At 41.3% G+C, this 60,948-nt stretch overlaps 2 protein-coding genes across 4 annotated transcripts in view; one reads left to right on the top strand and one right to left on the bottom strand.

Annotated features, from left to right (window-relative positions):
- Positions 1–7,047, bottom strand: part of DNAI3 (dynein axonemal intermediate chain 3) — a 78,595-nt gene extending 71,548 nt beyond the window's left edge. For both annotated transcript variants that reach the window (XM_037060944.1, XM_037060945.1), the window contains exon 1: positions 6,919–7,047. The gene's annotated coding sequence lies outside the window, so the exon portion shown is untranslated. The remainder of the gene's footprint in view (positions 1–6,918) is intronic.
- Positions 7,048–17,891: 10,844 nt separating this feature from the next.
- MCOLN3 (mucolipin TRP cation channel 3) lies at positions 17,892–55,930 on the top strand. 2 transcript variants are annotated; one of them, XM_037060946.1, is made up of 13 exons: positions 17,892–18,351; positions 21,376–21,605; positions 24,133–24,300; positions 31,281–31,434; positions 32,604–32,688; positions 32,767–32,863; positions 41,493–41,592; positions 48,383–48,495; positions 48,582–48,731; positions 51,727–51,828; positions 51,933–52,055; positions 52,868–53,074; positions 54,770–55,930. In XM_037060946.1, the coding sequence occupies exons 1-13, from the start codon at positions 18,276–18,278 to the stop codon at positions 54,902–54,904; spliced, it is 1,740 nt and encodes a 579-aa protein (XP_036916841.1). In that variant the 5' UTR covers positions 17,892–18,275; the 3' UTR covers positions 54,905–55,930. The 2 variants fall into 2 exon arrangements, with proteins under 2 accessions (XP_036916841.1, XP_036916842.1); XM_037060947.1 differs by having other exon boundaries at positions 17,892–18,142.
- The last annotated feature ends 5,018 nt before the right edge of the window (positions 55,931–60,948 follow it).

The raw sequence follows: 60,948 nt of genomic DNA on the forward strand, positions 1-60,948 counted from the left end.
TTGATTACTGAATCTTGACTGAAGTGTGCGTGTGTGCATAAGTGTTTGGACATGCACATTTTTTCCTTCGGATTTTTCACATGTATTTTTTCAAATTATAATAATGATAGCTCATGTTTGTTGACTGCTATGTGCCAGGCATGATTTGAAGTAATTTGTATGTATTTTAAAAAAATATTTTCTTTCTTTTTTTATTTTTAGAGAGTGAGGAAGGGAAGGAGAAAGAGAGGGAGAGAAACATCAGTGTGTGGTTGCCTCTCACATGGCCCCCACTGGAGACCCGGCCCACAACCCAGGCATGTCCCCTGACTGGGAATTGAACCATGACCCTTTGGTTCATAGCCCGCGCTCAGTCCACTGAGCTACACCAGCCAGGGCTGCATGTATTTTTTTAAATTTATTTTTAGCCACCCTTTTAGGTAGGCATTTTATTAATGCTGTTATCTTCATCTCCATTTTATGATGTGCAATCAGAGGCCTCAAAAGAGACCAGGTAACTTGCCTGGAGGGACACATAAGCTGTGAGCAAGAGGCACAGTGTGAGCCCCCGTGGTCTGGCTCCAAGGTCTGCACTCCCAACTTTGTACAAGACTGTCCCTCAGCTTTGGCCAGCGTGGCTCAGTGGACTGAACACAAGATTGTGAACCAATGGTTGCGGGTTGGGTGATATTTCTCTCCCTCCCTTCCCCTCTCTCTAAAAATGAATGAATGAAATCTTAAAAAAAGAAAAGACTGCTCCTTGGATTTCAGGAGTAATTATTTACTGTGATTCAGTACAAATGAAGTTATTTAAAATAATTGTCTTGATCTAGAAAGTTATGGTGTGATTAGCATTTTATGTTTCTGATCATTAGGAATTTCTGCTTTTTGAATACTCTGCAATGGGGGGCCCTGACCCATCTCTTCCACTTGTCAGGTGCCCATTTCACTTTCCAGCTGCAGCATAATTTCACGTCTGGAACCGAACCCTGTTTTCAAAATATTCTTTGTAAAAGCACCCCTCTCCATATTCTATTCCAGCTGCATTTGACTTAAAATACTCAAGAATACTACCTGCACTCACTGTATACACACACACATGCACTCACACACCATTACCATCACTGTCACCCCCCACGGCCACCACTGTGCATGTCAGAAATACTTATTGAGAAGCTGTTATGTACCAGGTGCTGTCCTTGGTGTTAAAAACACAGCAGCGAGCAAAAGAGGTAACCCCTTGCCCTGTTAGAGCTCACATTCTTGGGGGAAGACAGGCAGCAAAAAAATAAAAGCAAAATAATTAGTGATTTAGATGGTGATAACTATTTGAGAAAAATCAAGAAAGAAGGGGAGAGGGATTGTAGGAGTGCAGACACTGCAATTTTCTATTGAACAATCAAGGAAGGCCTCACTAAAATGCAGAGAAGGGAGGAAGGCAAAAATGCAGACATCTGAGAGAAGAAGGGGGTTCCCAGGGGGAGAGAACAGTAAGTGTAAAGGTCCTGGGGCAGGAGTGTGCCTGGCACATTTAAGAAAACAGCAAGAAGGTCACGCTGGCTGGGGTAGAGTGAGTGAGGCAAAGACAGGAGATGAAGTTGGTCAGAGAGGTGATGGGGGTATATATTAGTCAGCCTGGCTGCAGTAACGATATCCCCCAGGTGTCAGCAATACACAGCAGTCGTTGATTTCTTCTCATGTGCTGTGAGTGAGTTTCTGCTTCAAGTCTTGTTCTGGGACCCGGGCTGAAGGAGCAGTTCCTATTTGATACAATCCACTTTCACAGCAGAAGAAAAAGCAAGAGAGTTCACAGAACCATGTTATGCCTTCTAAATCTTCTCCTTTAACTGGCCCAAGCAAGCCAATCCCAATAAAGGGGGAAGACTATCTGTGTGCTTGACAATGGTGAGAATATATGATCCTTTTACAGAGAAAAGAGGTGACAGTTGGATGTGATTATATGATATACCACAAGAGATCTAGGTCATGTATAAGGACTTGAGTTTTTACTTGGAATGAGGTGGAGAGCTATTAGATGATATTGGGCTGAGGGGTAACTTTATTTGATCTAACTCGCATTTTAAGAGTCACTGTGGCTGCTGTGTTGTGAAGACGGCAAAGAGGAAAGGGCTGAAGCTAGGAGTCCAAGTAGGAGGCATTCAATCACCTGAGAGAGATGATGGCAGCTGGGACCAGGGAGGTGACAGTGGGATGGAAAAAGTGATTAGGTATTTTTAAAAATATTTTATTCATTTATTTTTTAGAGACACGGGAAGGGAGGGAGAAAGAAAGAGAGAGAAGCATCAGATCAGTGACTCCTCACCCTCACCCCAGCTGGGACCCAACCTATAACTCAGGCACATGCCCTGACCAGGAATCAAACCAGCGACCTTTTGCTTTGCAGTGTGATGTTCAACCAGCTGGGCCACACCACTGGGTCAAGGTTCTGGGTATATTTTTCATGGAGAGCTAGTAGGATTTGCTGATGACTCAGATGTAGGGTCTGAGAGAAAGAAAGGGATCAGGGATGTCTTTTCCGAGTTTTGCCTGAGAAATTGAAAGTATGGAGTTGCTGTGTGTCGAGATGGGGATCCCAAGGGAAGAGAAGATTTGAAAGACAAGGTCAGGAGTTTACTTCTGGGTGTGCAAAGTTGGACTGTAAACTAGACTGTAAACTCTGGGAAGGTGTGAGCTCTGTAAGTGGCACAGTTGTACATACTTAAAAACCAGTTGAATTAATCATTCCTTCTTCCTCTTCTTCCTTTCTACCACTCCTACCTTATGAATTTCTAGTCTAAACAAAAGGTTTTTGTCTAATGGCCTATGGAATAACCTATGTGCATACTGAGTTAGTTTTCTATTGCTGTTTTACAAATTAACACAAATTTAGTGTATTAAAACAACACAAATTTATTATCCTACAGTTCTGTAATTCAGAAGTCAGACATGAATCTCACTAGGCTAAAATCAAGGTATCAGTGAGGTTCCGTCGTTTCTAGGGGCGCTAAGGGAGAATCTGTTTCCTTGCCTTTTCCATTTTCTAGGGGCCACCAGTATTTCTTGACTTGTGGGCTCTTTTCTTCTGTATTCAAAACCAGCAATGGTGGCTTAAGTCCTTCTCACATTGCATACTCTGTCTGACCTCTTCTTTCTCCCTCTTCCACTTAATAGGACCCTAAGATTACATTGCGCCCACAGGAAGATCAGCTGATGAGCAACTCAATTCCTCTTTGCACACAGATGCTAATATACTCAGTTCCCGGGGAGTAGGAGGTGTTGTACTAGTATTAAGCTCAAATATGTAGGCAACAGTTTAACACAATCATCCCAAGAAATAAAGTGATCACTGTGCCCAGTTCTTTTCAAATGCTGCTATTAAATGATCTTTAGGTAATTTGGTTCAGCTCTCAGTTTTCAGCTCTGAGGGGAAAACAAAGTCAATTTTCCATCAGTACAGTAGGTGACAGCAATTGAGAAAACATTAAATGTATGCTACCTTACCAGAACAACTCACTTTGTACTTCCACAGATATTAATGCCTATGTCTAAAATGTTGACTAGCGACCAAACAAAAAGGTAGATGAAGTTGTTCTACAGGATTTTAGGGTTCCCAATCCTTCTTAGTTAAAAAGCGCAGTAGCTCAGTTGCTAGGTATCACAGTTGGAGTAATTCACTCACTGTGGTCAGCCTGGTGAATATAGGCAAAACTGAAAAGAAAGAGGCTGCTTTGGAAGTAGCTATCTTACACTGTATTTGCGTTTTATGCAAAAGTGTATAGTTTATATTAGTAATCACAACTTATAAAAACTCTACCAATATTGTGTCTAGAAAATTTACCACTTTAAATTGGAGATATCTAAATCAAATGAATGATTAGTCTGAATGACTTCTAAAAACACACTTACTTAGGTTTATCTTTATACATATTTCCTATTTAAAAATAAATCTCAAATAAAGGACATTGCTTTTAAATTATAGTAGGGCTTAGATTTTAAATACAGATTTCCATTTACTAAGATTACTCCAAAATGCTGACAACATTTTCCCCCAGCTAAATTAAATTTATTATTAAAAGTAGCAGAAGAGATACCTCATCTATTCCTAAAATAAAGTTTATGCTTAGCTCAGTGGCTTACATTACAATTGGTTTGCAAAACTACTATAGCTGGTTGAATTGCAAAACAGAATTTGTGAAAGATAACATAAATATTTAAGAATTCTACTTAAATATTTTTGTGTTAAAACCACGTATTTTCTTTGTACATTAATTGACTTCCGTAATACCTTTCTGCTACCACTGTAGCAAAGGACACACCTTCCACCTTCCACATAAACAGTAAAGACATTAGAGAGCAACAAGAGAATTGCATACAGGGTAGGACTGCCTCTGTGTAACAGTCAAAACCTGTGCACGCCAGTGATTCTGAGGAACATTGTATTCAGAACTGTCCATGACCTTGTTCCAAACTAACTTTCAAGACCTGTCCATGACTGTATCTTTTTATGAACCCTTTATTATTTAGAAGGATAAGTTCTGCGTATGAAGAAATACGTGAGGAATTATAATTGATATAATACAGCAAGTTAAACAGTTATTAGTGCCTTCTCTTCACTTTGTTTGGCTATAATGCACACGCCTGTGCACACATTCCCCTTGTTACCCACATGCATGCCTGGCTTACTCCCAGTCACGAGTAAGGCCTGTAGCACGGGCACGTTCCCTCCATGCAGCGAGTTCCTTAGAAAGTGTTATGTCCCAAGTCTTCTTCAATTACCTGACTTTGTCTAGTGGTCACCACCCTCTTTTCTCTTCCAAAAGCATTTGTGTGCTCATCGTACTTGTCTCCCATCTTTTTTTTTTTAAACAGTGATTTAGACTATGATCTAAGACTAACATCTTGGGCATCAGGTAAATATGTCTCTGGAGATGGTCCAAGAACTGCTGCTTCTTGGTCCATCTCCACCAAGACCCTGATTCAGCTTCAAGGTTCTCCTGGGCTCTTCAGTGGTCTTCTGACAAGTATACAACACCTACCCTCAGAAATAGCTGTTCCTACACTTCCAGTTAGTTTGTTACACTGGCTCCAACCCACCTCCACCTCTTTCCAAGACAGAAGACTCATTTAAGTAAATGCGATTCTTTGAAATGTCTCCTGAATTCTGAGGCCTTCTTTCCATAACCTCCATGTGTTCAGGCCTTTAACATGTCCTCCTGTACCAGAACCCCTAGCTACTTGGGGCCAGGACCCCCTCTGGCAGCCCAGTAAAACTCTACGCATTGGATAAAAACATGGGATCCCAAGGGAGACCAATTTTATTGAACTGGTGCAGTTACCAAAATACTTTTAAAATTATGATATAATAATGTATGTGTGTCTTTATGAATACGTTAAATAAAAAGATCTGGCAGTGATTCTAATTACTACCTTAATTTTGAAGCTGTGAGGAGAATAAGTCAGATATCTATAACATCCATAATGTGATATAAAAAGAGCTGTAATTTCTCTTAGTGACAAGTCACTCACAGGTCTTGTGGTTTGTTATGAAATGCCTACATTTCAATTAGCAGTTAGTAAAAATAAACATGTGATTTTATTTCTCTGCCCTCCCCTCAGCCTCCGCCTGGATCATGGACATTTTTAACTGGCCTCCCCAACCCTGTTTCAACCAGAATAGTCACCCTCAGGACAGACCTTCAGAGCCCTCTTATTAAAATGTAGATCTTAATAAGTCATTTCCTCGTATACTGGGGAATATAATAATGGGAGTCCACAGCAACATTCTCCTCCTTTAGTGGAAAAATGGAGCTCATTTGAAATGCACACTTCCTGGAGCCACTGTGATTCCGCAAGCCTGGGCAAGCCTGCATTTTAAAAACCACTGTGAAGCAGTCTTGCACAGCGGTCTGCAGACCAGACTTTGAAAAACAAGAAAAGCGTGTAAGCATCACCATTAACACCCTTCACAGTCTGCATTACCACATCCACTCTTCCAGTTCTACTCCAGCCTTATAGCATTACTCTCCAATCTCTAAACAGTCCCCTCATCTCCAGATAGTCTTCCTGTCTCCCTTTGCAGGGCACCCCTCTCCCTCCCAGCCACACCTGCCCCACATCATGCACACTTTCTCTGCTTGCTTAAGTCTCACTCATTCTGCAAGCTTCAACTCCAACACGACCTTCTCTCTTAAGCTTCCCCAACTTTCTCACTCAGAGGTGTAAACAATTTTGTTCTTGATGCTTTCTGATCACACTAGGGCACATAATTATGCCAGGCTTTTGCAAAGGCAAAGGGCCTGGAAGTTGCTGTGAATTTATTCAGCATTCAGCATACACTGGGCAGAAGGAGAGAAAAATTGAGCAGCAATTAGGTACTGGAGGTCACTAGATGAGCAAGACAAAGTGCTTCTTGCCAAAGAGTTCATGTTTCCCCCTTCATTTTCTTTTCTCTTAATCTACTCCAGCCCCCTCTTAAGGGCCCTGAAATCACCTCCCTAACTATGGTACTTCAGCCAACATTTTTCTTTTCTTTTTTGATCTCCGATACTGCTACCAATGAGTAACCAGGATCATTGTGCTTTCCTCTTCATCCGTCCATTATCCATCCATCCATCCATCCATCCATCCATCCATCCAGTATTTATTGAGCTCCCACTATGTGCCAGACAACATGGTAGACACTGGGAATAATACAACTTGTGAATAACACTCAGTACCTTTCCTCAAAGTTCTTAAGAGTGTCCTTAACTGCTATCTCGTTGTTATTTTTGTCTTCTGGCTAGGCTAGAAGTTTTTCAAAAGCAGGAAAAATTTTGTACTGTTTTGAAGGCTTGACTGCTTTTAGTACATAGCTGGCACTGCAAGTGTTTCCATGTTCTTGTAAAAGTGAGTAAAATACTTGTTTCCCAGGCCTCCTTTCCTATTCAGAGCTTCCCTTACCTGATACCGCTAAACTGAAGAGAAAAGCAGCCTCTTTGCAGTTCCCTGGGGAGAAACTCCTTCTGGGGCTGAAGGTGTGACCCTCCTCTCAGAAAAACTAGAGCATAAACCGCAGCTCCTCTACAGGCTGTTGCTGTGACGCATTCGTTGCTAAGAGAAAAGAGGCGGTGACTCGGCAGAGATTGACAAAGCTCCAGTACCAATACAGTCTCCGTTCCCTAACAGTCTCTCAGAACAGGCTTGTGATTGGTTGCTATGAAGGAAACGTCACGTACTGTGAAAGAGGGCTAGGCCTGCAGTTTCCACTTGCATGGAAGGAAGGGGTTGTGCAACTGATGTACCTAGAGGACTGTCGCTCCGCCTGACCCCAGGTCTGATTGGCTTGGCACAATGCAAACGTACCTAAAGGGGAATCCTTTTCAAAAGGATTCTAGACTAGGCGTGGGCTCCAGCAGCAGGGAGAGCAGTGTGATGGGAAGATTGCGGCATTAGCATCTTAAGGCAGCTGCCCTGCTCACCCCAGCTGCCAACTGGGCCCTCCCAGAAACCTGCTCTAGATTCCAGCCTTAAAGAGAGATAATTGATTTGATTATCTTCTGAAATGTTACCTTTTATTCTTGCCAAAGTAACTTGTGTAGAGAGTTTAACTCAAATCGTAAATAGGAGTCTAACGGGAAGATTAAACCCCTGAGGAATGTCAAGGTTCATTTTATCCGCTGTCATGAATCCTATGGGATTCACACAGTGAAGATCCTCTCCCTGAACACTGTTTCCGGTCCTTGAAAAAATAATTGTGACTGATTATTTGTAAGCTGGCAGAATTTAACAAAGCAATGCAATTCACTGCTATAATTGGTCTAAATTAATTTTTCACACTCAGTTTAAATGAAAACACTTCATTTCGACGAGACAAGGCTTGCTGTCATCTGAGACTTAATAATCCTAAAAATTAGATAAGACTGCATGTGTGCAGTGATCATATATGTTATTTCAAATTTCCATCATTTCAAACTTCTGAAGAATTTGCATTTGCAAAAATGCAAATTTTACTAAAGTAGTCACGCTTTAAAGTCACTTTTACAAAACAGAACAGGAGGAGGACTTATCATTAAGCTTTCTGCTCCTCTCATTGAACCGTAGTTTTCCCCTGGGCTCAGTCCTGATTCTTCTCTCACTCTTTGCACCTCCTGCTGCCATGGCATCTACTCCCTTTGGTCCAGCCATCTCTCTGAACTCATCAGTGACTTCCATTTCTATACTTACTCCCCATCCACTCAATTCCAGACCTGAATTCCCACTCCCTATTGGGCATTTCCAAATACAGGTTAGTTCACCATGTTTGATGGTTGATAAATAAAGATACTGAATGCATGAGTGCATGAATGAACTACTGTACTATAGGCATCACAACTTAGCAGAGTCAACTCATTGTCGTTCAGCCATCTTTCAAGTATCTTTGGAAACTTTTTTCCTCCTTTACTTTCTACCTTAGGTAATAGTATCCATTGTCCATCAGTTTGAAGAGCCAGAAATCTCAGTCATCCCCTCTTTGACTGCTCACAGTCCACCCGTCACTCTCTTATTGTTTTCATTTTCTAAATAGCTTTCAAATAGTTCATCTCTTCTTGGCCATCCGTACTGCCACTGCCTTATTTCAGGTGTGCCTTGTCTTCCACCTAGAGGATAATAACAGTTTGTTGATTTGTGCTGTCTCCTCCTTCCTAATTTATTTTTCCAAATTGCTGAAGAGTGGTTTACTACAAAGATTCAATCCTGACATCACCTGCTTACATATCCTCCATCTGGCATATGAAACCCTGCACAAATAGGGTTCTGAAAGGTATCTTAAAGACATATGGATAATGAACTGTTTTTTCTAACCTCATTTCCTGCCTCTTTCCCCAGCTTGACCCAACATTGTAGTCTTAGTGCTTCTCAGATAAAGTCTGGAATAGCTGAGGACCATGAAACCATAGGGTAGGGAGTTGGTAATAGGTTGATGGAAAGAGGTGTGATAGCTTGAAACAGATTTCTGCAAATTACATATATTTGTTTCATATAAATAAGTTATTCTGCTTTACAATGTATTTGTATTTGTTTTAACCTTTAAAAATGCCTAAAATTTTAATAAAATGTCACATGTCATTATATCTCAATAAAACTGAAAGCATGTCTAAAATCACTATTAACTAAAATTGACATGAAATTGAATACACTCAGTGAAGCCCCAGGCAGCTGTGACATGCTCACTCTGTGTTTTTCCACAGCACACTGCTACACAGCCCAGGGGCTGGCACGTCCCAGGGTGAGAGGTCCAGCTCTGGTTACATGGAGCTCTTGGCTACCCTCGAGATGTGCTGTATCTTCCACATCCGTGCATCTGTCCATTTTGCTATTTCTACTTCCACCTCCACCTTCTTCTAAAACTCCTTTCTTCATCTTCATTACTTGATAAACTCCTATTTATTTTTCAAGATCCAACTCAAATATCACCTTTCTGTAAAGCCATACAGGCACTGAACAGAATTAGTCACTCTTTTCTCTGTCAACTATAGCAAATATTCATTGTGTTACAATGGCTTGTTTATACGGATGTCTCTTCCACTGGACTTTAGGGCAAGGATAGTGTCTCATTTCTTTATATTTCCACTGTCCAGCCCAGTGTCTGACATGAATATTTAATGAAATATGTGTTGACTACATTTAAAGCAAATTTAGTAGAAGCTCTCTAACAATACCTTCTTTGTATTTTTCCAAATAATTTCTTTTTCTTAAAAAAGTGCATAATGTTTTGCAGTCTAATTTAAGGAAGTAAAGATCATAATCTTGTGATTTGGCTGAGCCATCAAGCCTTCCATTATCTTTTCTTTAGAGACGCTCTAGGCGATGTCTATTTGGAAATTAAAAAAATAACAGCTCAGAAAGAAGGGGTTGAGGATGCTGAATAGGAGTTGTTCTGTTTTGTTTTTGTTTTGTTTTTTTGTTTTTTGTCTGCATCAGTATGCTTGGGAGGAGGAAGGGTGGTAGGGGAGGAAGTTGCCCTGTTTGAATCCTAAACTGCTGGGGTTTTGGCACTCTGCCTGGAGATCCTATCACACCTGATTGCACGAGGGACTGAGGTGCATCCCAGGAGAGTGGTCACCTTCAGAAACAAGAAAGCAGACAGAAAAGCCCCACTTGAGGACAAAGCTTGGATACAGGAGGAGAGGACAAAATGTGGCATTTCTAGAAAAAAAAGGACTAAACTTCAATAATAAATTGGAATACCTGCAACACTAAAGTGAGGAGAAAGGCATTCTTAACCATTTCTGTTCTGAATTTGGGTATAAGGGAGACTAAAGAAGACACAGGTCCCCCTCCACCCCTCACTTCCCAGCCCTGAATTGCTGGTTTCATTCAGGGCCCTGCTGGTGGTCTGCAGGCTGCGGGCAGCAGATGTCTGTAGAGGGGCAAATTCAGGAGCTGAGAAGGAAAACACAGGGCCATGTGGGAGCAGAATGGACTTCCCTGTGAGTACAGGTGAGACTCTACTCTCTGTCCTTAAACAGTTGGTGGTGGAAGAGCCTTTGTATGGTGGTGACAGTACTATTAACACAATATCCACAGGCATCAAGAAACCAGTGCAAACTCAGTTCTACACAAATAATGACTACTACCATGAGGGTGCTTGCAATAATCTTTAAAGTGGAGTCACTCAAATAATATTGTCCTTAAAGTTAGAATATTATGTTGAAGCCTAAATTTGTCCCTCGCCAGATAAGTGACATCAGGCAAGCTATTAAACAGTCTATATTTCAGTTGTACATCTGCAAAATCTGGGCTGATGACCTGGGCCTTGTCAGATAAAAAGGGAGAGCAACCATGTTGTCTTGGTGGGGGCGGGGGTGGATTCTTCAAAAGACATGAAGCCTCCCAGTAATGAACAGGAAATAGGTATACTGTATAGTTCAATTTTCTGTTCTTTGGCTGCGTCTTTGTTTACTAAACCTTTGTTGTATTCAAACTTGGTTGTGGGAGAAGGCAGTGTTTCCACCTACACCTCCATCTTGGCAGAAGTCCTGGCGGCATTTATTAAAACAGAAAATGTACATATTCTATAATCTAGCAACTCTACTTAGGGTATTTACCTTAGAGGAACTCTTACCCATATGCACAAGGAAATAATTCATAGATGTTCACTAGAGAATTTTTTGGTAATGGTGAAAGATGCAAGCAATCTAAATGTCCATCAGTAGGAAAATGGATACAGTGGCGTGGTATAGCAATCAATCACCATAAAGCTGCTAAAATAAATAACCTTTTCCTAGATGTAGCTCAGAATCAAAACCGTGAGGTAATTGTTGATGATCATGTAAAGAGTGATGCCATCTTTTTGTACAAAAAATGCATGAATGATTTCTATATAATAGATACATGTATGTGAAAAAATATTGCAAATGAATTGAGAGTCACACCAATTTGTGGCAGAAGGTTGCATTTGGAAAGGAATGGTTACCTTTATAATGTTTTATTATATCATTCTTAATAAAATATAAAGCCTAGAAACAAAATGAAACATAAAATTTGTTGAACTTAGGGGTTGTGAATATTAAGTGGGATAATGTTTGCTTCCTTGTACTTAACTGTATTTGAAATTTTCTCAAAATTAATAAAAAATATTATCTTCTAGACTCAAGATATTTAAGAGCAGGGCTTATATTTTATTCATATTTCTATCAATAGTACCTAATACCTTTACCAGAATATAGGAGGTCCTCAATAAGTACTTATTGATTATATGTGTTGAATACATAAACCTTTTAAGAAAAAAAGACATGGAGTTAAGATGAAGGAAAATCAGTGGTATAAATGCAAAGAGACAGAAAGGAGAAAGATAGGGGTGACACGCACGAGGCTTAATAGCTGTGCTACCTGAGATTTTCAGCTGAGCTATGTTACCCTAAAGCATACAGCGGGGTTTTGGAGAAGTCTTCATACACACCACGCTATGTTGAGTTGTTGGTTGCTTCCATTTAAACACATTCTAGAGTCATTGTGATATTTACTCACCCTCTCTATGTTTGTTTTTATCTTTATCATTTACTTCTTTTGTGTGTGTATTTCTTAATTTATCTTTGTAATTACGTGCAATCTTCTTACTTTTTTCTTTTAACCTTTGTATTAGCTTTATAGTTAGTTGATCCACTGCTTTTAGTGTTAGCCTTTTTCAGTGAGAATTTTTTAATTATTCATATTTTTAATCTTTTTATTTGTTTTTTTCTGTTCATGCTATTTTATTCATTCTTTCTTTATTTTTCATTTATTTCTTATATTTTTGCATTACCATTTATCCCCCCATATCCTCTTCCACCTCCTCCCATCCCAACCCCCACACAGTTGTCCTTGTCCATGAGTTTTTTTCTTTTTAGCTTGATCCCTCCACCCCTCCCAAGATCCCCCACCTTGAGCTGTCAGCTGCTCTCTATCTGTGAGTCAGTTTCTATTTTGCTGTTAGTGCAGTTTGTTCATTACATTCCACAAATGATGTGAGATCATATGGTATTTGTCTTTCCCTGACTGGCTTATTTCACTTAACATGCCATTCTCCAGATCTACCCATGTTGTTGCAAAGGGTAAAAGTTTCTTCTTTTTTATGGCCAAGTAGTATTCCATTGTGTAAATGTACCATAGCAGTTTTATCTACTCATCTACTGATGGACACTCAGACCACTTCCTCATCTTGGCTATTATAAAAAATGCTACAATGAACATAGCGGTGCATATGTTCTTTCAAATTAGTGTTTTGGGTTTCTTCAGATAAATTCCCAGAAGTAGAATCGCTGGGTCATAAGGCAGTTCCAGTTTTCATTTTTTGGTGTAACTTCATATTGCTTTTACCATTTCTTTTCTACTTCAAGATGTTCCTTTAACATTTGTTATAATACTGGTTTAAAGGGGGCAAAATCTTTCAGCTTTTTGTTGCCTGAGAAACTATTTCTCCTTGAATTCTAAGTGATAGTCTTGCTAGTAGAGTAATCTTGGTTATAGATCTTTGCCTTTCCTCAGTTTGAATAATTCACGTTATTTCCTTCTTGCCTGAAAAATTTCTGTTGAGAAATTAGGTGATAATATTATAGGAGCTCCCTTGTACATAACTAACTGCTTTCCTTTTGCTACTTTTAAGATTTTTTTCCTTTTGTTTTTAACCATTGACATTTAAATTATGATGTGTCTTGGTGTGGTCCTCTTTGGGTTCATCTTGTTTGGGACTCTCTCTGCTTCCTGGACTTATATGTCTAGTTCCTTCTTTGAGACAAGAAAGTTTCCAGTGATTATTTCTTCAAATAGGTGTTTGGTCTCTTGCCCTCTCTCTTCTCTTTTTGGTACACCTAAGATATGGAAGTTGGTTTGTTTGATGTTGACCCAGAGTTTCCTTAAACTATCCTCATTTTTTAAAAATTCTTTTCCTTTGCTGTTCTAATTGGGTGTTTACCACTGCATTGTCTCCAAGATGGCTTACCGATCCTTTTCTTCCTCTAATCTACTGTTGATTTTCTGTACTGTATTTTTAAAAACTTCAGTTATTGTATTTTTCAGTTCTCACTGGCTCTTTTTAGGTTTTCTATCTTTTTGTTGTTATTTTCATTGAGTTTATCTATTCTTCCCTTAAGCTCCTTGAGCATTTTTATAACCAGGGTTTGAACTCTGTATCTTGTAAATTACTTGTCTCTATTATATATAGTTCCTTTTCTGCAGTTTTGTCCTTTTTTTTCCATTTGGGACATGTTTCTTCATCTTCTGATTTTGGCTGACTCACTGTGTCTATGTATTAGGTAGATATGTGACATCTTCTGGCCTTGACAGAGTGGCCTTTTGTAGAAGGTGTCCTGTGGGGCCCTGTGGTGCAGTTTCCCTAAGCCAAGTACTCCAGGGTGTCCCCTGTGTGGGTTGTGTGTGCCCTCCTGTGTAGTTGGGTTTTGATTGCTGTTGGCATGTTAGTGAGTGGGATTGGCCTTCAGGCTTGCTGGCTGTGAGGGCTGTCCATGAGTGCGGCAAATGAACTTGTTGTGTGTGGAGCAAACACTATAGAGTAAGAGTCACTTCAGCAAGGCTCTGGTGCCTGCTGAGACCACCCTGAGGGTGTGTCACTTGTGGAGTTGGTTTGGTGGTGCTCTGGTCTGGTCTGAAGCTGCCCATCAGGCTGCTGAGTCTGGCAGCCTCTTGAGAGAGTCTCTAGTGCAAGCCAAGGTCAACCACCACTTGTGCCGGACTTGTGGCCACTTTGTTGAACTGGGAACCTAAGTTCCAGGTCAAGATTGGCCACTGCTTGTGCCAGGTTTGGGGCTACTCGATGGGAGTTACAATGAAAGTTGAGACCAGTTGTTGTTTTGGGTGGACATGAGACCACTTAGCAAGAGCTACAAGGAACACAGTGGCTTGTTTGGTATTTGTGGATATTTGAGAGATACTTGGAAAGTCTGCAGCATGAGCTGAGGTAGGCCACTTCAGTGGGGGAGCCACTAAAAGAAATTCCAGCCAAGCCTGCAAGTTCGTTGGGTGTCATCAGGGCTGGGCAGAGGTATTTGCCAGGTTAATGGAGAGCATGTGTCACTGATTCTGTCCCTAGAGAAAACTGCCCAGCCCTTGGCCCCCAGCCCTGGCCCTGAAGTTAGTCAGTTTAGTTATTCCCTGCATGTCCTGGCTCTTTTGGAGCTGCTGCCTCTGCACTGAGGATGACAGCAAGTAAGTTTGTAAGTCTGTTTATAGGCCCTTTAAGAAAAGTGCCCTGGTCTCTAGCAGCCCGTTGTCTCTCTAGGACACAATCCCCACTGGTTTTCACAGCCACATGTTATGGCTCCTCTTCTCCCTAGCATTGCTGCCTGCGGAGCCTGGTGTGAGGCTGGGACTTTTTGCTCCTTAGGGGGGACCCCTGCAGAGATATCCCTCCCAATTCTTTTTCTTTTTTAATCCTCACCCCACAGCATTTTTTATTGCTTTTAGAGAGAGAAGGATGGAGAGAGAGAAACATTGATGCAAAAGAGAAGCACCAGTTTGTCAGCTCCTTTACACACCCAGACCTCCACTAAAACCCTGCAACCTAGGGATGTGCCCTGGCTAGGAATTGAACCTGCAACCTTTCAGTTATTGTACAACACTCCAATAACTGAGCCACACTGGCCAGGGATCCCTTCCAACTCTTAATCACCACACCATAGATGTGAGACGTGCCCATTTTATGTCTCTGACCCTCATACCCATCTCCACATGACTTCTAAGTATCCTTAATATAGGAATTCTGTTCAGCTAGTCTGCAGGTGGTTCTCAATATGGTGGTTCTATATAATTTAGTTGTAAATTTGATGTAATTGTGGGAGGAGACGAGGACATAGTTTACCTACTCCACCATCTGACCAGAATTCTCATTTACACTTTTAACAATGGAAATATTTTACCTGTTTGCAAAGAACTGTATTGTTTAGTGAATATCCAAACACTGGAAGATGTAGCAAACATGACTGGGTAGTACTCAGATAACATATATTTTTGGTGTCCTAGCAAGATCAATAGTATTGCATAAAAATATGTTGAAATCACCAATTTAGGGAGTTTTGTTTGCAAAACTTGTTATTTCTTGAAATACCATTCATTGGATTAGTATGTATCTGAACTTTTTAAATCTTTACTGCATTTGCGTGAACTAATTACCAGCAGGGCCAGGTACATACACGTGTAACATGACAATTACAAGCAAACTAACTACTTAGGTTTTAGCTGCTTCTCTGATGTGCTCCTGTCATACTTCCGAGATGTTGACCTTAATCTTTGACTCTGCATGGCAGAGTTTCCTCTCTTCCTTTTGACTTGGTGTCAATATATTCATTTAAGTCAGTACTATGGCTATGTTGATTGCTAAGGTTTAATTTTTCCCATTACATTGTTTTTGGTACCTTTGTCAAAAATCTACTGACTGATATATATGTGAATCTATTCCTGGACTCTCTAGTCTGTTCCATTGTCTACATGTGTTTTATGTGTCTGTGGACACATACAAAACTGTCTTGAAATCAGATAGGGTAAGTCCTCCAATTTTTTCCTTATTTTAAAAAATTGTATGTTTATTCTAGGTTCTTTGTATTTCCATGTGGATTTTAGAATCAGCTTTGCAGTTTCTACAAAACAGCTTGCTGGAATTTTGATTGATTTTAGCTTGAATTTGTAAATAAACTTGCTGAGAATTAACATCTTTTTGTCTTGCAATTCATGAACATGGCTGATTCTTTTACTAATTTATACCCCCCCCCTGAAAAAAAAATCAATGCCAGGCACAGTAATAAATGCTTCGCCTGCATCCTATTATTAAATGGATTACACATAGAAAGAATGGGAGGTGAAGAGGTTAAGTAATTCCCTGAGTCACTCACTAAGTGGGACACGAGGGAATTGGAGCCCCCACCATCTGAGTCCAAAGCCTAGCTTTTTCTATTCATGTGTCTACTTACGTCAAATCTGGGGTTAAGTTAGGGGTATCATTTATACTTGTGAACCTCTGCAAAGTTTAAGTTATTTCAGAAAAATCAAGCTTCCATTGGCAAGATGACTTCACTGTTTTCGTAAGGAAATGGTGTTAAAACATATGGAGGCATATGGGCATTAGAGATTAAATTACATTTTCCAAATTGCACTTGAGAATTGAGTGTGCCAATTGCAGCCTTTTGAGTATCTACTTTGCTAACAGCACTTGGGATTCAGGTTAATGAACAGCAGGCAATTCTTGTACCCCACTGCAAGAAAAGGTATTTCCGTTTATAAGTTATCTATGCACACTAGTTTAGATCTTTTCAAAATCTGAAAAAGATTTTGTAAAGGGTCGGACAACTCTTGATATAATTTGGGGAATTACCTGTTATGAAAATTCAGTGATTTTTACAAACTTACCCACCCCCAAAATCTATTAAAATATATCCAAAGCAGTTGTAATTTAAATTAATCAAAGTTCCTCATCTATTCCTGACAAGGAGTAAACTCGGGTTTGATTTAAAAGATAATAATAAAGAAAAAGGTTATGGTTGGAGGTCTATTCTTGCAGAAAAAATATTCAGTGGAACTTATTAAAGGTGTAATGCACTTTACTGAGGACCATAGAGACAGTTCTAGGGACCACTGCAATGGGGTTTTACGGTGGGGGAGAGAGACGGGGATCAGCTCTAAAGTCGGCATGGTCTGGTGGATGAAAAACGACAGGGGTGAAGGAGGTTCTGGCTAAACGCACCCAACTGAAAAGAGGCCAGACTGATCAGACCTCACCTGAGGGATGGTAGAAGATAAGGAACCCCATCAGATTGTGAGTGTGTGTGTGTTTGAGGGGGAGCAGTTCTGGTAAACTGACTTAGAGTTCTTGCTAAAACAGTTTTACTAAGGAAATGCACAAATGAGCCTGGGAGAAAGTTTAGGAGCCTGACTAAAGTTTGGCCAGACACAGACTCGTTGTCACTCTCTCAAATATTTCTAGTCCCATTTCTTAGAGATTTCCAGGGCTCTTTATGTTGCAGCACCCGGTCTAGAGGAGTCTAGCCAACAGTTCGTTAATTTCATAGCAATTTTGTGAAACTGGAAGGCCTAAGAGAGGGTCCCAGCGGTAGGCTTGAAAAGTCGTACACGTCATGATTACCCCTGTGTACAAAAATCACACGCACAGCTGTTAGAGAGGAAGGACTGCGCACTCCGACCAGCAGCCAGACTCTGTGCGCGCACGTCCTGGCATCCCGCCCCCTCTGCCAACCACGTGAGAGGAATGGGACCAAGGGCTGGCCCCTTCTGGGTGTGGAGCATGAGTACTTTCATCTCACTTCGAGGCAGCTTCTGCTCGACCAGCGAGAGTTCCAGTAGGATTGTGCAAGTAGTTTAGTGGGACCAGAGAGGCCTGCGGGGAAGGGGTACGGGTGTCTGAGTCCGGGGGTGACTCCGACTCCTCCCTCGCCCCGCCCACCCTCCTGAACTGTGGCCGCAGGTGGAGGGAAACCGGAGCTGTGAGCGGCCTGCGGGAGTTCCAGCCGCTGGAGGGGGAAGGATGCCACTGGCAGCGGCTCCTCCTGGTTGAGCTGGGCCTCAGACACTTGCAGAGCAGCGCCCTGATACACCTTGTCCCCCGGGGCAGAGAAGACCTAACTGGGCACCCTGACTCTGCTCGCCGGGTCGCTGGGTTTTCCCCGCCCGCAGCCCCCTCCTCGAGTGTTACTGGACGCAGGTGAGCCCAGCCCTGCACCACACGGAGGCATCAGGTGTCCTGGGCATAGTGCCTGTGGTGCAGGGAGGAACTGTGATGTCGAGAGCCTTCGGTGACAGAAAGCGGGAGGGTCGGGACCCCGGACGTCAGCTGGATGGAAGGGACACCGGTGGCAGTGGGGCACCAGCTGCAGCAGTTGGATGCAGTGCCTGCTTGGCCGCCCCGCCGAGGTCAGTGGGGGCGCACGCCGGGTCGGGAGGAGGCCCTGAGGGGCATGTTGGCGCCCCCCACTGGGTACCGGGGTGGGTGCGGGAGGTGGGGGGGGGGGGCGATCTGAGCTCTGGGGCCGGTGTGCAGGGCTGCAGCCTGCCCTCCTTGGGGAAACGTCTGGGCAGGTTTCAGTTGTCACGGTGCCCCCTGTTCGGAAGGGCGTGAGTGATGCTGGGAAGTTCATGTTTGCAGGAAGTTTAACAGTTAGTGTTTTTGTACAGTGTAATGTCTGGACAACTCAGTGCCACGTGCTGAATTAATTAATTGGGATGGCTCGTTTTCTCTTTGATCCTGTGGGTTACTGTTACGTGGCAGGTGACCAGTTTGTTTAAAGTTTAATTTTCCCTGTATCAAAAGAGGGCTTCATGTGACCTCAAATCTGTAATTCACCAATATGTTTTATGAAGAGCTTCATTGTATTGGTGTTCATATGTAAGTTCTGAGCAACAAAAAAATCATCTTCGTTTTAAGTGCCATAATAAGTAAAGTCCTTTAAAATGCTGATTGAAAGTATCACATCTATTTGAAAAAGGGCATAACGTGTTCTTGAGTGAAAATCTTAAGGTATTAATAAGATTTTTCTTTCCTATATGTCTCTAAGAATTATTATACTTACACTGTGAAAGGAATTTTAACATACAGACCACACTTTAATGAGTTCTATCATAATTATTTCATTTTGAAGGTGTTCATTTGCTATTGTAAATATGTCTTATGTGTCATTGACTCAGTAATATCTTTATTATTATTATTATTTTTAATATAATTTTTATTTAATTCTTGTTCACGTACAGGTTTCTGTCTTATATTCCCAACCCTACCTGCCCCCCAACAGTGCTCCCCGCCTCCCTCCCCTTTCCACCCCCCACCCTTAGTTATTGTCCATGTGTCCTTTATACTTGTTCATGTGAGTCCATTCCCTTTTCCCCTGTGATTCTCTCCCCTCTCCCCTCTGGACCCTGTCAGCCTGTTCCATATTTGAGTGTCATTGGTTGTATTTTGCTTGCTTGTTTGGTTTGTTTAGAATCCTGTTAACGGTGAGATCATATGATACTTGTCTTTCACCGCCTGGCTTATTTCGCTCAGCATAATGCTTTCCAGTTCCATCCATGATGTTGCAAAGGGTAGTAGTTCCTTCTTCCTTTCTGAGGCATAGAATTATTTTAAATCAAGAGTTTACAAACTTTTCCAATGCCTACCTTTTATAGTCAGTATTTATTGTTTGGAAATGTTGTTTGCTGAGAGTGTTTGAATCAGAACTGAAAGTGGGAGTCTAGTCATGAAAAACAGTGTGGTGCCAAACAGTGACTTGTCAGATGCTGTGTTAGTACAGTTTGATCCTCCCTCGATTTCCAAGTACAGTGGGAAAATATCAGAGCCAGCCTTTTAAATGGCAGGACACTACTCTCCCTGGTGGTTTGGGATATTTTTTTTTTTTTTGAGCAGGTTTCTGTAGTATCACTTAGTTGGAGGAAAAATCCAAGATAGGTCCCAGTTTCTGGAGTGGTGTCTTTGTCACTTTGGAAGAGCTTACCATAAACACAATAAAACCAGCCTTATCCTTTTCAAAGGGACAATAGAAATTATAGGTATGAAGTACTCTGAAAAGTAAAACATGCTACAGAAATGTAAAACCTCCAATAAAAGGCAAATACAAGTGACATGGCTGATTGGTGTTTTTTTCCATTTCTGATTTTTTATTATGCTATTACAGATGTCCCATTTTTCCCCCTTTGCCCCCCCTTCCATAGTCAGTCCCCATACTGTTGCCCATGTCCATGGGTCCTTCATATACGTTCTTTTACTAATTCCTTCACCTTCTTTCCGTCAGTCCCCACCTCCCTCCTCCCCTCTTACAGCTGTCAGTCTATTTCCTAATTCCATGCCTCTGTTTCTATTTAGATCATTAGTTTATTTTGTTTATTAGATTCCTCTTGTAAGTGATATCATATATTTGTCTTTAGTATTGACTTATTTTGCTTAGCACAATAGTCTCCAGTTCCATCCATGCTTTCGCAAAAGGCAGGAATTCCTTCCTTTTTTTTCTCTGCTGCATAGTCTTTCATTGTGTAAATATACCATGGTTTTTTGATCCACTCATCTACTGATGGACACTTATAATAACTAAGATTTGGAAACAGCCTAAGTGCTCACTGGGATTTGGAGCTTCTGTGTTCCAAAAGGAGTTGTGAAACAGTTAAGGCCCCTGGGGCACACACTGACCCTTAGAGCCTTGTTGGCTGTTCAGGAAACTGCTCTGTCTGCTGGGGCTGTAGGGAAAGTGAGGCTGCTTGCTTTTATGCAGCCTCACTTTGCAGTGACCCTGTGCAGTGGCTTTATTTGCATTTTCATTTAATGCTCAATACAATCACATGAGGGCAGCTACTGTTATAATCATTTTGCAGAAAAGAAAACTGAGGTCAGAGAGGTTAAGTGACTGGCCTCGTGTCCTAAAAGTATCAAGTAGTAGAACCAGGATTAAAAATCAAACAGAACTCACTGATTTAAAACTTTTTTTGATAATCTGATACATCTTTAAGTTTCTCTCCAAGAAAAGTAGCCATGTCCACATATAAAAACATTTTGCACATAGTTTCAAGGCCCATCTACCCTCAGAACCCATGTCCTGGCCTTTTGGATCACACCCCATGTTCCAACTACAGTTGTTAGTGAATGAGACAGGAAGCCGATTGTACCATGTATATGTGCATGTACATGTGACTTTTTACTAATAGAAGCAGCCCTTACATTTGGTAAATTTCAACTGGGTAAATATTCATTTAATAACTGAAACAAAAAGAGAATTGCTTGCAATATTCTAATTGAGTTTCTAACAATCTAAAGTGCAGTTGAAAACAGTGGTGCTTATTTGCAACCAGATCTTTAGTTTAGATTCCTTCAACTGTCCTGCAATAGCAAAGAATATAAACTTGGGTCTTTACTTACAGAATGAAAACAGTTTTGTCTGTTTGTTTTTCCTCTAGAGATGGCGAATCCCGAGGTAGTTACAAGTAGCTGCAGCTCTCACCAGGAGGAAAATTGCTGCACTTTTAACCAGAATACCTCTCCCTCTGAGGAGCTGCTATTAGAAGACCAGATGAGGCGAAAACTCAAATTTTTTTTCATGAATCCTTGTGAGAAATTCTGGGCTCGAGGTAGAAAACCATGGAAACTTGCCATACAAATTATAAAACTTGCAATGGTGACAATCCAGGTGAGCATCAGTGGCTGAAACAGGACTTCAGGGGCTGGGACACTCTCTCTAATGTATCACCATGAAAATGGATGCCCAACTCTCAGTATATATTTGACAAGTTGGAAAAGCCTGTATTTTTCGATTCTTTATTCATACTGATTGTGATTTACTCTTGTGCACATATGTTTTTCTGTTGGTGAGAGTAATTATCTCTCATTCAAAGCAAAAGTTGGACATGAATATTTTCTATTTAAATGAGAATTGTGTTTCAGGCTAAACATCATCTTGTTTGATTTTTAAAACGAATCACAGATACTGGTATTTCCATTTCACAGATGAGAACGCTGAGGCTTAGTGAGGTAAAATAGCCTGTCATAGTCAGGAAACCAGAAGAACAGAACTGAAATTCAAACAGATTTATTTCCTCTGAGACTTAGAATCTTAATTACTCCTTAATCTTTTAGGGATCTCATCTTCTTATGGGTCCTAGAGTGGTCGAGAGGAAAATTGGCCAATAGTTTGAAATATTAAGCCTGTTAGCAACAGACATGTGAAAGGTGTTTAGGTAAGTTCGGTATATTTTTGAAATGAACTGAGGGTTTCTTAATTGAGATCTTTTCTCAATTTATATCTGAGCAATCAAGCAAATATTACATAAAGACAACTTTGTAACTAATCAAGAAGTGTGACTTGGTGACAGATTCAATCAAGCAAATATTACATAAAGACAACTTTGTAACTAATCAAGAAGTGTGACTTGGTGACAGATTCCCTCTTTTCAGGGAAGAAGAAGGTGGATTTTCTGTTAAGTTGGAGACTTTGTGTTTTGGTAGCAAAAGAAAGATGGGTAAGATGATGGGCATCCTAGTTCTTCCCGTTTCCTGGCTCAGCTGACCAATCGTAGCAGTTCTGTCCCAGCCAGGGGCCCACCTGTCTGCCTGTAGGCTCACCAGGGCAGGGACTGGTGATTTCTTATTGTATCCTCAGTATCTAACTCAGGACCAGCACATGGGTATTTGAATGAATCGGTAAAAATGTGTTTGCGAATTCTCTGGAGGCTTTTTGGTTGTCAGTTTCAGTAGATGTAAAATTCCTGGACTATCCAACTACCATGTTATTAGGATTTAAATAGGGCTTTCAGCTTAAAGAGGCTCTTTGGAAATGGGAGTTGAGTTAGGTGTGGAGAGGGGACATGTGTAGAGTATAGGGCATATGTGTACAGGGCGAGAAGAAAGGGGAGAAGATTTGTCTGCTCTCTATTTTTTCTGGTCAGAATCTGGAGTACTTTATATAGCTTGGGTTTAGTCTGTTGGATGGATTCGAGTGTTTAACTATATACTTTTTGGTAATATGACTTAGAAAAATTATTTAACTTCTCTGAGCCTTTCTGTACTTGTTTCGTAAAGTGGGACATGAAGAACTATCCTGTGGGATTAGAATGAGGAAAGTTCTGGAAGAGAGTGTGGCCCATAGGTGCTCAGTGTTCTTCTCTTTTCCTGTACAAAGTACCCCCTGCTCACTGTGGGACTGAAGTCAGAGCATTTGTTCTAAAGTAGGTGCACGTGAGTGCATTTTTGCACGTGTCTGTGTGGCATAGGGAATAGAGAGAGATTGAGGTGGTTTGGGAGGAAAGAGAAGTGAAAGAGACACGGAGTAAAGTAAGGTTTTAGATATGACTGACGGAGTTTATGTTATTGTGATAGCAGTGCAGTTAAACCAACTTTTTGTGTGTCAACAGCAGGTTTGATGTGCAAGACCAGGTGATGGTCCCTGAGGGGAACTTACTGGTAGGACAGTGGGGTCAGTCCTGCATGAATATTAAGGATGTGTTATATTAATATAATTTACAGATGAGTTCAAAGGATGTTTTTTATTTTGGGTCTTATTGTCATAGTTTTGGTAATTAGAGGTAGGAATATAGCTTGATTGTAGGACTTATATTAATTTAAACTATTTCTTACACTATATTAGATACTTTCTTGATATCCTTCGGAATTCATTTTTAAACTCCCTACTTGCTGTTCAAGTCCCTGAACTACCTGTCTCTCTTTCTTCCACTAATATTTTTTCCTCACCATTCCTCTAGTTGAATTATGTCCTCTCAAAGTGCTAAGTTCTCTACTACCTTCTTAGATCCTCAAATGTCCTCTGCCCTGGTTCTGCACATACTTCAGGGCTTCTCTCATTCACTTTTCAGTAAACCTTCCTATTTTATAGCCAAAGTGGCTTTGTTCCTCTGAACACTTGAAGAATGAAGGACTTTTCTGAACTCCGAAAGCTTTAGATGGCTGGGGCAATGCCATAAGTAAGATCATACGTGAAAATAAATGTTGAAAAGATGCAAAGCCATTTTCTTCTGCTTTAGATCTGGAAACCAATTTCATCTTTAAGGGTAAATTAATTCACTAGCTACCAAAGATTAATTTCTGTTGAACATATTCAGGATTAATTAGACACTGTAACTTGAATAGAAAGAAATTGATTATGTGGAGACCCTTATTTTGTTGCTTTTTCAACCTCTTACTTTTCCTTTTTTTCTCTTAAGCTGGTCTTTTTTGGGCTAAGTAACCAGATGGTGGTAGCTTTCAAGGAAGATAACACTGTCGCATTCAAACACCTCTTCCTAAAAGAGTATGTGGACCAAGCAGACGACACATATGCAGTGTACACACAGCGTGACGTGTACAATCAGATCCTCTTTGCAGTGAACCAGGTAAATCAAGCATTGCGTTTTTTTTTTTAAATCCACAGATAGTGTAATGGAATTCACTTGATTTTCCTCTGTCTGAGGTGCATGTGCATTCTTTACTTGTGAGAAAGAACAGACTGGAAAATAGTGAGCAATCTACGTGATAGAAACCGACATTCAAATGGAGAAGGGTAACATTTCTGTGATGATGTGTGTAAACAACATGCATACAATCATTTAAAAATTGTTTTTAAAAATATTTCCAACAAACTTTACAAAACTGGAAATAGAGAAGAGTTTGTGGTTCACACAGAGACAGAAACTTTAGCAACTTAATTAAAAGAATCAGAACTATGGCTTGCCATGAGAGCCTCAAAGATTTAACATTATTAACCATGACCCTGGTCGTAAGTAGTCATTAAGTCTTCAGAGCTTATAGTTTTAGGGGCTCTTAAACACTTAATGAGAATATTCGCTTTGCGGAGTATACATAGCAACCAAGACTTGGAAGTTCATTTAAAAAATAAGTAAGGTTTTTATGCCATGCATGACAATGATCTTATTGTAATGTTGATTAACTGCTACAAAAGTAAGCTTAGGTACTCCTCATACAGAGGAGTCAAATTCCTATTCTGAGTTTCTAATTAGTTTGCTTTTGCTATAAATAGTAGTTTCTCAAGATCTTAAATCTCTTATTTTGTAGGTATCTTAGAAGGTGTTCTTGAAGTCAGTATTTCCAACACAGGTTACTTTGCAGACCACATTTCAAAATTATCGTGATGTTTCTTCAAACAGTTGTTACGATGCAGTCACCTTGTCTAAGACAATCTGCACAGGGAGATGCAAATTGCTGGGGCAGGATATGTACTTCTGGCCCCATGGCTTTCCGTTAGCTTTCTGATTCCAGACTTGGCCCCAAATCTACAGAAGTAAATAGAATCAAATACAAGTAAGCTGCATGAGTTGTTAAACAGAACTATGTCATTCAGTTTGTAAGGAAAAAATAGTGTATTACTGGAGATAGTATGGAGATTTTTAAGTTTGTTAAGTTTCTCTAAAGCTACTCTAAACCAAATTGGTAGTTGTTTTTTGAAGGGGGGGCGGATAGAGGCACTGAGTAAACAGTTCATTAAATTCCTCCTAAAACACTTTTACCTTTATTAGTAGTCGTAAAATTAATTTAAAAATATAGTACTCTTTGGCATTCATGCCATTCTGTTTATCAGATTTCCATGTTCTTTGTAGAAGTGGATGCAGATCCCTTACTCTAGTCCACAAGCAGATAATACTGGTTGGGATGGTTTACCTTGGGCAGATGATTGCCCACCATCTTCCAAACAACCATAGGCACTTTTTGCCTGAGATAAAAATATCTTGATCACAACTTTCATGAATAACTAGCTTTTGTGGTTGATGAGGTTAGTCGTCTATGTTCTGTGTGGGTCCATCTTCAGTTCTGTGTGGTTCCAGAGAACTGAAGAGGGGCAATATGGGCTGTAGTTACAGAGGGAGCTTCGTTTGCTATAAGGAAGCATCTTGACGGTTGAGGTGATGGTCCCTGAGGGGAACTAACTGGTAGGACAGTGGCTTCTCAGCTGTTAGAGGTAGTCCCATGACTAATTAGTTATCCTGAAGGGTGTAGCCCTCAGATGTCCTCTACCTAGAGGGCTCATTCTGATCCAATGCTAGTTATAACATCACTTTATGTTTATTATATATGCTTATATATTTGAATGTCCAGACACTAGTTATTTTGGTTTAGATTATATCTTGCATTTCCTCAACACAGGTCGTTTTTCCTGGGTTCCTTCCTTTCATCTGCCCTTAAATTTTGCAGTCCTCAGAGGCTGTCTTTTTCCTGCAAAATTTCCTCTACTTTGCAGCTTTGTAGCCATTGCCTCACCAGCAAGATGAGGTGACTCCTAAACCGTCGCTTACTCTGCTACGTGCCAGACAGCCACAAGCACCTGAGGACAACTTCGTACAAAGCAGGTTCATGGTCTCTGCCCACTTCCTCCCCAGACTTGTTTTTCTTCCTGGCCAGTTGCTTAGATATAAAAGCCTCGGAGTCTTAGAACCATTTACTCTTGCGGTTTAAGCATAGTCTGTGAATTCCTACTTCTGGTTGGCCTCCCTTCTTCCCCACCCACTGCCTTACCCCTTCTTGGCTGTCTTCTATAGGATCCACCTAAAATCACAGATTTAATTGTATAATACTCTTCACTCATACATATCTACCTCTATCTACATGTAAATTTATGTAGCTATATCTGTATCTATGTGTAGTGTTCAGTGCCATAACATGGAATGTACTTACTCTTTGAAGACAGAAGTATATAAGAGGCACTCATATGTTTGTCAATGAATGAACAAGCTCAAAAGCTCCTTATGTGCATTAGGATGAGGTGATCACAGAAGGATTACCAAGAAGCAGTAGCTTTAATCTGCTTTGCTTGGGTGCCACATCAGTCAGAGGAGGGTCTGTCATGTATCTTATATTGTCTCCCAAAGGGTGACGGGTGACCCATGCATCTATGTGAAAAACTTCTTCTCAAGGCAGAACTGGAGAGGCAAGTGGGGACAGGTGCCCAGCTGGATTAAAGCCTCACAGAGGCCACAGCCACTTAGGAGCCCCATCCGTCAGTCCCACAGGTCATCCACCTTCCAGCCATGGTCCCACACCACATTCTGGTCCCAGAGTCCTCTGCCCTGGGCTCCAGAGCTGCCCTTTAGCCAGACAGAGCCCTGCCATGTGCCCCTGACCATCCCGGCCTCGCAGGTGCTCACATCTCTACACAGCAAAGTAGTCTGGCCATAGTGTAGCTTGTGAAGTCATCAGGTACCTCCAGCCCTGTGCCTCAGATGTGTGTTTCAATATCCTACAAGCTTTAAGTACACAGTTTCTGTGGTGAGGAGTTTCAGATCTTTAGGTAATTCCTGTAGGGTTTCCCTCACAAATAGAGGGCACTCAGAGGGGCTACAGGACCCAGGTGTGTATGACTCACCTTCATGACCCCTGCTTGCCTTTCCAGCTTTACTTTCCCTTACAAGGCCCACATTCCGGGCACACTGGTCATCTGGGTACCTGTGTATGTGACATGTCGTTGAGTCAGCTCCAGCTCCCGAGACCCTAGGAATGAGTGATGTCCACAATGCCCTGTCCTCAGAATCTCTGCTCAGCTCCTGTAGACTCACACCTATGTCTTCTTTTATGGAGTCAGTCCATCTCATATTTGGTCTCCCTCTCCTCCTGCTACCTTCTATTTCTCCTAGCATTATTGTTTTCCCAAAGAAGTCTGCTTTCTTGTGATGTGCCTGAAGTATATTACTACACCCAGTACCTTTTATCTTTGTTTTCATTTAATGGAATTTTACCTCTTACACCCTCCCTGCTCTCTGCTCCTTGTAAAACTACCAATTTGGCTTGGAGTGGCTTTAGAAAGACTCAATACACTATTTCCTTGAATAGAAAATGAAAATCTCAAAATGGAATATTTTCAGCATTATCCTGTTTCTCCCTACATGTAGGGCATAATGCTGTTTAACAATTTATGCTGGTTACTTCTATTACCATAGATTCCTGCCTCATTCTCCCAATCCCAATGCTCACAGAAGGCTTGGCGTTGTGATCACACAAGTTATCCTAGTGGTTTACTTGCATAGATCAGCTCCAGTAAATGAAGAGCCACTGTGGCATTATAATAATTTTGTTTCTCACTATTAACTTGACACCTACTCTGTGCCTCCTCCTGTTCTAAGTACTGGGGTTTGAGCAGTGCACTTGATAAATTCCTTGCCCTGTGGAGTGTACATTTTAATGGAGAAGACGGATGTTAAACAAGTTTGACCAAAATTACTTGATTTCATGTAACAGTGAGTGCTAGAAGTGAAGTAAAGTAGCATAGGGCATTAATAGTACAGGGCGGTCAGAAAAGGCCTCTCTGAGGACTTAAAGTCCAGGGAAGAATATTTCAGGCTGAAGGAGTGGCAGCAGCACTGGCCCTGCAGGCCAGGAAATATCGAACATGTTTAAGGAAAATGCAGAGGAGGCAGGTGTGACTGGGCCAGGTGTCTCAGGCTTCACTTGCCCTGGAAAGGAGTTTTGAAGTTGACTCTGAGAGACAGGAAGCCATGGAAGGACTGTCAGTAGGGGAGAGAATCTAATACACCTTAGCACAGGCTAATTTTAGCATTTTATGTCTCAGATATTGCTTTTGGTACATAAATACAATAGCGACCAAATAGACAAAGTCAAGGAAGTCATATTCTAATAAGAAGAGATAGGCAGTAAATAAGGATGTCTATCCATTGGTTCTGAGTATACTGTAAACATACAAAAGAAGCAGGCAGAGTGAAAGAGCGGAAGTGATGGGGGAAGGCGTCTCTGCTAAGGTGGTGGAGGAACCGACCACAGAGTGGACAGGCAGCCTGTGGCAGCCTCTTTCTTCTCAAGGAAGAAACAGCAGAAGCAGAGTCTCAAACAGGTTTGTGTTTTAGGTACCACTTATCTAAGGGTCCTACGTGTGTTAATTCACTTACTCTTTGTAACTGTAGTAAGGAAACGTTTGTAACAGTCCTATGAGTTCTTCATAAAGGCAGAGTGTGGTGAGAATCCAATAGGGAAGCAGGAAAACTGGGTTAACCGGGTGGGAGACGATGGCGGAGTAGGCCAGGGCAGTAGCAGTGAGGGTAATGCGAAGTGACTGGGTTTGGGACATAATCTGAAAGTAATGTGCGATTTTCTGGTGGATTGTGAGAGAACACTAAAGGATTATTCCTAAGTCTTGGCCTGAAAATGGATGGACTTATGGAATTGTTTGCTGAGAAGAAAATTATTGCAGAAGGAGCCAGTTTTTCTTGTTTGTCCACTTATGTTCAAGATTCATCCTAGGCACCAGAGGTAGATTGCTGCCCACCCACATATAGAACTGAGTGGAGAGGCCAAGGTTGAACAGAGACATTTGGAAGTCATCAGTATTAGACAGGATATAAAACATGGGGCTGGCTGAGATCGCCTTGGAGAGAATGTGGATAAAGAGATTGAAGACTTAATGTAAGGCACTCGGAGCTGTAGAGAGTGGCAAGAGGAAGGGTCAGCTAAGGAGAAGCCTGTATTGCTCCTGAGAAGGAGCAGCCTGTATTCTAGAAGTCAAGTGAAGAAGGTATCCCATGAAGGGGAAAGCACTCAACTACACCAAGTTCTTTGGGGAAGTTAATATAGATGAGAACTGAGAATTAAGTGAGAAGCACTAAGAACTGAGCACTAAGCACCACATTTGGTAACATGCTGTTTGGATCAGGCCTAGCTCAGAATCAATTCCATGGGCACATATTATGATGGAGGACCCCCCAAAACCTGGAATTATCTTCTGGAGGGTGGGTCTCTTGTAGTATAGAGAACCCATGGGTTTTAGGAACCCATCTGTATCAACGTACTGACTGGCGTTGTTGTGAGAGGCTGTGTTCTGTTTCAGTGAATTTTCTGGAAGACTCTTTCAATGCATTTGCCCATTTTATAATGGGTGGTTTATGAGTGCATTTGCCACACCATGCTGAGTGTTTAGCAGTTTTTGACCCCAAATGGCATGACGCCCCCATGCCCCACCCTCCTTATTCACCTGTTCTTGCCCAGAGTGACTTTTTTGTTTGTTTCCCTGATAAAAAAAGTCCTCAGAGGGAAATGGTTTGCTAATGTGGAAGAGGTGAAACAAAAAAATGGCAGAAGCACTAAAAGGCATTAGAATCAATGAGTTCAAAAATTGTTTTAAGCAGTGGGAAAAAAGCCTTTATTAGGTGTATTGCATCAAACGGTGAGTACTTTGAAGGAGACTGAAGTTTAAACATGTAAGAATAAGTACACAGTTTTTTATATATACAGTCTGTTTTTGGGGGTCTCCCCTTGTGTATATGATTTCCTTCAATGATCATAGTACCTTTTTGTTTTTTATTTTAGAGAGAAGGGAAGGGAGGGAGAAAGAGAGGGAAACATCAATGTGAGAGGGAAACATTGATCAGCTACCTTCTGTATGCACCCCAACTGGGGACTGAACCTGCAACCCACACATGTGCCCTGACCGGGAATCGAACCAGCAACTTTTTGGTTTGTGGGACTATCTATGTCCAACCACCTGAGAGCTGCACTGGACAGGGCTTGCATGCTTCTTTTAGTAGAATTATTTATCTATATGTTTATCCCACTAAATTATTAATTCAAAGAGACAGATACCATATCCTTATCTTTGTATCCCAATTGTGTCCAATGACATTGTTCAAAATAAGCCTGAAACACTTAGTTTTGCGTTTTTCATCTACAGAAATCCATTAAGTGGTTTAGGTGGAAATTACTCCATTAGTAAAAGCAACACTGTGTTTTAGTTAAAGGGTTCACTAGGACAGGGGAATATTGCTATGAAAGTGACTAAACTGCAAAGATTCTTGCAAAGATAATATTTTTAATAAGATGTTTTGCTGGTCAGCTTGGAACAATTGTACCCCGCTTCCTATCCTGCAGTAGTAAAGCAAAACTCTGACTTTACAGGACGTAGGTCTAAGGTGTAAACACCGTTTCCTGAACTTAATTCTTTAAAGGAGGAAAAAAGGTTATGTGGTTTAAGCCTGTAATTTTGCAGATAAGGCACCTGAAACTCAGAAAGTCTGTGATTTACCTAAGGTGACAAGATGGACACTTGAACTCAGAACACTATTTCTCATATGCTCTTAGCCCCTGCTGTCTGGGGGGACAGTAACACGTGGCTCACACTGGACATCAGTGCGAAGGTCTCCACCTAGAGTTGGGGAGGGAGCCTGCCAGGGTCCCGGTGGGGAGGCAGGGAACTATGGCTTCCCTTTCACCCTGGCTGGCGTGCTCATTTTGTTTTTCTTTTCTTTTCTCTTCTTTCTTTTCTCTCTCTCTCTCTCTCTCTCTCTCTCTCTCTCTCTCTCTCCCTCTCTCCCTCTCCCCCTCTCCCTCTCTCTCTCCCTCCCCCCCACCTTTTGTGCCAAAGTACTTGCAGCTGCGCAACATCTCAGTTGGGAACCATGCTTATGAGAATAGGGGCGCTGAGCGGTCCGGTATGGCGATCTGTCAGCACTTCTACAAGCAAGGAAACATCCTTCCTGGAAATGATACCTTCGACATTGATCCAAAAATCGAAACTGGTAATGTTCTATAAGCTAGAACTTCCATTGTTAATTCCTTGATTTATATTTAAAGTTGGTAACTGCATCTCTGAAAATATTGATTTGGTCCCTGTGAGCAGATCATTAGGAAAAACACATAGACATTATTGTGTGTCAGGTGCTGTTCTAAGCCTTTCAGTGTGTAACTTATGATTCTTAAAAAGAAAAGCTCCAACAAAGTAAGGTTTATTATTCTTCCTGTTTTATAGAAGGCTAAAGTATGGCTCAGAGAGTGGAAGCAATCTGCTCAAGAGGGAGCTGGGCGGGCGGGCAGTGACCTGGCTGCCTGGGCTCTAAACCAGATATTCCACCGCCTCTCATGCTGGAGAAGCTGGTTAAACAGGCAGATATTATCCTTACAAAAACTTGTGCTGGCAAATTCTTGATGTATCTAAACTCCTTCCCTCCAATAGCAATACAGTATTTGTGGGGGTAAGTTGCGGTAGGAATAAGAACTAGAACTAAGAAGAGCACATTTTATTCTTATTAGCAAAGTGTTATTTGCAATTTGTACCTAAAACATTAGCTTAGTTCATTACAAAAAAGTAGGTATTAGTCTTATTAATCAATGTCACTTCAATAAATGTAATATAAAGAAAACAAAGTATTCCAACAATAGCCCCTGGGACTTTTTTGGGGGGGAGTGGGGAGGCATAGTAAAGGATTATAGTAGTGACTGATGAAAAACTTCTAAGATGCCACCTTCATTTCTTTTAAGTGCTTGTTAAAGAAAAATAGTCAACACATAATATTAAAATAGTAGGTTTTTTTACTTAGAAAAATTTGTCTCTGACACTGCAAGTGCCTCGAACCTATGTTTAGGGTACAGAAAAGAAAAGGAGTGTAGGAAGGACTCCGAGTTTAGGCTTAAAGGACAGGGAGGAAGATGGCAGTCTCTAGAAGACTAATGAAATGAAGCTCAGACCTTCCCGCTCTCCCATCCACTGCAGAAATGCAGCCCCATTGAAAGCAAGTGCATCACTGTGAGCAAGTAGGACAGATGTCTAGCCTTTAAAGTCTGAGTATAAGTACTTTAAAAAGTACTAGCATCTGAGTATCTAGTTTTAAATATATATAGCATTCTCTTTTCAAGATGCACTGTTATTCATTTTGGCTATTCTGTTCTGTTTTCTTCCTTTCCATGGCAGAATGTTTCTCTGTGGAGCCAGATGAGTCTTTTTACATTGGAACACTAGAAGAAAATAAACTGAACTTAACGCTGGACTTCCACAGGTGAGGGAAGCAGACAGGAGCAAACTCAGGTGTGTGCGTGCATGCTTTCACTGCACTGAGGTCTCCTCTGTTTTCTAGGCTCCTCACTGTGGAGCTAAAGTTTAAACTGAAGGCCATTAATCTGCAGACTATTCGTCATCATGAGCTCCCTGACTGTTACGACTTTACTCTGACTGTGAGTATGGACTGGGCTGAATTTGGTTTCAGCCTGGAGAAAAATGTTTCATCTAGTTGTATGTTCATCTACTTGTATTAAGTCATCATCAAATATATAGGATGTTTCTACTTGAAAGTGCATAAGGGAAGCATTGGTACAGTTAGTTTTATTTTGTTATAATAACACTTTTTAAAAATGTTTTATTTATTTTTAGAGAGAGGGAAAGGGAAGGAGAAAGAGTGGGAGAGAAACATCAATGTGTGGTTGCCTCTCATGTGTCCCCTACTGGGGACCTGGCCTGCAACCCAGGCATGTGTCCTGACCGGGAATTGAACCGGTGACCCTTTGCTTCACAGGCCTGTGCTCAATCCACTGAACTATACCAGCCAGGGCTTATAATAACACTTTTTCTTGTTAAGTATCTGTCTTCTGCACCTCAACCTAAGTGCTATGAGGACAGGGACTTTGCCTAGTTATTGCTGTGTCTTTAGTACCAAAACATGTGTCTGGCAAAGGGTTAGTTTTAAAATACAAAAGGTTCTGTATGGTCAGCATCTAGCAGTCTGTGGCTGTGTGCTTATGATCATTGTCAAAGGTTCTTGTGGAGTTTCCTCGCCGTGAAGGAATGTTTGTAACCTCTGGGTTATTGCTCACAGTGCCTTCATTGTGCTGCCTCTGAGTGCTCTGGTGAGTTTCTCCCCGTCAGCCCACCCTATCCCGTCTGTGTTCTTCACAGTCAGTTGTAAATGGAGCTGTTAATGCTCTCTAGAGAGCACAAGATGCCTGTCATGTGAGTCTGTCACCTCACCAGGACTACAGTCATATGCAGGAAAGTGTTGTATACAATTTGCTTTCATGTGATGCAAATTTCTGTTACTTTGGCAGTGTGTGTCGAAAGCTGTGTCCACGGAACTCAACTAATTGTCTGTAAGAAATCAAGTTTTCAGAGATTCAGGTTAAAAAACATTAAGAATATAGTATAATGTAGTCATTGTTCATAACATTTGATAAGAAAACTGCAAGGCTGTTTTGAATTAAGCTACAAATTTTGATCCTAATATTAACCAGGTTTATGAGTTTTCAATATTACTTGATTTTTTTAAAAATTGACTTATTCACTGTCTTGTCTTCTCTCTCTCTCTCTCCTCTCTTTTTCTTTTGAATCGGGAAATGGTATTTTTCAAAATTTTTATGAGTCTTCAAAGCTTAGCTCAACTGACAGCTCCTTCACGGACCCTTATGTGATTCTTCAATTAGAAATACATTCTGTGCTTTGAACTCCCCGATTTTTATTTGTTTTTGTATTTTCTGTGCTCTTACCACCTTCTCATTTATTTTAGGATTTTCTATTGGTCTGTCATCAACTCTGCTAGACTGAAAGCTCCTTGGAGGCAGGAACCATTTTATTAATCTTTTCATCCCTCAAAGAATGTAGTAGGTGTCTCAAATATTTGTTGAATGAATAAACACTTGTGAAATGGAGATCCTTTTTAATTTTTCAATTATATTTTCTTGATTATGCCATTATAGTTGTCTTGATTTTTCTCCCTTTCCCCCTTACACATAGCACACACCACTCCCTCAGGCAATTGCCCCACCATTGTTTGTGTCCATGGGTCATGCGTGTAAGTTCTATGGCCTCTCCATTTCCTGCACTGTACTTCACATCTCTGTAGCTATTCTGTAACTACCTGTTTGTACTTCCTAATCTTCTCACCTCTTTACCCTTTCCCCCAAATCCCTTTCCCATCTGGCAACCATCAAAACACTCTCTATATCCATGATTCTATCTCTGTTCTTCTTATTTGCTTAGTTTGTTTTTTAGATTAAATTATTGATAGATATGTATTTTTGCCATTTTATTGTTCATAGTTTGATCTTCTCATTCTTAAATAACTCCCTTTAACATTATATGTAATAATGGTTTGGTGATGATGCACTCCTTTAGTTTTTTTCTTGTCTGGGAAGTGCTTTATCTGCCCTTTGACTCTACATGATAACTTTGCTGGATAGGGCAATCTTGGCTATAGGTCACTGCTTTTCATGACTTTGAATATGTCTTGCCAGTCCCTTCTAGCCTGCCAAGTTTCTCTTCAGAAATCAGCTGACAGTCTTATGAACTCCTTTGTAGGTAACTAACTGCTTTTGTCTTGCTGCTTTCAACATTCTCTTTTTTATCTTTAACCTTTTGCATTTTATTTATGATGTGTTTGGGGTTGGCCTGTGTGCATCCGTCTGGTTTGGGACTCTGGGCTTCCTGGACTTGCATGTCTATTTCCTTCACTGAATTAGGCAAGTTTTCTTTCTTTATTTTTTCAAGTAGATTTCCAATTTCTTGCTCTTTCTCTGCTCTTGGCACCCCTATGATACAAATGGTGGACCTCTTGCAGTTGTCATAGAGGCTGTTTACATTATCCTCATTTTTTTGGATTCTTTTTTCTTCTTGTTGTTCTGTTTATTTGTTTTTTGCTTCCTTATGTTCTAAATCATTCATCTGATTCTTGGCTTCATCCACTCTACTGTTGTTTCCCTGTCAGTTGTTCTTTATTTCAATTAGTGTATCCTTTGTTTCTGACAAAGATCTTTTTTATGCTGCTGAGTTACTAAGTTCCTTGAGCATCTTTATAACCAGTGTTTTGAACTCTGCATCTGATAGATTGTTTGTCTCCATTTTGTGTAGCTTTTTCTGGAGTTTTGATCTCTTCTTTCATTTGGACCATGTTTCTTTATCTCTTTATTTCGGCAGCCTCCTTGTGTTTGTTTCTATATAATGGGTAGATCTGTTTTGACTTCGTGTCTTGATAGTGTGGCTTAATGAAGTAGGTGTTCTGTAGGGTCCAATAGCTCAGCCTCCCCTATCACTCAAGCTGTATGTACTCAAGGGGTGCCCTTTATGTGGGCTGAGGGTACCGTCTTCTTGTAGTTGAGCCTTGGTTGCTATTGGCAGATCAATGGGAGGAATTTACCCAAGCCAGTCAACTGCAAGGATTAGCTGTGACCACTTACCACCAACCTCCACCCTCTGTGGAGGATCAGCTGTTTCCTCCTTTGCCTCCTTTACTTCAGTGCAGCCCGTGCCCCACCCCCCCATTCCATTATCAGTCCCCACACCATTGTCTATGTCCTTAAGTCCTTCATATACGTTCTTTGATTAGTCCCTTCACCTTCTTTCAATCAGTAACTACCTCCCCTCTCCCCTCATATCTATGATTCTATGCCTCTGGTTCTATTTTGTTGATGAGTTCATTTTGTTCATTAGATTCCTCTTATAAGTGAGATCATATGGCATTTGTCTTTTCACCAACTGGTTTATCTCACTTAGATAATAGTCTCCATTTCTATCATGCTATTGCAAAAGGTGTGAGTTCCTTTTTTCCTTCTGCTGTCCATTATTCCATTGTATAAATGTACCACAGTTTTTTGATCCACTCATCTACTGATGGGCACTTAGGCTGTTTCTAAATCTTGGCTATTGTAAATAGTGCTATGAATATGTGGGTACATAAATTCTTTTGAACAGCTGTGTTGGGATTCTTAGGGTATACTCCTGGCAGTGGAATCACTGATTCCAAAGGCAGTTCCATTTTTAGTTTTTTGAGGAAATTCCATATTGTTTTCCACAGTGGCTGCACAAGTCTGCATTCCCACCAACAGTGAACTAGGGTTCCCTTTTCTCCACATCCTCACCAGCACTTGTTGTTTGTTGATTTATTGATGATAGCCATTTTGGCATGTATGATATAATATTGTATTGTGGTTTTAATTTGCATCTATCTGATGGTTAATGATGTTGAGCATCTTTTTATATGTCTATGGGTCATCTTATATGTCTTCATTGGAGAAGTGTCTATTTAGGTCCTTTTCCCATTTCTTAATTGGATTATTTGTCTTCCTGGTGTTGCATTATATGAGTTCTTTTTATATTTTTTAGATTAAACCCTTGTCCAATATATTTCTGGAAGATATGTTTTCCCATATTGCTGGTTCCCTTTTTATTTATTTATTTATTTATTTATTATTTTTTTTTTAAAAAAATAATTGGGTTTTTTCAAAGATTTTACTTATTTATCTTTAGAGAGGAAGGAAAGGAGAAAAGGAGAGAAGTATCAATGTATGGTTGCCTCTGGTGAGTCCCCTGCTGAGAACTGGCCTGCAACCCAGACATGTGCCCTGACTGGGAATCGAACCACGATTGTGTGGTTTGCAGGCCCACGCTCATTTTACTGAGCTACACCAGCCAGGGCTGGTTCCCTTTTTATTTCAATGATGCTTTCTTTAGCCATACAGAAGCTTTTTAATTGATATAGTCCCATTTTTCCTCTATTATTTTTTCCTCTATTTCCTTTGTCCTAGGAGATATATTGGCAACAATATTGCTATGTGCAGTATCTGAAATTTTATTGCCTATGTTTTCCTCTAGGACTTTCATGGTATCATTACTTATGTGTAAGTCTTATCCATTTTGAGTTTATTCTGGTGTATGGTGTAAGTTGGTGATCTGGTTTCATTTTTTTTTGCATGGACCAGTCCAGTTCTCCCAACACTATTTACTAAAAGGACTGTCTTTATGCCATTGTATGCTTATGATCCCTTTGTCAAATATTCATTGACTGTAGAGACTTGGGTTTATTTCTGGGCTCTCTGTTCTGTTCCATTGATCTATGTGCAGTTCTTATGCCAGCACCAGACTGTCTTGATGACAGTGGCCTTGTAGTGCTGTTTGAAACCAGTTATTGTGATCCCTCCAACTTTGTTCTTTCTCAGGATTGCTGAGGTTATTCGGGGTCTTCTTTGGTTCCATATAAATTTTGGAAATAATTGTTCTAGATCTGTGAAATATACCATTGTTGTTTCAATAGGCATTGCATTGGGTCTATAGATTGCTTTGGTTGGTATGGACATTTTAATGATGTTAATTCTTCCTATGTATGAACATGGCATATGCTTCCCCTTATTTGTATCATCCTCAATTTCTTTCTTCAGTGTCCTCAAGTTTTCTGAGTATAGGTCTTTTACCTACTTGGATAAATTTATTCCTAAGTGCTGCAGTAAATGGGATAGTTTTCTTAGTTTCTCTGTCTGATAGTTCATTGTTGGTGTACAAAAATGCCATCAATTTCTGAATATTGACTTAGTAGATCCTTTTATTTTTTTTTAACTTTTTAAAAAAAGATTTTATTTATTTATTTTAGAGAGATGGGGAAGGGAGGGAGAAAGAGAGGGAGTGAAACATCGATGTATGGTTGCCTCTAGCACATCCCATACTGGGGATATGGCCTGCAACCCAGGCATGTGCCCTGACTGGGAATCAAACCAGCAATGTTTTGGTTCGCAGGCCTGTGCTTAATCCACCAAGCTACACCAGCCAGGGCAAGATCCTTTTAAATGACTCAATATGATGGTTAAAAGCAACCTGACATGTTAGACACATGCAGATGTTAGATTTTCACCATTATTGCAGGATCATCCCAGTCTATGCCTGTGCATTATGGATTTAACAATGCATCTTATAGGACTCTGGTAGAACTTCTGGTAGTTTAATAATAAAAGCCTCCAGGGGGTACTTCATTGTCATAGGTAAACATGGATGGGGCAGCATGCAATTGAGGCAAAATACAGGGACTTTGCTGTCAGACAAGCCTGGATTTTAATTCTAGCTCACCAGTTAGTAGCTATGTAACTTTAGGCAAATTACTTAATTGGTTTGAACTTCACTTTTCTCATCTGTTAAATGAGATTAATGCTCACAAACTGGACAAAGTTGTCAAGACTGAAGATAACATATATAAAGGACCAACCAAAGTATTTAGTGTATAGTATTTATTGAATTTATTCAACAGCTATTTATTAAACCTTTTCTGTGTGTGCCCAGTTGGGTTTATGATGTAAAACAAGTACATTAGCATTCATTCAAAGTAGTCTGATAAATTCTTGCATCATGTATTTTGAAGGTTTTTATTAGGTGTATAAACATCTAAGGTTCTTGTGTTCAATTGAACTGATTCTTTGGTCACTTGGAAATAGCAGTCTTTAACCCTGGTAATGTTCTTTGCTCTATAATTTACTTTGATGTTAATGTAGGCATTTCAGCTTTTTAAAATTAATATTAGCATGGTATATCTTCTTTTATTTCATTGTTTTAAACCTATTTGTGGCTTATATTTAGAGTGGGTTTCTTATTTGACACCATATAGTTGAGTCTTGGTTTTTTGTCCAGCCTTGCAATCTCTTTTAATTAGGATGCTTAGACCAATTCAATTGCATGTGATTATTAATACGGTTTCTCTCTTTCTCTGCCTCCTTTTGGATTGAGTATTTTTATGATTCCATTGTACCTCATTTGTTAGCTTTTATTAGCTATAACTCTTTGTTGTGTTATTTTTGGGTGTAGAGTGCACATATTTAACTTATTACAGTCCGCATTCAGACAACATACCACTACATAACTAGCATAAGAACTTAACAACAATGCATTTCCATTTCTTCAGTCATGGCCTTTATGTTGTTGTTATACAATTTACTTTACAGATTTGTTATAAGAATTATGATCATTTTTGCTTTAAGCAGTCAATTGCCTTTCAAAACAATTTAAATAGTAAGAAAAGGGCACTTGTACTGGCACGTGTGGTGAGCATTTCCATGGTGCTTCATGCCTTTGTGCAGCTCCAGGTTTTCATCTGGCGTCACTTCCTCCTGCCTGAAGGGCCTCCTTTGACTTTTCTGTAGTGCAGATGCCCTGGTGATGAGTTCTCTCAGCTTTTGTGTATCTGTAAAAGTATTTCTCCTTCATTTTAAAAGGCAGTATCAGTGGGTGTAGAATTCTAGGTTGTTTTTTTTTCACCCTGAACCCTAAAGATGTTGCGCTTCCCGCTCTCACTGTTTTTGGTGGGAAATCTGCTGTCATCTTAGTCTTCGTTCTTCCCTGAGGGATGTGTTCCCCCCCCCCCCCCCCCCCCCCCCCGTCTGGATGCTTTTGAATTTTTATCTTTGTCTTTGATCTTAACAATTTGATCAGTGGTGTACTATTCCTCACATTTCTTGTGTTTGGATTTCATTGGACATCTTGGTTCTGTGTGGATTTATAGTTTTCATTATATTTGACATTTAGTATAATTTTTTCAAGTATACATGTATATCTGGGCATTTGAAGTTGTCCCACAGCTTACCAATGCTCTCTTTTTTTTGCTTGATTTTTCATTCTTTTATTTCTCTGTTTCATTTAGATAGTTCCTATTGCTATGCCTTCCAATTTACTAGTCTTTCCCCTTGTACTATTTAATCTGTTAATTTCATCCAATATTTTCTTCTTTGTTTAAAGAATTTACTGAGATGTGATTGACATTAAACCAAAGTGCAATTGCTCAACAGATATTTAGTGAGCACCTAATATTTCCCAAGACCCTGAGGCTCTTTAGGAAAACATGGTTTTCCCTTGGTAAGGATTTGTAATGCATTCAAAAAATTCTGAACACCTTCCTTGTGTGGGGTGATAGGCTGGGTCCTCCAGTAGCTATGGAGGTGGACAGACACTGACAATGGCCTTGGTTGCTTGTCAGGGAAAGAAGCTTACAATCCAATATGCTGAGACGAAGAGACCGCACTCATTAAATTTATGTGATATCTTTCCCCTGAAGTGATGTCTGATTACCCCACATGCAGAAGCTACGATAAAACTCATTTAAATGACAGGCTTTTTAAAGGACTTGAGAGAGAAGGTGCTTTAAAAAGAGACTGATTTTCTTGCCTTGCCTTCCTTCTCCCTGCAAGGGGGAAGCGAAGGGAGCTGGAAGGGGAACAGGGGAAGGGCTGTGGGAGCTCTCGCATGGTTCCCTCCCTCTCTATGCCTGATGTCCCTAGTTATTCCCTGAAGAAAGACCACAGTAGCTGGTTTCCTGGGACCACATCCTTGGTAATACATATGGTTCTACAGTGATGAGGGAATCTGGGTCCAGAAGGAAAATCAAAAAAGTTCCACCTGAAATATCTCAAGAAAAAGAACGAAGCTCTGTGTCAGTCAGAATTTCAGCAGCACTAAAAACCTACCTCTAGCTGAGGAACTGCTGGGTGGTGGAGAAAAGCACAGTTGTACGAGCTCTTTAAAAAGTTGTTTTTTATTAAAGTGTAGTTAGGATACAATACTATATGGGTTTCAGGTGTACAACATACTGATTCAACAGTTACATACCCTGTGAGGTGATCACCACACTGAGTCCAGGAACCATCTGTCACCACGCAAAGTTATTACAGTGTCACCTGTATTCCCTCTGCTGTGCACTGCGTCTCTGTGGTTTATTTATTTTATAACTAGAAGCTTTGTGCCAGCTCTTGCTCATATCAGGAGGGCATCTAGAGGTACTTAGAATGGGAAGGAGGGGAAGTTCTCTTATTTTAGAAGTTGTCTAGGGCTGGAATATTGTCCTAGGAACATAGGATTTTATGACTGAAAAGTCCCTGTGGAAGAAACAGTTCAAATTTCATAGAGAAATAAAAGTGAACTTCCCAGGGCTGAAGAGAGTTAGCAATAGGTCAGGGATGAGACTCTGGGTTTCTTCTTACATTGAAAGAATTACTTTCTAATTAATGCATGGAGGTATCTTGGCCTCAAAAACTGTAGGTATGTGTTTGACCCTTTGCCTTTTCCTTGCAGATAACATTTGACAACAAAGCCCATAGTGGAAGAATTAAAATAAGCTTAGATAACGACATTTCCATCAGAGAATGTAAAGACTGGCACGTGTCCGGGTCAGGTAAGTGATATATTTTACTAGTTTCCAAAATGGTCATTAAATTACTGCTCTCAGGGATATGTGGAGCATCAGCTGAAAGACTGTACCATTTCCAGGTCTTGAACTCTCTGCAAGTAGATCAATTTGTTGTAGATACCTGATGTTCCAGGTGATACATGAGTTATGAGTATCTACCGTGACTTTTCCTGCCTTCTCCCTGTGCCCTCATTGGCTCACTCCTCACTAAGAAGAATATTTACAGTCCCCCCATCAAAAAAAAATCTCACTCAAATCAGTGTTTTAAATGCTTATTGCATAAGTACTTCTACCTATATTTTCTCATTTCAATATTTTAAAATATCCTTGCGATAGGCAGTATTGCTATTTTTACAGATAGACAAGATCCCTGACTTTGTGGAACTCTGTTCTACTACAGTGACGCAGGCAAGGAAGGAAACAAGTTAATGAAGAAAACACTTTCAGATAGGAGACTGTGAAGAAAATAAAGTATAATAGCTAATATGTATTGACATGCTACGCAGAGTTCTAAGCACCCTATGTGAATTAAGTCACTCGATCCTCACAGCCACCCCAGTGAGATAGGCTGGATTATTCCCACTTCTCAGGCAAGAAAACTGAAGCACAGGGAAGTACAGACTTGTCCAAGGTTACATGGCCAGTAAGTGGCAGAGGCAGGTTTCAGACCCTTGCAGTCTGTCTCCAGTGTCCGTCGCTCTACATTACTGTTTCTTGGCCTCCCTTGGGAACTTGTAAGAAATACACATTCTCCAGCCCTACCCACTGAATCAGAAATTGTTTTTACGAGCTCCCCATGCATGGGGTTAATGTGGGGGAATGGGGAGAAGAGAGATCATTTATATCCCAGTGTGAAGGAAGGCCTCACCGAGGGGGCAGCAGTGAGACCTTCCTTCCTTTTAGGTAAGACCTGACTGACAAGACAGAGCCACCCACGCAGAGATCCCGGGGACTTGCAAGTGCAGCGTCCTGGGCAGCGTGACAGGAGCCAGGTGGAGAGAGGTGGGCGGAGGCCTCAGGCGCCGTGCACTCCGCTGCACAGCGTGTCTTTGATGGGTCGGACTGCTCTTTACTGGTAAAGCCCAGACGACTTGCTCTGTAATGAGGCGCCCCACTATGTTGGCCAAGGGGCATCTAACGGTTACACAAAGGTCTACATCTACTTTAGAAAAACTTAAAAACTAAGAAACAAGCGTTTGCAAGACAGCCTGTGTTTCAGGCACTTTCACAGGCTCTCAGTTTCCCTATTCTACAGTTTGTGGAGAAGTATTATGATGTTTACCGATGATGACAAAGCGGGCTGGATTTCAAATAAATAATTTGTGATTAAAAAAGAGTTGTGATTCAAGAGCCTCATATATTTGAAGTTACCCTATTATTAGTGAAAAGAATGTTGGAATGACTAAATTTCACTTTATTCTTATTATCTCATTTTACTACTTCTGAACTTTGTGCATCGATTAGTGGGAAACCTTAAAGCAATTATACCCAAGAATGATATGAGCAAGGACTATCTGCATATCCCTAGGCCCCACCCCAGACATACTGGCTGTGTACATGGAGCAGGGAAACTGCCTCTTAGGTACCTGGAACCATTCTTCTGCTCACTGGAATCCAAGAGTCCCTGACCTACTCATTAAGTCCAGCACAACATACCACTAGTTACTTACGAGAGGCTAGAAAATGAGGTTCAGTCTTTCCAGTCGGTTTTCTCCAGTTCAGCTCCAAAATTCTCAATGGCATTCAGTCCGTCTTTTGACTTGGATAGAAGATGACTATGTGAGTTCCCTTCTGAGCCTTAGTTTCTTCACCTAGAAAAAAATAAGGATGCTGTCTATCTTGTTCATCATTGTATTTTATTAATAACCTACCCAGCACATGGTGGGTTATTAATAAACATGTTATACCTAGATAAGTATATTTTCATAGGATATGCAGTGTGGCTAACTGTTTTAAGAACATTAAAGTTGTTAATGTTCACTACAAGTTGTTAATTAAAGATTTCTGATCAATGGTTGTGGTGATTTTTTTTTAAGTGTGCAGGCAAAGTTTATTAGTGCTAAGTTCTAACGGGAGAGGAAAAACCAAGGTGGCAAAAGCAGGGTGGTAAGAGCAAGGTGGCAAGAGGCCAGGGACCCCCTGTCCAGAAGCCGGCTGGCCAGGCCCTGGCCCCCGCCCCGTATGGTGAAAGAGCCAAGAGAGCGAAACCTTGGTTCTGAGGACTTACAGCATTGACGGGATGGGGGTGAAGAAGTTACACATTGATTGAAGGGTAAAGGTGGTGCCAGGTTTCCCACAGGAAACTCAAATGTTATGTGTGGGGGTCTGTTAGCCTGAATCCTTATCTTTCTCTAGGCTCTATTTGTTCATTTTGTATATGTAAAAGGAGGCAGGCAATTAACCAAAGCTGTCTGTGGGCTTTTCCTTTGGGTACTGTGGATCCCTCCCCTTTTAGGCCTTAGGATGAATACACAGTCTCAAAGTTCTCCTTTCCCCAGCTAGTAGAGATGATACACACAGACTTTCAAGGGCTCCCTGCTGTGCACTATCACAGCTTTGCTTGTTGTTCGGAATGCCTGGTGGTCTTATCTCCAGGCTCAGGACTACTGGATCAATGGGTGAGACATGTCTTCCTTTGCTTTTAGCCTCTTGTATTCCATTTTTTGTTAGATTGCAATGGTGAGGACCTTGCCTTTATTTGCCCTCTGACTGCTCATTCCTAGCTGCTGCATAAGTGCCAAAAGGGGTTACCTGGCAACCAGGATGCTAGCCTCTGGCCAGCAACAACAGCACAGTCTCACAGTTCTTCCTGTGCTATCTACTGCAACAAATCCCCTCTGAGAGACACAGTTCTCAAATTACTTTTTTGGGTTGTTGAGGGGTGACGTTCTGTTTTCTGTAGCTACTTCAGGCTTGGATGGGACAGTAGACCCTGCTTGTTGAGAACCACAAAACTCTCACCCTATTCTATGTAGGAGTTGGTGAACAGTTGCTGAGACTGAGATGCTGTATGTTGGTTAGAGGAGGTGAGGGGAAGTGTCATTCCATTGGCCTGGAGCCTCTGGTCCCAGAGGTCAATAGTTGTTCGTGAGGATCATTTGTAGCTTTATGGCCTCTATTTTTCGCTGGGAGATGTCCGTGACCTCTCAGCTGCTGCACTTTCCAGAAGTTAGTGTCCCAGCCATCAACTTCACATAGCTGGCTCGCCAAAACTGAGAGAACCAGCATCCAGTCACATGGGCTCTGGACCAATATGTGCTTATGACATCTTTGGTTCTTATAATTGAGAAGATTGCCTTCTTTAGTAACCAAAGACTGAGCTGCAGCTCTGCTGGGCCTCTGTAGACTGATGCCCCCTCTGCCTCATCTGTTCCTCCTGGTCCCAGGAGATGCCTCCTGGAGGCGGCTGAAGCCACTTAAACCGCTTCTGCCAAACAGTACCACGAGAAGCCATGAACGCCGTCCTTGGCTTCCTGACAGGGCAGAGCTCTCCTCGGGCATCTTTGAGACACCACCACCATGATACCAATGCATAAGTGCCGTGTGGGACATGGAGACGCCTCCTGGGAGCTGCTGATGCCAATTAAACTGCTTCAGCCAAACGGCACGAAGCCGCAGCATCATCTCTGGTGGCCTTTTGACAGCACAGAGCTCTCCTGGGTGTTGGAGAGATGCCACCACCCTGACACCAATGCACAAGTGCCATGTGGGTCAGAGAGGTGGCTCAGGCACTCCCTCCTGGAGGGGCTTTGAAGTCCGCACCTCACAGTTCAGGGGCCAGCCTCTAGGTCCCCTTCTAGCAGTCCTGTTTAAATCCATTAAATTTGGGAAAATTCAAGCTGAAATGGAGCCACATATTCTGTGACTGCTCCTAAAATAGTTAAAGTCCAATTGGAAGCTATAGACCCTAGGAAATGAAGTGTTATTGCCTCCACATTACTCACCACTGGGAAATAAGGAACAGTACAAAGCACTGTGGTCTGAATCATTCAGCAATGCCAAGTCACAAAACAACACCAACTCTGAGGATTTCCAGACTCAGTAACCCATGGCAAGAAAGGTCCCAAACTTAACAACAGGAGGGAAAAGCAATTATCCTCCGACACCTTCTCACCTGATTCCTCAAATCCGTAGGGGAGCCACCTGATTTGGTTACAATATTAGCATTAACTTTCATCTTTAGGGAGAACTGGTCCAAGTGGCTACAGCCAAAGAAGACCCTTTCCATCATCAATCACCTCACTTATAGGACTAGAACTGTTCCCCAAACTCTATCTCAGCCCTTCCCCTTGCCAAGCACACAGTTAGAACAAGATGCCCACTGGGGCAGCATCCACTGGCACAGGGACATTTATTTCACCAGGGATGTTTCTGATATGTGAATACTGACTTCCCCACTGGCACCTAAACAGCAGTAGAAAGGTCTGGAGAATAAAGAGCTCATTTAATAAGCCTGCTGCCCAGATGCCGTCCTGTGTGAGCTGGTCCATTTCTCAGATGCCACAGCCTTGGCCGCAGCATGTAGGGTCCAACACAGCAGGACTCTACCTGTTCTCATACCGCTAAAAACTAGGAAAGCCCTTCACTTCTTTACCACACTTCTGGGATGCCAGTTTTCCTTTTTTTTTTCTTCCTTTTCATAACCAGGAAAGAAAGAGAGGGGCAGCTAGGCAGCACTGAAAAGCAAATCCATGTGAACTGTTGGCCAGCTCCAACTCCTCAAACCCACCTGACCTGCCCCGCATGCCCTTCCCNGCATGTAGGGTCCAACACAGCAGGACTCTACCTGTTCTCATACCACTAAAAACTAGGAAAGCCCTTCACTCCTTTACCACACTTCTGGGATGCCAGTTTTCCTTTTTTTTTTCCTTCCTTTTCATAACCAGGAAAGAAAGAGAGGGGCAGCTAGGCAGCACTGAAAAGCAAATCCATGTGAACTGTTGGCCAGCTCCAACTCCTCAAACCCACCTGACCTGCCCCGCATGCCCTTCCCTCCCTGTTAGAGGCTGAAGGCCTGGAAAGTAGAGTTGTTTGCAGTGATGCCGCTCCACTCTGCTCTCTCTTCCTTCCCACAACTTAAGGGAGCCTCCAGATCTGTATGAGCATGTGGCCCCAGTGTCCTGTCTTCTAGTCGGCTGCCCTTCCCCCCAAACTCTCTTTGTAGGCTCTCACCTTTTTCATTACCTCTGCCAATAGGTCTCTTCTTTCTGCAAACCTCTGTTCTCTTTATTCCACCCAAATTCTGCTGTGCCCCCTCTTCCCCACGCCTATTAAACCCTTTCATAATCTGCCCCTGGATGTCTTCAGTCCAACCCCCTCCTCTACCCACCTCTTCACAACACCATTCACAAGGGTTTAGTCCTCTTTCCAAACATACCACCCAGGCCAGCTGGGAGGGGTGTGATTGCAGCTGCACCTTCACCTCCACCTCCACCTTGGTAATACCCCGCTCTGGGCACAGCCTGGGCCCTATTTAAGCTCTTACCAACTCTATACTCCTTTGCCCCCTCCTCTGCCCCACCTTTCCCTCACCTGGCTGAGTCCTAGCCACCACTTCTCCCGAAGTTCCAGGACAGACATCAGCCAGTGCTTACCTTCAACTCTCCTCCCTAAGACCTTTGCTGCCCCTACACTGCCCCGCTGATGCCTCTCCTGAGTCCTAGCACCAAACACACCATCTCCCACATGGGTTCATCTGTGCCAGCACGTTACTGGGCCCTGAGGCCACTAAGAGGCAGAAGATGGGACAGGCGGCCCAAGGGAGGGGCGGGGCTTCAATCTGAGAAGGGCCTGGGAACTGGGGCCTGTGTGGGGTAAGTACGGCAGTGAGGCTGACCTAGCAGGTGAGGGCCACGAGGCAGTGGCACTGCAGGGGCGTGGCTTTGGTGATTTTTAAAAGAAGGACTTTGAACCTTCTAGATACTTATAGGAAGAACTTTTATCAGGGCTTTTTCTCTGTTGTCTTTGTGTGAGGAATACTTGGATTATTTAAATTACTCTAAAAAGGGGTGTGAAGGGTCCATATAAAATTTGAAAATTCTTCCAAAGAATGCTAAAAGAAGACTTGAATCAATGAGAAGGCACATCATGTTTTGGACAATGGATTCATAAGTATGTCAGTTCTCCCTCAAGTAACCAAATATTTGACATGGCCCCCTCCCAGAAATTACCAGTAAGATTTTCATTGGAATTTGACAATCTAATCCTAAGTAATTTATGGAAAAATAAAAAAAGCAAGAGTAGCTTGTAAAAATTCCAGAAAAGAATCATAAGAGATATTTGTCTTAGGCACCAAAATACTAAAAAACTTCAGAAGGGTAATATACATGATAAAAATGGCATTCCAAACCTTTGGGAATAATAGATTTGCTATTTTGGTTGGGGAAATGAAAGATTACTAATACCCACTGGTGGGGAAGATGCGGAGATATGTGTAGATAGGTAAAGAGGCATGATCTTTTTGAACAGTTTCTTAGCATCCGGTTTGAGAAATATATGTGTGCCTTGACTCATCAATTCCTCCATCAGATATTCATTCACCTAGAGAACCCCTTGCACCTGTGCACAGAGGGCTTGGAGAATTGCTTCTAGTAGGAAAAGGAACCAATAGGATCAGATTACAACCTGAGTGGCCTTGAACATACTGTGCATTTATACCGTGGTATGCAATGCGGCCCTTAAAAGAAGTGAGGCTAAGAATGAAAAGGAAAACAAGGAAGTAGCTGTCACGGTATTAATGTTCCACTTCCTAAACAGGTCATCCTTTTCCTTCCAGTTCAGAGGAACACTCACTACATGATGATCTTTGATGCCTTTGTCATTCTGATCTGCGTGGCTTCCTTAATCCTCTGCTTTCGATCTGTGGTTAAAGGAATTCAGCTTCAACAGGTACGGTTGTTGTTTTTGAGGCATGTAACAGACATTTTGATTGATGGAGAAATTCACTGTGCTCCACCTCCTTCTTTTCCCCAAAGGAATTTGTCAGTTTTTTCCTCCTCCATTATAAGACGGAGGTCTCTTTTTCTGATCGAATGGAGTTTGTCAATGGATGGTACATTATGATTATAATCAGTGACTTGCTGACGATCATCGGATCAATTCTGAAAATGGAAATCCAAGCCAAGGTAAACTTTTTTCCTATGTACGCCATTGTGGGTATCAGATTGCATTATCTGTAATTTATTCTTCCAGAGTATGAGAATTTGTAGAGTAAATGATTTCTTTCAAACATCGTATTGGGTAAACTTGGAACTGGTGGCAGCACTGTCCTTAGATCTAGTTGGGAAATCCTTTAGGCAGTTTTTCACAGTGCGATCCACAGGAGTCTGCATCAGCGTCGTTGGGTACCTGGTAAAAATGCCTAAGTTAGGCCTATTAAATCTGAGCTCTGAGTGGGGCCTGTGAGCTCTTTCTTACACATTCCAAATTCATAAACACACTAAGGTATCTCAGGTAGGAGGTATTTTTTGTTCTTCTTATGAGATATGATAGAATCTTCAACAAGAACAGAGTACAGCTCGGGGATGTAGAGTGAGTCCCAACTATGATTACATGAGTGCTGTAGTTGTTTCCCCTGTCCATTCAACTTGAGAATGTTTCCATATTCTTATTTTTCCCATTGATGGACTACAAGGTTTTCCATTTTGGGTTCTGACTAACCCAGACTAGAGATCAACCCAAAGCAAAAATCATTATTAAGAAACTAGTGTTGTTTAAAGTAATCCTGTTCAAATTTCTTGTTTCTAGCTTTGGCTGTGACTAAAAACAAGCAGAAGCCTGTTTTCATTCAGATGCCTGGTCAGAAATCCCCAAATGCAAGGGCTCAGATAAGATGGGAGCTTATTTCTCCCTCATGAAATAGTCAGGGTGGATTTTCCGGGTTGGTGAGTTTCTCAGTTCTGGGCACCCAAACTCAGGGACCCCAATTTCTCCCATCTGGTTTTTCCACCAGCCATTACGGGCTTGTCCAGACTGCATGACTGATGCCGGGTCGTCTCAGAGATAGGTCGCAGACATGCTGTGGTCTGGGGGTGGTTCTCCCACAGTCTTACAGCCTTGGCTCCAGTGTGGTAGCCTTCACTTCTGTTCACGTTCCACTGGAGAGGATTTAGTCACGTCTAACTGCCAGGGGTGCATGTGCCTCAGAAGGAGGGAAGAGGTTTTGGTCAACACGGAGCAGCTGCCGCCCTAGCAGGGCTGTTGTGTAAGTCATCAGAGTACTTAAATCCAGGGGGCAGGAGCAGGGCAAGATTGGCAGCAAATCTTGGTCTTTACCAGCCTCAACTACATGGAGCTCAGTGAGCTCTCTCCACGTTTTCCTAGACCATTTACCACCCTTGTCTTATCATTTCATATGTTTTCTTCTTTCTGAAACCTCTAATGCCTCTGCCTCATCCCCAGTCTTGGGTGATGACCTCATTTCCTGTTTTACAAGAACAATAGGAAGAAAATAAATATTCCACAAACCCCCACTTCACTGATTTACCTACCGGCATCAGTGCCCACACATTCTGCTTTTTGTCTGTTACTGTGGCTATAGTAGGCCTACCACGTGCTGTCCCCACTTGCTCGTTCAAGTGCATAGTTCCCACTCTGCTTCCTTCCTTACTTGTGCTCCATCAATTTACCACTCTCTACCCTATCATTCCCACCAGTGTGTTTTTCCTCCTTTCTAAAAAGACAAAACATCAATATATTTCTCCCTTCGGTTACTTCCCCATTTCCTGCTCCCCTTTATGTAGCAAAAGACCTCAAACGAGTAGTAGTTTGTCATCTTGCTGATTCTGCTCTCCTGTTCTCTCCCATTTCTGTTCTGACTGGGCTGCCCCGCCTCTCCACGGGAAGTGTTCTTTCCAAGGACCTCCCATGCTGCTAAGTCTAATAATCAACTATTTATCCTCATTTTGACCTATTAGCAGTTCATATCACTTTGAACACTCCCTCTTTGGTGATGCTTTTTTTTTTCCTGGACTATCACTTACCTGGTTCCCCTCCTAAGGAAACTAGGGGTGGGTCTTCTGACCTTCCTTTGCCAGTTCCTCTCATCTTTCCAACCTTTTAAAGTGACAGTGCCCCAAGGCGTAGTGCTTGGGCATCTTTTGTTTGCTGCCACTGTCTTGGTGATTTCATTCCATTCCAAGTTTCAAATAGCATCTGCCTGCCAGTGATGTCCACATTTGTGTCTACAGCTTGGAATTCTTCCCTCAACTCGTCTCGGAGATGCAACTGTCTATTCCACACCTTCACTTGGTTGTCTGCCTGGCCTCTCACACTTAACACACCTAAAAACAGAATTCCTAGGGTCCCCACCTCCACAGTCCAAACCTGCTTCTCCTTTCTAATGTCAGTTAACACCAGCTCTCTTCAGTTGTTCAAGACAAAAGCCATAGACTCACCCTTGACTCCTCTCTCCTCCCTCTCCTCCACATCTAATCCAAGAGGCAGTCCTATTGATCTACCTTCAAAAATCACTTCATCACCTCCACCAAGTCACCATCAGCCCTCACTGATATTATTGCGGCAGGCTTCTCACTCCTCTAACCTGCTCTCAACCACAGCAGCCACTATTTGATCACATTGCTCCTGTCCAGAGCCCTACCCTATTCCAAGTAAAGTTGTTAGATTACCCAAAAGGCCCTAACTACCTGCCCTCTTACCTCTATGACTTCATCACTCACTCCAGCCAGACTCGCTATCTTTCCAGGTGCCCTCTGACCTTGGGGCCTTTGCACTTGCTGGTTTCTGTGCCTGGAAGGCTCTTGGCCTTGACTTTGTTTGGTTTGCTCCCTCACTACCTTCAGGTCTTTGCTCAAGTGCTACCTTTTCAGTGAGTCCTTCCCTGATCACCATACTTAAAATGCAACCCCCTGCCCATTCCTTATCCCCTCTCCTGAACTTTCTCCTCTGCACATACCACCAGCTAACGTATCAAGTGTCTATTAATTTAATGCTGTCCTCTCTTCCCCCCCCGCCATTAAAATGCAAGCTTCATGAGGGTAGGAAATTTGGTCTTTTCATTGTTTTGTCTGCAGCCCCTAGAACAGTGCCTGACTCATAGCCACCCAATAAATAGTTCCTGCTCCGATGAGTTTCTGATCACTTGTTCCCACTCTGTTTCAGAGTCTAACAAGTTATGATGTCTGCAGCATACTTCTTGGGACCTCCACCTTGCTTGTGTGGATTGGCGTCATCCGATACCTCAGTTTCTTTCAGAAGTACAATGTAAGGAGTTTCCTGGCTCTCTGTGCTCCTGGTCTTTCTCCCTTTTGAAGTTGTGCTTTGGCTGGAGGAGAAAAGCATTCTAAGGACCTCTCTTTCTTTCCCAGCTCCTTATTCTGACCCTTCAGGCAGCGCTGCCCAACGTCATGAGGTTCTGCTGCTGCGCAGCCATGATTTATTTTGGCTATTGCTTCTGTGGATGGATTGTGCTGGGGCCCTACCACGAAAAGGTACGATGCACAGTTTTTTTCTTGGTACCACTGAGTTCTTAGAACATTGCCAGGGGCTTGTTTTCTCCTTTGAGATGAACTCTTTCTATTTTGTGACTCAGCCTTAAAAATGTTGATGGTCATAACATCTGTTGCCATGTTTATAAACCAGTAGGGTGTGACCAACTTGAGAGGATAACTGATTCACTCAATTTCCCCAATTTCTTTTATGGAATGTGTCAAATAATTAAGTTGTTTTTACTACCAGAGAAGTAAAGTTTAATCAGTTTAATTCATTAGTATATATTAGGGTTGGCTATTTAGGGAAGGTGTCTCGAAACGTGATTTTATTTTAAAAAGTATAGAAATAAACCTGTAGAAATATTTGAATATTTGTCACTAGAATTACAGCCTTGACTATTATGCCATTATCTTAAGTGGCATGAACTTTAAAATGAGAAGAATGATCATGCATGGAAGGGGCCTGGGTTTCTCTGAAGAGCCATTTCAAAGGCCTCTTTCCACAAAGGTAAAGGGGAGGATAAGGCTTGACTCACAGAAGCACTGAGGGTGTAGGCTGCCCCCTTCTACCTTCAGTCCTACCTGCCCCTATCAGCTCGAGTGCCAACAAGCAACTGCATGGCCCAGGAAAACAGTAGGCTTGGACACACTGTGTGCGTTACCAAGCAAATGCATGTAGTTACCTCGGCCTATTGCTTTGAAAAGGTAACTTGGGATATTTGGTCCCCTTACTTTTAATATGAAGTCGTGAATAAAGTCTCCCCTGAGGAGGAATATGGAATAAAGTGAACTTTTCTTTTTTCTCTTTTCAGTTCCGTTCTCTGAACATGGTCTCTGAGTGCCTTTTTTCTCTGATAAATGGAGATGATATGTTTGCCACATTTGCAGGAATGCAGCAAAAAAGTTACTTGGTCTGGCTATTTAGCAGAACCTACCTCTACACGTTCATCAGCCTCTTTATATATATGATTTTAAGTCTTTTCATTGCACTGATCACTGATACGTATGAAACAATTAAGGTAGGTTCATCTGTAGCCATAGTGGCAGCATTTTCCTGGACCTTGCAGAGTGGCAATAAAATATAGTACCTCTGGGGGAAGGGAATTGATGGAATGTTAATTTCTTCAGGGTGGAGAAGAGTGATTTCAATTTTAGATACTGAGAAACAGAAAGGAAGGAGAAATAGAATTTCCAGAACGCCGAAACTTTTATCTTCACTTCATTGTGCTTTTTTGGTACAAGCTTTCTAACCTTTTATTAGAATTCTAAGAACCAGTAGGTATTGGGCGAGTAAAACAAGTGTCATTGCAAAAACCCAGAAATGGGGGTGAGAAACTTTTAAAATGCAGTTTTCATGAACAAAAACTGACCTGTTCATTTAGAGTGTGTTGTAACTGAACACGTTACCCATTGCAAGGCTATGCATGATCCTCTCCCCAGTTGGAACTTCATTTGAAAAACTTATTATTGGTGTTATTATTCACAAGGAATTTAAAAAATCAGTTAAGCCTTTTGAAATATGGAAAGGCAGAACAAATACCCATATATATTTAAATTTCTAATAGCTTTATACTGTTAGGGACACTGTTGGCATGGACATGTCCACTTGGGGACTTCTCCTTCTGGGCAGTATGCTGTGTGGACCATCCAGGGACAAAGGGAAGACTGTCAGGAGTTGAGGGCTTGTGAAGTGCCTTGCTCATGAAGCCAGGGCCATGGCTTCATTCTTACTGAATCAGATATCAGGAACTGACTATCCTTAGTCCTTGCTTGGCAGATTTGTGCTTAGAGTCACCAAGGTGACCGGGAAAGAACGTAGCTGTACCTGTCCAGATCCCCCCGCCCCCCGTAATGCTCTAAAATTTTTCTGCCTTCCACTCCGCATGCAGAGAACTGTATGTTATTTAAAGGTGACATCCAGCATCTCTAAGAGTTATATGACTTGATGACTCTCCATGACACAAGTCTGAGAGTCATAGTTTAGATGTCAACCTTTTTTCTTGGGCTCAGAGGACTTCCAAACGGGAAAGCTAAGTTATTTCTGATCTTTTCTGGCCAGGGCACATTTGAGAGGCCTCAGGCTCCCAACCGATATACCTGTGAGGCCCTTCACCAAGCCTGTCTGTCCAGAAGAGAGACTGCAAAAGGGTGTGCAGACTAGAAGATCCCTTACAGCACCCAGATCTTGGTCCAGACACCTGGACTAGTTTAGGAGCATTCGGAGGTGTGCCCAGGTCTTCTGAGGAAGCCTGGGTACACCCACCCCTCAGCCTCCAACAGCATCATTGTTAATCTGCACCAGCTGGGCTTCTCGTGACCTGAACCAGGTGCCATCCAGGGTGCCTGCTACACACTGGTCTGAAAGTCATGGGCTGCAGGGTGGAGCAGTGACAGAGGACCTCAGACTTGGAACAGGACTGGCCAGATTCCTCCTGGAAGCAGGGCTCAGGCTGACTGAGATTTCAGCATGCTTATTTGGGGTTGAACCAGACCCAGAAGGGAGAGGCCAGGAGGGCACTGCAGAGGCCCAGACTCACTTTGCCTTAGCCCAACCAGAGTGGCTCTGGAGACCACACCTCCCTGAAGATACTTGGGAGTGACTAACCTACCCCTCCAGGAAGATCCCCTCCCTTGCAAAATGGTCTGTTTTAAGTTTGGAATGGAGCTGTTTTCAAGGAGTTTATTAGTGAGAGCTGTTTTTTTCTTCTGTACAGCATTACCAACAAAACGGCTTCCCAGAGACCAAACTGCGGACGTTTATATCAGAGTGCAAAGATCTGCCCAACTCCGGAAAGTACAGATTGGAAGATGACCCTCCAGTATCTATATTTTGCTGTTGTAAAAAGTAGCTGTCAGGCTTCTGTGTGCTCTAGAGGAAAGTATGGTGTGGAGCTGTGTTGGGAGACTCTATTTATATTTTAAGATCTGGTGGAGTATATTTGAAAATGACTATTTTGAGCAAATTGAAGGCTATAATTTATTAAGAACTCATTAGGTTTATAATTTTAAAAGCAATATTTAATGTCGTTCAGCTTTATGTTGAGTTTATTTTTTTAAAAAAACCCTAACTTTGGTTAGGGAAGCTAATTGGTTTCTTATTCTTTCATCTGCTATAGCTTTAGAAGGCATTTCTCTGCCATTCTTTACTATAGCTCTTGGCCTGTTGCTTACGGCTGACTGTGTCCTCAGTGGAAAACAATGCCGGGCCCGACAGTGCCTTCAGACGACTCCCTAACCTGGGCCTGGGCCACTCTCGACGAGGGAGACGGGATGGCTGCTCTATGTCCAGCCATCGTTGAGTTTTAAGACCAGGCTAGCATGAGAAACAACCATCACCAGCAAACAGTCCAATATTTGGTTGTGAGGGACAACTTGTACATGCAGGTTCTTTCAGTACCTGGAGGGGATCTGGTTTCTTAGTATTCACGTATAAGTTTTCTCCTTCAGTGTTAACGTAGAGAACTTGAAAGAGTATCTTATGCATATATGAAATTAAAGCACATATCGAATTTATGTCCGAGCCCACAGCATGATTTATTCACACTCCCGTGGCCCGTGAACGCGGCGTGATGCACTGTCCTTGGGCAGGCGCCTTTGGTCTCATGGAAGGAAGTAGCATTTTAGGGTTAGGAGCTGTGGTTTGTGGGCAGGGGTCCCATACCTCACATTACAATGTTTTGTAAAACAATTATCCTCCTAACTCACATATAAGTGGGAAATGTATGTCTTTAAAAGACAGAAACAAAGTCTCTGTCCTTACGAAATGCTGACTAGAAGTTTCAGGCATTTTCATGACGTGGATCTTGGTTTTGTGTATTGTTTGTTCAAATAGAAATGAGTTCGATGATGTGCAATAAAGGTTTTCTCAAAGCAAACTCTTTTTTAAAAAAAAGAACTAATTTGTTCATTTTTATTTGGGTTTAAGGGCTAAATGAAGATAGGCTTGAGACACTAGAATCTTATTATTTAATCATGACCATAATAACAAGTTCAGGTGTTGAAAAGTGAGGCTTTACCTCTAGTTACAGGCTATGCTTGTAAGGTCTTTGGCTTTGGAGAAGTGAAAAAAAAATCTAAACCCCTAGGGGAGTTTTTTTTTCTTAGTTCTAGTATTTATATCATGATCATTTTTAGAATTCACTAGAATACAATGTGAAATTTTTAAATTTTATTTATTTATCTGGTAAATACCATTTTTATGCTCCTTGTGAAATGTTTGGACTAGCAATCATACTTCGATGCTAGTGTTAGGATTTGCCCTGACATCGTATTCCTGCTGTGGAATTAAAGCCCGTGACTTGGTGTTTCTCTCCCTTGCTTGGCACCTGACTCTCAAGCTTTCTTATTGTGTCAGGAGTGAGTCCTTAATAAATCTTATGGTCTGCTTGTTAGTAATGATGCCCATTAAGGGGATCACTCTTAATGAAAGAAACAGCACTAACTTTTTACAACTGGCCCCAAACCAGTACAGGCTTGCTTTGGGTAGGCAGTCATTATGGACCAGTCATTTACATGTTTTTCTCTTATGTACTATATTTTTTTGGACCATAAGACACACCTAGGTTTTAGAGGAGGAAAATAGGGGAAATTTTTTGAAGCAAAAAATGTGGTAAATATTTAATAACATAAATAACATAATATTTCACCAATGTAAATGTAAAGCTACATTCAGACTATAAGATGCACTGCCCCCTTTTCTCCAAAATTTGGGGGAAAATGCATCTTATAGTCCAAAAAATACAGTGTTATATGTGCCATAAAGAATGCCAAGGTTCTTGTAAGAAGGAATGCAGAGACCTGGGCGAGTGGTTCAGTTGGTTGGAGCATTGCCCTGTGCACCAAAAGGTTGCAGGGTTGGTTTCCAGTCTGGGCACATACCTAGGTCCCTGGTTGGGGTGAGTATGGGAGGCAACCAGTCCATTTTTCTCTCACATCGATGTTTCTCTCTCTCTCTGTCTTCCTCTTTCTTAAATCAATAAACATATCCTAGGGTGAAGATTTAAAAAAGACAAGAAAAAAAGGAAGGGAGAACGGAAGTCTCCCACTTCTCCTCCTAGGCTTCCAAACTGGGGAACAAGGGGGAGATGGGGGCGGGACTTCTGTTGGTGAGGTCCGTTTGTCTGGGGGTCAGGTTTACAGCTCTGTCCCCCTGACATAATGATTCCCAAGCTCATAGACATAAGACTCTTTGAGGCAGAGGGGAGGGCTCATGTTAAAATGATGGATGTCCATGCAATTCCAGCAGAGACTTATTTTTCAAGTTCTGTAGTGAGGCCAGGAGTTTTTACTTTCATCATGCACACGAGGTAAGTTTGCTGCAAGTGGTCTGTGGTGGCTGCATGGGCCAGAGCAGGACCAGGAACAGTTAAATCCCTTTATTGGGGCAACAAATAAGGACCTGTCCAAAAGGCTCGGGATTCAGGCTGCCCTTCTGTTTCTGGACCACATTAGTCAGGGGAGAACTTTTAGGGGAAAGTTTATGGATATCAAAATAGTTATCTAACAATATGTGTTGTCTGTTATGAACATTTTTTAGGTAAAATTTGATTTTGCTGATGCCCCATTTTCTTTAAACAATTTAGCTGCTATTTTCTCCTATCACTTTATAAAGCCTTAAAAAATCAAATACTGAATTTTAATCTTTTTGTCCCAGCATACCAATTTCAAATTAAGATTTTAAAAGAAGATAAAATTCTTGTTAATTGATGAAATGATGATCTACATAGAAAAACTAATAAAATTAACAAATTTTCAAAACTAATTAAAGAATTTAGTGAGATTGTTGGAAGATCAATTTAACAACACTCTAAGTTTCCTCTCTATATTAATAATTTTTCAGAAAAGATAGCAAAAATTAGAAATTATCTAGCAATCATCCTAAGGTAGAATGTGCAAGGCCTTCCAAGAGAAACTTTCAAAAACTCCATTATAAGACATAAACAATCTGAATAACTGCAGAGATAATATATTCATGAATGGAGGCAACTTAGCATAGTAAAAATTCAAGTCCCTTCAAATTAATCTATAAATTCAATGTAATAAGTTAAAAACTCTAGGTGAAATTTTTGAACCTCAAAAATTGGCTGGTGTGGCTCAGTGAATTGAGTTCCAGCCTGTGAACCAAAGGGTCGCTGGTTTGATTCCTAGTCGGGACACATGCCTGGGTTGCAGGCCAGGTCCCCAGTAGGAGACATACAAGAGGCAACCACACATTGATGCTGCTCTCCCTTTCTTTCTCCCTCTCTTCCCCTCTCTAAAAATATAATTACAATCTTTAAAAATATTGAGTTCTAAAATTCATGTGAGAAGATCTATACGAGGAAAACTACAAAACTCTATTTAAAGAAGTGAAAGAAGTAAATTAGTTGGAGAAATATTACATGTTCATGAATAGGAAAACTCAGTATTGTCAAGATCATTCTTTCCATCTTGATCTATAGATTCAAAACAGTCCCAATCAAAAGCTCAGTGATATATTTTGTGGGTATTGACAAACTCATTCTAAAGTTTTAATGGAGAGGCAAAAGACTCAAAACAGCCAACGCAATATAGAAGAAGAACAAAGTTGAAAAAATATCACTACCCAACTTTAAGGCTTCCTATAAATTATAAATTAAGAAAGTGTGGTGTTGGGGAAACAGTAAGTATACCAATGGAATAGAACAGAAATACCAGAAATAGACTCAATCAATATAGTCAATCAATCTTTGATGAAGGACCAGTGATGCTGGAGCAACTGGTTATCCACATGCAAAAAAATAAATGTAGACATACAGATCTTGCACTCACCATAAAACTAACTTGAAACGGATCGTTGATGTACATGTAAAATGAAAACTATGAATATTCTAAAAGGCAACAGGGGAAAATGTAGATGACTTTGAGTTTGGTGACAACTTTTTAGAAGCAGCATCAAACACACAATCTATGAAAACAAAATTTGATAAGACTTCATTAAATTAATAACTTCTGCACTGGCTGGTCTGGCTCAGCAGATTGAGTGCTGACCTGCAAACCTAATGGTCACTGGTTTGATTCTCAGTCAGGACACATGTCTGAGTTGCAGGCCAGGTCCCCAGTTGGGAGCGTGTGTGAGAGAGAGGCAACTGATTGATGTCTCTTGTCTCTTGTGTCTCTTGCTTTCTCCCTCCCTTCTCCTCTTGCTAAAAATAAATAAATAAAATCTGTATAAAACAAAAAGCTTCTGCTCCACAAAAGATACCATCAAGAGAACAAGAAGACAAACCACAGGCTAGGAAAAAGTATATGCAGAAGACATGTCTGATAAACACTGTTATAGAAAATATGCAAAGGATTCTTCCAAGTCAACAAGAAAACAATCGAATTTTAAAAAAGGGCCAAAAACCTGAATAGATACTTCACTAAAGAAAACATGCAGATGGAAAATAAGCATATGAAAAGGTTTGCAACATTATGTGGCATTAGGGAATTGCAAATAAAGCAACAGGGAGATACTACTAGGCACCGAGTAGAGTGGCCAGAATCCAAAACACTAAGAAAACCAATTCTGCTGATGAGAATGTGGAGCAACACAAACTCTCCTTTGTTTCCTATGGGAATGCAAAATGGTACAGACACCTTGGAAGAGAATCTGGCAGTTTTTTACAAAACTATACTTACTCTACAATCCAGCAATTGTACTCCTTGGTATTTATACAAATGAGTTGGAAACTTATGTCCATACAAAAAAACTGCACATGCATGTGTATAGTGGCTTTATTCATAATTGCCAAAATTTGGAAGCAACCAAGATGTCATGCAGTAGGTGAAAGGAGAAATAAACTGGTACATTCAGTTGATAAAATATTAGTGCTAAAAAGAAATGAACTACCAAATAATGAAAAGACATGGAAGAACCTTCAATGCATATAACTAAGTGAAAGAAGCCAATCTGAAAAGGCTACCTACTATGTAATTTTAACTATATGACATTTAGGGCCCAATAAAACTTTCATATGAAGACCACCTGCTAGAGAAATTTCAGGTCTATAAATTTAAAGTTCCTTGTTATAGTACACTATTGAACAAAAGATTCTTATGTGGTTATTGGTCATTACACATTTGAGTCAGAGTACAAAACTTTTTGTACTATAAAATACAAAGCAGAACACAGGCTTTTGAAAGCAACAAAAGCATAGCACAGAAAAATGACTGTTACCACCAGTGAGAAATGAGTCAGATCTTTACCATAAGCAGTGACTTTGGAAAGTGAAAAATCTAATGCCTATTGTGAACTAATTTACTAATTAAACAATGACCCCTGGCTGGTGCAGCTCAGTGGATTGAACACTGGCCTGTGAACCGAAGGGTCACTGGTTCAACTCCCAGTCAGGGTACATGCCAGGGTTGTGGAAGAGGTCGCCAGTAGGGGGCATGTGAGAGGCAACCACATATTGATGTTTCTCTCCCTCTCTTCCCATCTTGACTAAAACAAATAAAATCTTTAAAAAATGATTAGATTAGGTACCTAGAAACTACAATTCATTTCATTCAGTTTGGATAACTTTCAGCTATTGGACTCCAAGTATTTTCCATTATTACTCTCCTCCCCTCTTCTCCATCCCCAAATCTCTCACCACCGGAGTTAAATAATTCCTAGAACCTTGCTGCTTAAAGAGTGGTACACGGACCAGCAGTATCAGCAACATCTTCTAGTTAGAAATGCAAAATCTCAAGTTCTATTCCAGATCTACTGAATCAGAGTTGGGCTCCATAAGACCCCCTGGTGTTTCATTTGCACATTAACATTTGATATACTCCAGCTCTCTTGCAGGTATTTTCCCTATACAGTGTTCTGTAAGAATTTACTTACTATTTTTTAAGTGACACTTTTGTATCTGTTGATAATATATGCATCCAGCTATTTATGTAT

Source organism: Sturnira hondurensis, unplaced genomic scaffold (assembly GCF_014824575.4).
Source record: "Sturnira hondurensis isolate 20B ecotype Veracruz unplaced genomic scaffold, ASM1482457v3 Scaffold0013063, whole genome shotgun sequence".
Taxonomy (NCBI): Eukaryota; Metazoa; Chordata; class Mammalia; order Chiroptera; family Phyllostomidae; genus Sturnira; species Sturnira hondurensis.

Coding starts and splice junctions, on each gene's coding strand:
- MCOLN3 (XM_037060946.1), top strand. CDS start 18,276: ATGGAAGGGACACCGGTGGCAGTGGGGCACCAGCTGCAGCAGTTGGAT. Junction 24,301..31,280: donor TCCTCTTTGCAGTGAACCAG/GTAAATCAAGCA, acceptor TTTGTGCCAAAG/TACTTGCAGCTGCGCAACAT. Junction 53,075..54,769: donor ATACGTATGAAACAATTAAG/GTAGGTTCATCT, acceptor TCTTCTGTACAG/CATTACCAACAAAACGGCTT.